Source organism: Azolla caroliniana, unplaced genomic scaffold (genome assembly GCF_043228905.1).
Source record: "Azolla caroliniana isolate FFs.n. ecotype wild unplaced genomic scaffold, voAzoCaro1.0.p SCAF_139, whole genome shotgun sequence".
Lineage (NCBI taxonomy): Eukaryota > Viridiplantae > Streptophyta > Polypodiopsida > Salviniales > Salviniaceae > Azolla > Azolla caroliniana.
In genome coordinates, this window is record NW_028230574.1 from 1 (window position 1) to 68,428 (window position 68,428).

At 42.6% G+C, this 68,428-nt stretch overlaps 4 protein-coding genes across 6 annotated transcripts; 3 read left to right on the plus strand and 1 right to left on the minus strand.

Moving 5' to 3' along the window:
- The first annotated feature begins 4,351 nt into the window (after nucleotides 1-4,351).
- On the plus strand, nucleotides 4,352-10,451 carry LOC147849051 (NADH dehydrogenase ubiquinone 1 beta subcomplex subunit). The gene is made up of 4 exons (XM_087337836.1): nucleotides 4,352-4,513; nucleotides 5,100-5,186; nucleotides 9,863-9,958; nucleotides 10,049-10,451. Exons 1-4 carry the CDS (start codon nucleotides 4,397-4,399, stop codon nucleotides 10,103-10,105), a joined length of 357 nt encoding a protein of 118 aa, XP_087193962.1. The 5' UTR covers nucleotides 4,352-4,396; the 3' UTR covers nucleotides 10,106-10,451.
- A 1,841-nt stretch (nucleotides 10,452-12,292) lies between these two features.
- On the plus strand, nucleotides 12,293-18,214 carry LOC147849052 (uncharacterized). Its single transcript, XM_087337842.1, has 9 exons — nucleotides 12,293-12,433; nucleotides 12,574-12,638; nucleotides 14,956-15,100; nucleotides 15,199-15,439; nucleotides 16,025-16,153; nucleotides 16,237-16,286; nucleotides 16,379-16,476; nucleotides 16,589-16,873; nucleotides 17,460-18,214. The coding sequence occupies exons 1-9, from the start codon at nucleotides 12,418-12,420 to the stop codon at nucleotides 17,946-17,948; spliced, it is 1,518 nt and encodes a 505-aa protein (XP_087193968.1). The 5' UTR covers nucleotides 12,293-12,417; the 3' UTR covers nucleotides 17,949-18,214.
- A 3,481-nt stretch (nucleotides 18,215-21,695) lies between these two features.
- On the plus strand, nucleotides 21,696-27,063 carry LOC147849053 (uncharacterized). Of its 3 annotated transcripts, none has more exons than XM_087337837.1 (13): nucleotides 21,696-21,872; nucleotides 22,809-22,945; nucleotides 24,213-24,320; nucleotides 24,401-24,452; nucleotides 24,551-24,613; nucleotides 24,687-24,740; nucleotides 25,583-25,681; nucleotides 25,759-25,827; nucleotides 25,982-26,097; nucleotides 26,188-26,248; nucleotides 26,320-26,474; nucleotides 26,690-26,771; nucleotides 26,863-27,063. In XM_087337837.1, the coding sequence occupies exons 1-13, from the start codon at nucleotides 21,711-21,713 to the stop codon at nucleotides 26,956-26,958; spliced, it is 1,254 nt and encodes a 417-aa protein (XP_087193963.1). In that variant the 5' UTR covers nucleotides 21,696-21,710; the 3' UTR covers nucleotides 26,959-27,063. The 3 variants fall into 3 exon arrangements, with proteins under 3 accessions (XP_087193963.1, XP_087193966.1, XP_087193965.1); XM_087337840.1 differs by lacking the exons at nucleotides 21,696-21,872; nucleotides 22,809-22,945 and adding exons at nucleotides 23,157-23,647; nucleotides 23,698-23,773; XM_087337839.1 differs by lacking the exons at nucleotides 21,696-21,872; nucleotides 22,809-22,945 and adding an exon at nucleotides 23,714-23,837.
- Nucleotides 27,064-30,258: 3,195 nt separating this feature from the next.
- Nucleotides 30,259-31,798, minus strand: LOC147849054 (histone H2AX-like). The gene is made up of 2 exons (XM_087337841.1): nucleotides 31,580-31,798; nucleotides 30,259-30,821 (listed from the first exon to the last, which is right to left on the minus strand). Exons 1-2 carry the CDS (start codon nucleotides 31,760-31,762, stop codon nucleotides 30,594-30,596), a joined length of 411 nt encoding a protein of 136 aa, XP_087193967.1. The 5' UTR covers nucleotides 31,763-31,798; the 3' UTR covers nucleotides 30,259-30,593.
- Between the last annotated feature and the right edge of the window lie 36,630 nt (nucleotides 31,799-68,428).

Here is a 68,428-nt window from a genome sequence, read left to right on the forward strand (position 1 = left end):
AACGCAGGATCTCTAAATTAGTAGTCCTTTTTGCAGCTTCTCTTTCTCTCTCTCTCTCTCTCTCTCTTTTGGAGTGCCTCGAATTAGTCATAGTACCGAAAAAAGTACCCCCAAATTTGACATTACATGCCCCTAATTAGTTAATAAACTCTCATTGTATTTTTTTTTCTTTTTTTGCGTGTTAATATTAATATTTATGTCGTGGAATAATTGTCTTTGTTTTAGCTGAAATAATCCAATTTTAAATATCGATGAATATGTGTCGGTGTGGAACTATGTACATAATTGTTTTTTTTGACCCGTCGTCAATTAATTCTTTCCGGTTTCTTTCTTTCTTTCCCTCCTTTAAAACTTCGACGATTTATGATTAATTTCTATTTATTCATTTAACATTTCTTTTTCATTAATCTGCTTGTTTTTTCGTTCATTCGTTCGTTTAAATATCGATGAATATGTGTCGTGTGGAACTATGTACATACATAATTGTTTTTTTTGACCCGTCATCAATTAATTCTTTCCGGTTTCTTTCTTTATGTCCCTCCTTTAAAAATTCGACGATTTATGATTAATTTCTATTTATTCATTTAACATTTCTTTTTCATTAATCTGCTTGTTTTTTCGTTCATTCGTTCGTTTAAATATCGATGAATATGTGTCGTGTGGAACTAACTATGTACATAATTGTTTTTTTGTCCCGTCATCAATTAATTCTTTCCGGTTTCTTTCTTTATTTCCCTCCTTTAAAAATTCGACGATTTATGATTAATTTCTATTTATTCATTTAACATTTCTTTTTCATTAATCTGCTTGTTTTTTCGTTCATTCGTTCGTTTAAATATCGATGAATATGTGTCGTGTGGAACTATGTACATACATAATTGTTTTTTTTGACCCGTCATCAATTAATTCTTTCCGGTTTCTTTCTTTATTTCCCTCCTTTAAAAATTCGACGATTTATGATTAATTTCTATTTATTCATTTAACATTTCTTTTTCATTAATCTGCTTGTTTTTTCGTTCATTCGTTCGTTTATTTACTAATTTAATTACTTTATATATATTCATCTATTTATTTATCTATTTAATTATTGATATATTCACCTATTTATTTATCAATTTAACTATTTAGATATTCATCTCTTTATTTATCAGTTTAATTACTTATATATTCATTTGTTTATTTATCAATCTAGTTATTTATATATGTATTCATTTCTAATTACTTATATATTCAATTCTAGTTCTAATTCTTTATATATTCATTTGATTATTTAGAATTCTATTTATCTATTCATTTGTTTATTTATTTTACTTATGTTTTTCTCTGTTTATCAATTTAATTACTCAAATATTCATTGGTTTAATTATCTGACTTATTTATTTATTTATTTTTCATTCATTTGGTTGTTTATCTATTTTACTCACGTATTTATCTATTTAATTTTAATTATAGTTATGATTACTACTAATTATACACCCCTTTTGCTTCTCAAAAAGAGAGAGGAGTAGGGGGCTATATTGTGGTGGTGTCCAGCTGGACACCCATTTTTGTCCGCCCAAGAGAGAACTCCAATGGCCACCCATTTACTAACTACATCTTAACACCTTCACTATGTACATATTTCTCTTCTTCAGTCTTGTCATTATGCCCCACATCCAATATATAATATCCACATGTTGAAGATCATGAAATAGTAAATGTACGTGTCCTTATCTATATGTATGTGAATGACTCTCTCGAATATCAATCCCTTGGATGATTACTATCATTGCCTTTTGTCCTGTTTCATATCATAATGAGCCGAAAAATCTTCTCAACAAATGTTGATACGTTTGTTAACCTCGATATAGAAGCATGCATTCAAAGTACATTGAAATGCATGAAATCTCAAGCGATGCCCGACACTTTTACTTCGGCATTTGTTGTCAGCCAGTACGGAAGAGCACGTGAACCAATGGTTTACTGATGCTTTATACATGCACACACAATTAGACACCAATGGTTTGGACGCCATCAATCCCGTCATGAATTCATACGTTGTCTATGATTGGCATTAGATACAATTGGCATTGCCCAAAATCAAATTTCGACACCATTGCAGTAAGACAAGAACCAAACATTACCACACACATCTTAACCATCTTGTATCAAGTCAACTTCACATGTGCTTTTGGCTTCACACGTGGGGGCTATATATGGATGTCTATCGTACCATGTCTGAATATCACGTTGGGACCACTATATTCCTTACATCCCTTCGAAGATTTTTTTTTGTGCCCCAAAACATTAAATCCAAACCAATAGCTTTTATTACATGTGTTCAATTGTATTAATCATGACACTTGAGTAAGAATCGTATAAGATTGCGGTATGAATCGTTTTGTGTTGGTTGTTCTACTAAAATGTCAACACTTATTTCAACATTTTGAGTACCCCACCTAACAATGGCTTATAAATGTATGCTTGCAATCTAGTATGCTTTCTCATCTTAGTAGTTTATGCACTACTACCCAATATAGAGTCCCAACTTTCGAGGATTGTGCTTACATGTAAGGGAGAACATGTACAATTTGTGCAAAGCTTTAAGTATCTCAACATCAATGTACTCACTATAAAAAAATGGAGTGTATGCGTTGAGTCTAGACTTAGTTAGAAAAGTTATTATATGTTGGAACATTAGTGCAACTAGAATGATAATCATGGATGGGGAAGTGAAATTAATGTTATTTAATGCCATGACAACACAAGTTTTGCTTTATGGAGTAGAAGTGTGGAGACTCGGGAGGCACTATCCCTCTTAATGCATGGAATGAGATTGAGAAGATTCAAATTATGTTTTAAGGAGACACTGGGAGTTAAATTCACTACGTCCCTTCGAGATATGCTCTTGGAAACACGTGTTCAACCTATGTATAAAGATATCGGCTCGAAAGAGAGTATATAAATACATTACAAAAGTCAAGAATATGCCAAATCATAAATTACCGCATTTGGCTTGGAATGTTGGATGTAAACTACAAATGAATCACATGAGCAAAATTCTCTCATTTGATTGGTTAGTTGATATCAAAAAATGGTTCAAAGATGGGGTGTAGAAGATCTCTCAGAGCTTTCAAGTGATGCTATGAAATGTGGTTTATGATGAAAGGTTAATGGAATCACTAAGGAAGAAGTGGGAAGATGGCAAAAGGAAAACATTAAAATATTACATTTCAAACATTAATCCTGAATGTTGGGTTCAATATAAGGCAAGAAGGCCTATTGATTGTAGTCAACCTTATCTCATTACTAACATGAGTATTAACTTTGGTATAGTCCTAACTCTCTCTCTCTCTCTCTCAAAGAACCCAAGTTTGATCCTGACAATGGGCTCAATCCTATCTAGTAGATCACAACTGGTTTCCTATGGATGTCACATATCTCTCTCTTTGCATGTAGAACCCATCCTTTTTTCCTATTATTTGTACCATCCTTCCATCCAACTTAGCTTACATTCTCTTTGTATGTGGTGTAGAGTGTTGGGTCATAAGAAAGGAGAATTCTTGACTATGTATATTTTGCCTTCAACAAGTGTTGGAGTTTGAGTATTAGGCTCAATTACAATGCCCCACCTTCTATCACAATCAAGTTTGCTTTCCACACACTTCTAGTTCCTACACATGTTCCTTCAAAAGTCTCAACAAGCTTACATTCTCTTTGTATGTGGTGTAGAGTGTTGGGCCATAGGAAAGGAGAATTCTTGACTATGCATATTTTGCCTTCAACAAGTGTTGGAGTTTGAGTATTAGGCTCGATTACAATGCTCCACCTTCTATCACAGTCAAGTTTGCTTTCCACACACTTCTAGTTCCTACACATGTTCCTTCAGAAGTCTCGACAAGCTCTCCCAATTGCAACATCTGGTAGCAAAATTCTCAAGCATCAAGAGTCATTGCGCAATTCCGCACGTGCCACATAGAAAACATTTCCATACAACATGTTTGGCATCCAATCGAGAGACAAACAAACTCTTATCGATCGATTTGCTCGTCTTTATCGGATGAAGTCCAGTATTGTCGTTCCATCCATCTCCCGGCATAGGAAATCCCCGTATCCTCGCTCTTGATGGCCCTCTATATATGAACGAAGCTATCCATCCAATCTCTTTTGTTTCATTCTCTTCTCGTTTCCTCTCTTCTCATCTAGCCCAAGACCAGAGGGTAGCCTTCGAAATTCTAGAAAGTAAAGGCTAAATTTGGTATTTTCAGAAACTAAGGTAATTAATTAAATAATACATATTATTGATTTAAGTAATTAATTAAGTAAATAAATATGAAAAGGCTCTGGTTTTTTCTTCACTGATGAAACCGGAGAGTCTGTTCTGTCGAGACAGAGAATCTGCTCTGCGTTTGTCGCGATGGCGATGAGGAATTTAGCTTCTGCATTCCGAAGGAACGTTGCCCGTAGAGCGTTTCTTCCCCTCAGGTCTGGAATGGGACAGCCTGTTGGGTCTATGCACGTCCCTGATCAGCCCGTAAGTCGATTCTTCTCTCTCTCGATTTCCTTGTTTGCCGTTTCTTCTCTTTCTTTCGGTTGATTCCTTGAAATTCAGGTAAATAAATGAAATTGTTTTCTTCTGTGTCTGCGTCCTCTGATTCGTTGGAAATTAGGTCAAGGATCTCTCGTTGGTTCCACAGTATGTCGAATGACGCCCTCTTTTCTGTGTCCATGCATTCCTCAAAATCATGTCAATGAACGGGTTTTACCTTTTTCGTGCTCTCTAATTTATTCAAAAGTAGGGGTAAGGAGTACCTAATTTTTGGAACTTCAGTGAAAGAATGATAGTATTTTTGTTTTGTTCCTGTCTATTGATGAATATGTAATTTTTTCCCTTGTCTATATATGTCGAGTTCTTGAAATTTAAGTCAAAGGAAAATCTGAGATTTTCTCTATTTCTGGCTATTGATTTCATTAAAATTAGGTCAAATATGCCCTATGTTTTCTTGGATCATGTGACATACATGTCATGTAAAATGCTACATATGTCTGTTGTAGGAATTGTTTCTTAATTGTTTGATGCAGTGGAAATTTAAATCTTGATTCATGGATTGAATATGTAGCTTCCTGAAGAAGATGAGCTGGTTTGGGATGATGGAAGTGCATATCCCGAAACTTGTTTGGATCAAGTTGCTCCCATGGTTGGAAAGGTATTCTCCTTTCTTATCATTTGATTGCTTAAGATGATGTCATTTGAACATCTAGGTAGAGCAACTCATTACATTATATGGAACTTTATCTTCATCTTTGGTTGCCATGTTAACTATATAGAGTTTAAACGGATGCTATACCTAGATATTGTGTTTCTCTTTCGTTATGGAATTTTACATGCTAGACTTGAATCTCTTGAGCAGGATACTTTGTGTGTTGCTAATACATGGTTTTGAAGCATGTCAAAGTGAAAACGTAATATTTTAAAAGTGGGAATCCCAAGTTTTATTTTTATTTTGTACACCCTTGAGGTGCACAAGCTACAGCATCTGTGTATTAATATGACTTATGTATCATTTGTTCCTACAGTGTTATTAGAAGTCTTTTCAGTCCATGCCAAGGCCTTCCATTATGGGAGACATAGCAATATAATATCCATCCTTGTTTATCAAATTTAACAGAAAGATACACCCATAATGTGTAATGTTGCACAATGCATGCCTGAAACCATTGTGTTTCTAGAATTCTATGAAAAAATAATTAGGACATCCACTAGGCCAAAATTAGAGTTTCTACCACTCAGACTTTTTGGAAATGCATCAATAATTTCGACAGCAATCTATATTCTTTTGTTTTTGGTTTTAAGGTTGAGGCTAAGTATGCATTACAATACCTTCAAAAAATTGAAGAATACTTGCCATGTGAGGTAAGATTGTACTTAGTTGTAAGAGAATGATAGAGAAAAAGTCAGAATTCAATATTCTGAATGTATTTCTTGTCATCTCTACTTCCATATGTTCCAGTACATCATGGATTTCTTGCAATTTCTTGCTCATTCAGTCCGGTGATTAGCAAATCATCAACATAAAGCACAAAAATTAGTAAATTTTCTCCACCCTTTTGGACATAGAGAGTACTTTCTGTTGGGCTGTTCACAAAACCAAGTTGAAGAAGATGAGCATGGATCTTTGCATTCCACGCTCAGGTACTCGAATCAAGCCATACAAAGCTTTAAATATCTTGCAAACTTTAGTTTCTGCACCTTTAATGACAAAACCGGGAGGTTGAGCTAGATAAACCTCTTCTTCTAAATCTCCATTTAAGAAGGCAGTTTCAATGTCCAATTGGTGAACCTTCCATCCTTTATTTGCAGCTGTAGCAACTGTAGCTCTGATTGTAGTCATCCTTGAAGTGGGGGTGAAGGTTTCTTTATAGTCTATCCCCTCTTTTTAGGAACAACCTTTTGCTACAAGTCTTGCTTTAAAACGATGAAGGCTACCATTCACATTGTGCTTGACTTTGTAAATCCACTTGGTAGCATTAGCTTTTCTACCTTTAGCTAGATCACATAACTCCCCAGTGTTGTTCTTATATATGGACACAAGTTCTGATTTAATGGTGTCAACCCAATGGTCATGTTCTAATGCATCCTCTAGAGAGAGTGATTCCTCATCACAAATTTCAGTGATAAGAGCATTATGCACATAATGCAGTTCAGCTCGCTGATTGGTTGACCGGGTTTTACCTTGAAGAGGAAATGTGAGCTTACTGTCCATAAGGGTGTTAATCAGCCATTTAGGGACTGTTCTGGCTTGCTTAGAAGAGGCTTATTCTTCCTCTAATTCCGTGTCAACATCATGTTGATTAATGGCTTGTAAATCAGCATTATTATCAACAATGTTTGGTTGCTCATTTATAACCACATTGGACCGTTGCTGGAGATCAATTTGAGCATTGTTTGGCTGCTTTACATCTCTGTTTGGAGCATGCTGTTGCTGTTGTAAAACCTGCGCATTACCTCCATGAGATTGGACTAGTTTATCACCTTCAAACACAATTTTGGAGCAATGGTAACAAAGTATCAAATGCATTTGGTTGATCAAGATTTGGCTCTTTGGAGCAATCCTGAAGTGGTTGAGCTTCATTTTCAGCAAATATCACATCCTGGCTGATGATGATCTTATTGGTAGTGGGCTGAAACAACCGATAACCCTTGCTTTCCTTGCTGTAGCCAACAAAAAGGCATTTTGTTGCCTTGTCTTTGTTATCTGTGGGACAAAAGGCACGAGGTGTGAAACGAATCTTAACAAGGAGACGAGTAGGTCAGTATGAAAAGGAGAATCGACCCGAGCACTGGCAACCGATGAAGGAGAAACGGAATACAAACAGCCGGGAATAAAGGCCAAGAATCAAGAGGGAGTAGTTGAAGTGCGCCAGGGAGAGAATAGGATATATATAAATTGATTGAGCAATAGAAGAAGGACAAGGGGAGAATATAGATATATGTATGCTATATAGGGAGAAAGTAACCGATATATAGTTGGCCTGTATTGTCTTTGTAACCGATATATGCAATAATCAATACAAATACTTTTGGGGTCACCTCTGTGTCTGTTTCATCTTAATCTTTACTTTTGATTCTATTATTTAGAAGTTGTAAGTGCAAATCAATCTTAATCGTCTATCGTGTAACTGTTCGGCCCTACTGAGTCCTATATTAAGTCCCCTACGCAACCACGATTCCTTGACCCGATTACTCAAGGGAGTAATAAAATGTTTATTCCCAAGAAGGAGATAACAATCTTGTAAGGCGCTGCTGTGGTGGCACAAAGGCATTAGCCAAGCTTCCAAATATTCTCATGTGGCCAATATTTGTCTTGTGACCATTCCTAGTGTCATATGGAGTGATAGTTAAGTGATTAAGTGGGGCATCTAATTAAAACATGGTTTGCACACATTACAGCTTCCAACCAAAACTTGTGAGGTAGGTTCTTACCTTTGAGCATCCATTTTGCCATCTCCATGGGAGATCTATTATTTCTCTCAGCCAAACCATTTTGTTGTGGTGTGTATGGAGTGGTGCATTGATGGATAATACCGCTGTCCTTCAAGAGTGTTGACCTCTTGAGCCATGTACTCATCCCCTCTACCGATGCGAAGAGTAAGCTTTTATGACCGCTGAGATTTTCAGCAAGGTGTAAGAATTCTCTGAAGTATGAAAAAACATTGAATTTCTCCTTCAAAGGATATACCCAAGTGTGTTGGGTAACATCATCAATGAATGTAAAAAAATAAAGATAACCTCCAATTGATGGTGTCCGCATTGGGCTGCATACATAACTATGTACAAGTTGAAGCCTGTGTGTTGCCAAAACATTTGCAGATTTTGGTAATGAAAATCTTTACATCTTTCCTGGAATACAGCCCTTACAAACATGATTAGATGCAGAAGGAAGATTGCATACCATATCATGATTACTAAGCCTTGCAAGGCTGCTGAAATTTAAATGGCCGAACCGAGCATGCCATAGTTTGGAATTGGTTTGTGTTTGGGCATCCACCGTGAATGCATTTTGGTCATCAAATTTCGGATATATGTCAAGCTTGTAAAGGTTGTTGAACAAACTACCTGTTATGACAGTGATATTGCCCTTTGTACAATCATGTACTGTGCAAATGGACATGATATCCATGCAGCGCAATGATAGAAACTAAAAGGTTTTTCTTAATGCTAGGGACATAGAAAACATTGTTCAAGGTAACTACATCCCCATTGACAGCTGTAATATGAACTTGACCAATGTCTTTGATGATGTAAGAAGTGTTATTGGCACAAGAAACTATGACTACTTTATCACAAGCATCTTCAAGTGTGACAAATTTTTTTGCAAGAGGTTATGTGCTTAGAAGCACCACTATCAAAATACCAATCATCCTTAGACTCACCGATAAACATGTGTCATCCTTTGGGGGATCATACATCATGTATATGGAGAACACTTGCTCATGTTGAGCAATGTGTGCTTCGTCCTTCTTACCAGTAGAGGTGGTAACACTAAGAGCAACTTGTTTTTTCTTCTCTTAACTAGCTTTCCTCTTTTGACATTCACTAATGTCGTGGCCTGGTTTACAGCAGTAATTGCACCTTATTTTGTTTTTGTCCTTATTGGCCTTTGAACTTGGAAGAGGTAACAAAAGCTTGATCACCAGTATGACGAACATCTTGATTTGGTCGAGATTGAGATTCCTGTAAGAGAAGGGAGATTAGCTCATCAAAGCTGAACCTCCCTTTACCTCTTGTAAGAAGCCTTATTGTAGTGGCAAAGCCTTGATATGAATATGGAAGAGCTGCAAGAACTTTAGAAACTAATTGCTTGTCTGAAATCACTTCATCAATGTTGAGTAATTGTTCCTTGAGGTCTGTAATCTTTGTCCAAAAGTATCCATCGAATCACCTTACATCTTTGACTCTTCAAGTTGCTGCTTGAGCATAGCAAATCTTACTTCATTCCTTTGAGCCTATAAGGGTCTTTAACACATTCCAAGCACTTATTGGAGGTGGTACAAGATCTTTTGGAGGTTTGAAGTATTTCAATGCACTGTACAAAAAGTTCCTAAAATCTTATAAATTATTAATCCTTGTCATCAAAACACCAACATTCTCACCTTATGTCAACTGGTTCTCAAGGTTTCGAACTTGGATTTGATTCCACATCTCATATTTTAATATCAGAGTTCACCACTGACAAATATTCAAGAATTAAACACTGTTAGTCTTTATGACAGCTCAGTCTAGAAAGTGGAATTTTTATTACTCTTCTTGATTGTTTTTGGTATTAATCTGAATACTCATTATCCTCCCATATTGAAATATCTTAGCACTTTTCACATGCAGTATGAAGCATTAGCATGGCTATGTGGTGGATTGAGTATTTATGGACTCGTCGGACTTTTGGCAGTCTGGAATGACAAGCCTTCAAAGATGCCTTACGTATGTATACTATTCTATGATCATGCGTTTATCATCAATATTCAAGGTAAGCGTATTAATTCAGTGGTTCTTGTTTGATTGGTTTTGCAGGCTCCAAAGGAGTTTCCCTACGATAACCTTCGAGTTGAGCTTGGTGGAGAACCCTGAATCATTATAAGAAATTGTGCTGTAGTGTTCAAGGAGCTTCAGGATGCTATCAATAAAAGCATTTGGTGTTTGATAATGTCATTGTTGACAGTAAATTTTTGTAATTTCAGAACTTTAATGCCGTAGTTGATAATAATTCTTTTTAGTAATTTCAGAACTTTTTTTGGGCCCAATGTGGCTTTTGCTACTTTGTTGCATGAATCCTGGGCTTAATGTATACTCACTTTAAGTGTATTAGTACAGTTTGAATGCAGTATGCACATATACATGATGAGATGTTCATGAACGAAACAGTTCGAAGTAGAATAAATTGAAAGCAATATGGCAATTACTAAAAGCTTTTTTACTGTATTTGTCATGACCCATTACTTTTACAAAGTTGAACATGTTTGTAGCTTAATAACCCCCTAGTTCAACTTTGATGGATTCAATTTTTGTGATGGAATTAAAGTGATATTTCTATTTTATCCATTGCCAGACCGTCAGATTTATTCTGTTATCTCTATTTTTGGGGTCTCTTTTGTAGCTCATGAGTACAAATAAGATAAGAATGTTATAGGTTGTAAGAAAGGTAATATAGAAAAATGTAAGAAAACAATGTATTAGAGATGCATATAAGCAATTGTATTCAGTGTGGGACAAATGAAATAATTGGTCATGTCAAGAAGAGATAAAGTGTTGTATTGATATGACAAATCTTGTAGAAAATAATGATTATCATGGTCACTGTCAAATTAATGGATGGGAGAGGCCTTTGCATTGAATGAAGTGCACACCTAAGATATTCCACTCACCCTTTCATTGTGCTCAAGCGCACCAAGCACCCTCAAGTGAAGGACATGAGACAAACCAAAACTCCCATTGGTGTTCCATACCATTAATTATTGCCTTATGTTATGCTTAGGTAATACTTAGGTAGTTGAATAACAAGTTTGAAGAAGAGAGCTTAGCCTCACCAATAAAGTCTTGTCAATGTCCTAATTATGTCGTGATGAAGAGGGTAGCTAGTCCTCTTCATATAGTTGGGAAACCAACTATCCTAGGAACTAGAACAAGCCCACAGGGACCTATAACACTAGCTACCCCCTTCATTAAGGCATCGTGAAACGTTGTCAAGACTATTGGTGAGGTCAAGCTCTCTTCTTTGGATTTATTAGTCAACAACAACGGTGGGGCATAAGGTAATAATTAATGGTATGGGACACTAATATTACTTTATGTTTGTCTCATGTCCTTCACTCGAGGATGCTCGGTGTAGTTAGGCACCCTTATTCCTTTCTTCTTAATCTCTTATTCTTTTGCTCATCATTAGTTCGATACAATCACAAGGGGCTCAATGTTTAGCAAGACAAAGATGTTGTGTTTAATGCTAACTTAATGTCATGTTTCCACAACACTATGCCTTGGTTCTTTAGTAGTGATTTAGAGTAGGGTTTGGATATTTTCAAGTAAAAAGCTAATGAAAGCCTAGACAAATCCCACCCTCCCTCTTTTTAAATACCTTCTCAATATGTGGATGGCACAAGTTGTTACATTCATGACCATGAACTATAGGATCAACCTCATCATTTGGCCATTGTTTATGCTTCAAAACCTGTTTTGAAGAATGTTGCTAATACATGGGATAAACAATTGTGTGTGTGTTTTATAAGTATGAAATAGACTCATGCAATAGAGTAGATGTGGAAGTGGGTGGTGAGTGAATGAGGTTAGCTTTGCCAATATGTGAACAAGGCAGGTTGCATGTATGGTAACACTCAAGTAGTTATGCTATCAACACAAGGTCATTCGTGGCTTCAAATCCTTAGTTTCATAGCATCCTTATTACATTGTACAACACTTCTCCTAAACTACGCAACACAACAATGTATCAGATTAAGGCTTCACGATCTCAAATAGTGGACATAACCATCTTGACTACAACTATACATAATGACTTTATGATCTCGACAATGGCTTTGCAAAATGACCTCACGATCTCAGAACTTTATTGACGTAAACATCTCGACTATAGCTCTACATTACTTCTGCTAAAACTACACGCCACATCAATGCATCGAAGTACTGACGACAAGGTACACGATCCAAAAACCGGTTAGTTTTGATGGTAAGGGTATGATGTATCTATCTTGCTTTTCTTGAATTTCTGGTCTCAAAGAAGGTAGTGTAAAGAAATAGCCTTATTTTGGAGCTCAGAACATACCCTTTATAGAAAATAGCACACACAGATGACTAGAACACATCAATATATATACATATGAATATCTATATAAATATGTTGTTCTGACACGATTCTTCCCCTGTGTCAGAGAATGGCCAGAAGCACAGGTACCTTGGTATTGCATACATGTCTATCCATTTCTTTATTTCTTCATTGGATCTTTCTCTGCTTTTTCCTCTCTTTTTTTAATCCTTGCTCTGTTTCTCCCCTCAACCCGAAATTTGGACGTCAATGAATTTTTCCGCAGATATTGGAGTCCAAGAAATCGAACTTGAAACTCTGGCAGAATATGGAGATCAATCATCTACACAGGTTCGATTTTTATGTGTTAATATTTTTATTTTAGTATTTTATTTACTTCAAAGCACTGCTATTTAAGGATGTGTGAACATGGTTTAACATAACAAAGGAGGAAAATGAATACTCACATCCAAATCTGGTTAGCTTTCCTTTCTATTTGAGCCTACGCCGAGGATTCACTTATTTGATTTGGTTCTGATGAATTTTATGAAGATGAAACGATTGAATATATGCTAATGCAATGGCATGGATAGAAGATATCATTTTTATTAGCCTGTACCCAGTGACTTCACATAAAAATGTTTATAATTGTGATTTGATGATGGGGTTTTTGCTCTCTCAAAGCATTTTTTCTAATAGATCAAGGGCTTTTATAATGGTTGTGTATGTCTATATGCATGTGGATTTCTATATTTCTACCCATTCATCCATATGCGTTTACATGGAGATAAGTGCCTGCAGGCATATAAACAGCAATCTGAAATTAAGAAACCCAAGTAATCCTACTATTGATAAGATTATACACTCATATTTATGTGTATATATACATATTTATACTGATATCGATGGGTAAACATACCTGTATAGCTGTGTGTATAACATATTTACATCCAGACACATTTACACAATGAAAGACCCTGAAAAGTCATGCCTTTCTCATCATCAGAATGGAATATTTGTCCCATGTTCACATTTCAACAATCATACAGGAAATCCTTCTTTAGCGAATAAGGTTATTTTATAAACATTTGAAACTATATTGAGTTCTTTGGTGTCAAAACTGGTTGAAAATACTGACACCTCACAGAATGTTTCTTTAAATATTGCACCCACAACCATGAACACACGCACGCACACACAACTGACCATTGGCTTTTCTAATGCTAGTGGCAAAACCTCAATGCAAGGTTCTGGGGTGTGAACCCAGATATACCCTTTTCGCTGAAATTGTCTGAAGAGGCAGCCAGGATTAGAGAAGAGTTGTCAACAAAACTTATCTAAATAAAGGATGTAAATCAATATAAAGTGTTTAAGAGCCTCTGGATGGCTTGCCACATAGGCCTATGATGCATGCCAACAGCGTTGCTTCTTTCAAATTCTGGGAATGTTAAAAGTGTCATTTCCCGTGATAACTATTTCTCCTTATCCATTTCATGTATTTGAATACTTACTTCCATCAGGACTAGCAAGATTGTACCATCTTGAAATAATACCATGATGAATCCTGAAGGGTACCGCTGAGAGCAAAATTGTCTTTTCCACAGTTCTGAATACTTTCTCCCTTATAAGATTGATGCACAAAGCTCCAAACATTTGTCCATTTAGAATGGAATTTTAGTAAAAAAAAATACAGATGTTTAAGAAATCAATCCCCCATGCATACACAAGGTCTGTAATCGAAGCGAACAAAGAACTTTCAAATTGCATTTAGTTTGCCGAAATTTCTCTAGTATTTTTCATGTAAATATCAATATGCTTATGTAACCATGAAATAAGTGTTTAATATCTCGCACACATGGATGATATTGTAATTTCAGTTATAATACATTGAATAAGAATGAAATATAAAAGTTGAAATGTCTCTTAGAGACCCTTTAGTGTGGAGACATTATGAATCTTTTATGATGTTTTAGGGAAATCATTCACTTATATGACCCAATCGCTCTCATTAAGATTCTTCTTGCTATTATAGAATATATTTAAAAGATGGGAATATTCAAAAATAATTTGTAGGGAATGATCTCTCCAACCCACACCTGGATCCCATATAAGCTTTACAAGGGTCTTCTGTCATATGTCCTATTAATTAATGTCTTTTTACTGTTTTGAGTTCACTCTGCATGTTTTTCAAGATGTACATTTGAGATGTTCTGATCAGTTTATCCTCAGAGGAAATGAAGAGGGTTGGGGAAAACTGCAATGAAGAGCGTGATGATGTCATTATCTCTTGAGATATACCCTTCCCTCCTTCTCGCTCCCAGTCATTGTAGTTCGATAACACGGCTATTATCCTCTTATTTCTTCCTTTGAATCATTTCGAGAATAGGTGTAATGTAAAATTGTGTCCAACAAAGATATAGTGTTTATGGAGATTATTCTGTCTTGCAATGCCACAATTTAACCTGAATGTAAAGATAAATACTTATTGAAAATGAGCGAATTGTTTCTGTTAAGCCAATTGATAACTCACAAATACTAACTTCAAAGTTGACCGGCTGGATATTGGCATCTGGATATTAGAAAATATGCATCGTCAAAGGTAGCATACACACACATTTACTCACTCTATACATCCAATCTCCTGAATAGACCTAGTTTACTACTGCAGGAAGTATCAATACCAGGCACAAATTTTGAAGAAAATACTGGGGGAATGTTGCAGATAATAAGTCGACTTCCAGTTATCAGTCAAGCCTCATCACGATTTTCTGAAACAGCATCATCTTTTGGACAGGGACTTGCAAGTCTTCTTGGTAAGGAAATTGTGCTTTTTCCTGCAGTCTATCAAAATCACTCAGCACTGAAGTTTTCTACTCTATGGAGTAATGATGAGAGTATTGTATTGTTACAGATGAAAATTTAAGTTATAATGATCACTCTAGAAATCCAACACAAGACGGAAGGAATACATCAATCTCCTCATCTTCTCAGGTTAGAGACTCATTTGCTCCAAGTGTCAGCAATTCAGGCCTCTCCACAGTACAAGATCTCAGGATAGAAAAAGCTGCTGAAATTTTGAATTCAACGGGTATGATGCTGGCAGAATATAAAGAACGTTTTTTTGGCATTAATCCACCTCTTCTATGGCAAGGGTTAGTTAAATTTCCTTGCAGCACATACACAATGTAGTCATAACCTCAAAATTTGCCATATCTTTTCAAAGCATACAAATAGAGATATCAGAAGACTTAGCAAGTTCCAGTGTCTGCATCTCCTTGATCCTTAAGATGTCAACATCCCTCAGGATGCTTGCTTGATGGTTTTATCATTTGGAGAGGGGTATGTCTAGACAACTTGTTCTTCAATCTCATGTTGAGCAGGATGTTTCCAGCCACTCAATCTCACAGGAGCATATGGTCGTAGCTTGATTAATCTCCGTCATTACCAGATGTTGGGTTCATAAAGAATATGCCTGACACACAAGCGTGGTCACAAATCTCTAAATGTTCAATGTGATAAGTACAAAAGGGCCCCTAAGGCGCCTAATCAATTACAATGTTCTAACGCATGTTGCCTGTAAAAGGATCCTCATGCCCTCTTCATATGCATTTAAGCAGAATTTCCAACTAAGACCTAGGCAATAGTGGGTGCAAGCTTCACTTTCGATGCTAAAATTTATCTTTTCATCTTATATACTTTTATTTCCCTCATTTCGTAAGTAATTATTGTTAAACCAGGATGCTTAATCGCATACAAACTACTTGGAGGGGTTCTATGGATGATGTTGGTTGGCTTCAGAAAATATCTGGATCTGGACATTTAAATGATCAGACTGAGAGATTTGAGCAGCTTCTTGACCTAGTATGGTATGTATGGACTCATCTTTTTTGCATTATGAATCTGTTTAGGGATTCTATATGCACATCAACCCTTAGCATTTTTCGTGCAGCCATGGAGCTCATCTTCTACCAGATAATTTGCTGTATCTTCTAGTACCAGGTTCAGTAGAATTTGGTTTATGCGTAAACTTGAGGGATTTAGGAACAAATCTTGGTGCTTAAAGAAGATTGTTTTTTTCTGCTTTATTGCAGGCCTTTTTAGCAATTATGGCCCACTTTATTTTACTGAAACCAGAGAATATTTCTCAAAACTTGGATTAACATGTCATATAGCAAAAATACATAGTGAGGTAATCATTTTTATTATTCATAAATGTTTATGATTGATTTCTTTTTGTTTTCCTTGTTTCTACCTTGTTTACACAGTGTAGTTTCCATTATAAACCTCAAATAACTTTGCAGGCTGCTGTTGAAACAAATGCTACAGTATTGAAAAACTATATTGAAGAATTGTACTGGGGTTCGGGAAAACAGGTGGCAATTCTCGGACACAGTAAAGGAGGAGTTGATGCAGCTGCAGCAATTGCTATGCACTGGCCAGATATGAAAGGAAAAGTTGTTGGACTTGTATTGGTTCAGAGCCCTTACGGTGGAAGTCCAATTGCAGCTGATATTCTTAGAGAAGGGCAGATAGCAGACGTTCAAACACGGTACCTTATTGAACTACTTATGCAAAAATTAGTCAAGGTAATAATGTCAAATATGTTTACATTTGGTGCCGTTTCTTCACTTTCAGAACTGTGTAATGGCTGAAATGAATATTAACATCACAAAGAGAGAGAATTAATAGACCTGAGTGCAGAAGCAATAGAAACCCTAAAAAACCAAGGTTACAAACAAGCATGCACTAGTTCAATCTTGTTATATTATTTCTGTATGTAATTGTTCATAAGCTTGGATTGTCAAAAAGAAGTGAATTTGTGATTATAAGTTTTAGGACAAAAGCGTGTGTTGATACGCCAGTGTACATATTCTTAATTAAAACCATGAATGCTTTCTAGTAAGTTTCTACAATGGACTGATCTAATCATGAATGCTTTCTACAATGGACTGAACATTAGATCCGTCAATTTAGTCTTGATCCTACAACCGCATGGTTAACCATTTCCGTGATGCCATCATGTTTACATATTTGATTTGTAATTGTAGCATTTGATGGACTTAAAAGAAATGCGCTTCACACTGCATAATGTGAAGCTAAATTTTGTATGAAGTTTCTTGTCTTGTTTCTAGTTGATGTTTTATTAACCTCAGACGAATGGTTTTATGACAGGGTGACATTCAGGCACTTGAAGACTTGACCTATATAAAGAGGCAGCATTTCCTTGCAAAACATTCTTTACCCCATGATTTCCCTGTTATTTCTTTTCATACAGAAGTGAGCATTGGTCCTAGTGTTATGTCAATGATGTCTCATATTGCACATGCAGAACTTCCTTGGCAAGTGTTAAATAGGGGTGCATCATCTGATGATGCAGTTATTCCCACAAAGCTACCAGTGGTAGTACCCCTTCCTGCTGTTATGGCTCTATGTGCAAAACATATAGAGTTGAGATACAACCACAAAAGTGATGGACTAGTTGTAAGAGAAGATGCAGAGGCCCCAGGTTCTGTTGTGGTTAGACCCAAGCGGAACCTCGATCATGGTTGGATGGTATACTCTCCTTCTCGAAAAGAAACCAATGAGCCTAATGCCCCACAAATGTGTGAAGCACTTCTGGTACTCCTTTTTGAGATCTGTAAGAAAACAAAAGCTGATTAGCTTCTAAGTCCATCTATGGTGGTGGTATACATTTGTATCATTCACACACACACACACACACATATATATATAGTACTTTTTGTGAGGAAATGTGCATCTATGACTCCATGAGAGAGGAGAAAATGGAAAAGGAAAATCAAATGATGCCACAAAATATGGTGATAAATCGTTGGATTTAATCCACATGCATGGAAACATTTGGATCATCACTTTTCTTGAAAGTAGTGCATTCCATCACAATCCCGATGATTTTCTATTTCTTACCATTATTGTCTAGGACAACAAATGCTTCAGATATGCCAGTGTGCATACCCACTGAATGCATTCTTTGGGAAAAAGACGTCGGGTTGCATATTGTTTAATGAGTGGGTGGGCCAGCATTGTACATCTCATTCTCTTTGCTTCAAGTTGCATGAGGGTAAGCAAAGCATAAATCAAAACAAATTTCATTTAGAAATTGTCAACAAAGGTTTGCAGCCTCTTCATACAATGACTCCATAACATTTTGTGCGTTGATAATTGTAGTAGGCCACATTACAAAGCACAATTGAAGGGTTTATAAACCTATGCATTTGTTTAGCTATTTGCATTTAATTAACAATGTGTGGAGGCGCCCCTTTGTATGCAAGTATTTGATCAGTGTATAATTGATTTTGGTGTGAACCCTAGGCGTGGCATTGAGCCTAGCATAAGGAGAAAGGAGGCTCATGACAATATCTATTGTGTATTGGTTGAACAAAGAGGAGCATGCCATAAATTATATCGATCAACGGAATGCTCAATGTTGCTTGGAGTAGCACTAATCATCATTCATTGTGTAGGTGACCTACACGAAGGCATTCCCATCCATAGAACTCTACATGATTGAACTTGTGAGTTCTAATGTGATCAGCATTACACAACATAAATAAATCGTGGTGACCCCACACGATTGAACTCAATGAGTTGTACCATAGGGGTTTCCAATGAAAGAACTCTTTAGGTAAACCTGTGTCTGGACAAGTCCACGATAGTTCACACCCGAATGTGTGTACAAGTACACATGATGGAGTAAGTTGGGCTCATGTTAGTTGGGCATTTGTCGAGATCAAGTATCGCCCAACCAAAGGACATTGGATTCTCAAAATCCAGATATGTTGGTCTAAATCCCACTGCTTGACAAATGTAAGGGTTAACCCAAATTCTCGTTTTGCAGAAGCTTGAATACTTTTGCCAGTTGTGGCAAGTCTACAATCGATAGGACGTCTTTGTTGTCATAGACCTACATGCCCTTCAAACCCCATAGTTCAATTTCTTGTCAGAGCCAAGCATTCAAACCCCCAAAACAATGATTATCGCCAAAACTTGGGCATTTGATTCCCAAAACATGTGAACCCAACAATGAGATCACTTGCCCATTGTATAGCTTTTTGGATCTCTCTAGCGAAATAAAAGTAGTGTTCTCTCTTTTAAAATGCAACATCACTCTCCTATTGAACACACACTTCATCTTATCCTTACATGGGTGCTTGATTTTGTCATGTACATTGACATCTTTGTATTTACTACATCCTTCATTGTCTTCATTTATGCATTGTAATCCTACTCCATTATCTTTAATAGGTATTAAAACCTTGACCCAATTGTTCAAATGCTTAAATCTTGCCATTTAAACTATGTTTTAATGTTTTCATGACCGTCAAGTTTCATATTTTCATTCTATTATCACTTAAACCTGAATCTTGACGTAATATAAAACTCAACTTTCTAGCTCTTTTCCCCCATTCACTCATGCCACATCACGATAATGTGTGGTGAAATTGTACAGTAACACCTATTGGAAAAAGTAGTTTTTGAGCTTCTAAAAATGAATGCCCACATCATGGATATATGCTTAAAATTGATGTAGACACACATCCATTGATAAAACTATGTGCACTATGTTCCAACGCTACAATAAATAAATAAATAAAAACATCCCACTAACACTATTTCTCTTTCTTAATATGAGGACAGTGGCTAGTCCCCCCAACAAAATGAAATCTATTTAATACACCTCCCACTCAACACATCCACCACGTCAGGGTATCCAAAGTTGCAACAAATAATCCCACGTGGAATAGATTTGATAGTTATCGCAATTGAGTTTTGATGGCCACGTTATCCTTTGGAGGGGTTCTCTTTATGTCAACTAGTCTTACATCAAAGAGGGTTTGTCTTTGAACAAAGTCGTACTCTAGTAGGGTGAAGAAAGGACGTTTGTATTCTGTTTTTTAATACATAAATGTAGTTTGTGTGTGTGTGTGAGAGATAGATAGATAGATAGATTATATTATCGTCTTCGGAGGTCAAATATGACCTATGAGACCAAAAATATTACATTTCACGTGATACGCGTGAAAGTGAGTAGTGAGAGAGAGAGAGAGAGAGAGAGAGAGAGAGAGAGAGAGAGAATGAAAATGGGACCATTTCTCTATTGTGTAGGGGTTATGCTATCTTCTTTGTATCGTTCCAAATTTATAAGTGTCTGTCTAGTAGCTAGTCAATTTGTGGTGCACCCCAAAGGTGTCCAACATATTCTTCATTGAGTTCACCCGGCCTAGTTCAAAAAGTCATTGCCGAGAGTATAAACGTCGGTAGCAAACCGAACCAACATTCGTTTGGGGGTGGTGACCAATATCGGGGGAGGATAGAAAGGTGGGTCATGGAAGTTGAAGAGAGAATCCCACGGGACAGGTATGGCGATCTGGGTAACGGGCCTGGGCATGATTTGGGGGGGGGGGGGGGGGTAATGGGCAAATGCTGGGACACAAATCTTGGGCTTGGATGGACGAAGACGAAGACGAAGACGATCATGATTCATCATGATGGGTTTTGAAGGGGGGGTCCTTTCTATAGGCATGGGGGGGTCGGGGGGCGTTAAAGAACGGTAGGCTGGACGAATTGCCGGCCGCTTTGGAAGAGTCGAGACAACAGGCGGGCGGGCAGACCGGAGCGGACGGAAGCTTGGCCTTGTGTGGAGTGTAAAGTTCGGGGCCGGCCGGTTAACTGAAGGCTGAGATGCCCGGCCGGACATACGGACGGGGGCCTCTCCTCTCGGGAATTTGAGTTTGTTCTTATTGTCACAATGGCCGCCCGGCCATTTCAGCCGCCATATAGCCTTCAGTTCTTATTGTCATAATGGCCGCCCGGCCATTTCAGCCGCCATAGCCAGCCGCCATAGCCAGCCCATGGGAGTACCAGACAGTATATCGCTGCTGCTCCATTCCTTCCATTCCTGTGAACGATCGATCGATCCGTGGAATCAGAGAACAGAAAGAGACAGAGAGAGACCACAGATATGGCGCTTCCAGGACGCATGGCCATGGTGTACAGTACAGTACAGTATATCGCTGCTGCTCCATTTCTTCCATTCCTGTGAACGATCGATCGATCCGTGGAATCAGAGAAAAGAAAGAGACAGAGACAGAGATTCACAAACACACAGGTATGGCGCTTCCAGGATGCATGGCCATGGTGTAGAGTAGAGTAGAGTATATCGCTGCTGCTCCATTCCTTCCATTCCTGTGAACGATCGATCGATCTGTGGAATCAGAGAAAAGAAAGAGACAGAGACAGACAGACAGACAGACACACACACACACACACACACACACACACACACACAGATATGGCGCTTCCAGGACGCATGGCCATGGTGTAGAGTAGAGTAGAGTATATTGCTGCTGCTCCATTCCTTCCATTCCTGTGAACGATCGGTGGAATCAGAGAAAAGAGAGAGAGATGGCGCTTCGAGGACGCATCGCCAGGCTTCTTTCCTCTTCTTGGATTTCTAAGAATAGAAGTCTGTGCTTCTCTTCTTCTTCTTCTTCTTCTGCTCCGACTTATGAGTGGGATGCTCATCGTCTCTCCCCCGACCAACTCCACTTCCGCAACCTCGCATCTGTAAGAATTTCCATCATCGCTCCATCTCTGCTTTCCTTCCCCCATCTCCGTCTTCTCTTTGTAATACGTAAATTGCTCTTCGGATCATCCATTCTGTACTGATCTCTGTATAAAGATTATGAACTCCATCACTTCGCTGCTTTGTTTTTGTATCAATCTCTGATAGTACATTAGTCCCTAATTTATATGTTCCTTTTGATCCACACATGAATACGTCATTTTACAATGCTTAAAAATGATTTCCATGAATTCTTACTTGTTCTTTTAGGCATCGTTTCCTTCCCGTCCGGATCTTTCCCTTTCAGCCCGCTTTTTTCTGGTTTTATCCCCTCGGACTTCATCCAATCCTCTTTTTGATTAAACCTCATGAAATATTTGATGAGTATAACGTCTTTACAGAAGCTATACGAAGTCACTAGCTTCGTTTCCTATTTATTTTTGTTTCAGTTCTTCGCTTTCTGTGTTTTTAAATAGTCTTCCATTCAATGATGTTCCTTTTCCATATGTAGTGCCTCAGTTACTCTTGACAATCCTCATGAAAAGATATCTTCCATCAGTTCTATGTTTTTTTTTTGTATGTATCTCTTAGGTCCTCTTGATCAATTCTTATGAAAAAAATTCTATGCTGCTGTTTAGAGATGTTTTCCTTGTTTTCTGTATCAATCCTCCATAGCTCATTAGTTTAAACCTCGCGGTTCTTCTTGGTCAATCATTGTGGAAGGGTTTGTATCATGCTTCATTACTTCTCATGTCATTCAATCCCATAATGTTTAAGCACAAATCATGCGTGAACCATTCAAGATTTCCCATCATGAATTATGTATAAATCCTCGTTAGGGTCATTCTTTCTGTGATGCTTAAGGTTGTTTCTTTCCGTATTTATTAGTTCCGTATACTCGTGATCAATAATCAATTAAAATCATTTTTACAACTCAGGATTTTGCTCGACAAGAGCTTCAACCATTTGCAGCTGAATGGGATAGGAAAGAGCATTTCCCTGTCCAGACTATTCGAAAGGCCGCAGATCTAGGGTTTGGTGGCATTTTCTGCTCTCCAGAATTCGGTGGCTCTAAGTAAGTACGATTCTTTCTATACAATAATTGCTATAGATAGATCTATGGTCTCAATGAGAAAGCCATCTCAGTCTAGCAGCCAAGATTCTGAGGACTCAGAGAATACATTTGGTCAACCACACATATTACTAAAATGAGTTTATTTACAGGGTAAATAATTCAGGAATTTCTTTTGAAGAAAATATGGAAATTTTTATATATTTATGACACCCAGAGTGGACATATTGCATTTAAAATATGTAAACTTCCCTTCCTTTATTCTTTTTACTCAACGGTTCAATGAATTGCAGGCAATGTTCTTATTGTGTCTGGTAGTGCTGGGAGAATTTTGGAATCAAAGTGACAATGTTTTTCTTGTAGAGTCTCGCCTAAAAATAGCTTCTCAAAATTTGGAAATTGAACAGAAGCAAGAAGCTTACCTGATTGAGCCTAGTAGGTTTAGGCATTCGATGAGAAGAAATGTCCGCACCTACCAGAGGCAGCAGCATCGGTCAACTTAGATGAGTATTCCTTATCTGTTGATGATTTCTCATAGAGATCCTTTGCCTCTTCTACAACAAAAGCATATGGCAGTTTATATGAAGACTTTTATCGGCTGCTCATAAGAATGCTTGATATGTGTTGCATAATGTACAGGTGAAAACGAGGAGAGCTTACTATCTGTAATGCCAAATATCTTAGTTGCATCATGTATAGCCTGTAATGCCAAATACCATATTTCTCAAGTAGAGGTCATTACTTCTAAATTGAAGATGCCAAATACCATATTTCTCATGGAGGTCCTTCACCTCTTCTACAACAAAAGGGCATGGCACTCTAGATGACAGTGTGTGTGTTTATCAGCTGTTCATAAGATTTCTTGACATATATACAGATATATGCGTCGCAATATGTATGGTACAAAATGAGAACTTACCGTCTATAATACCAAGTATCTTAGCTACGTCATGTATAACCTGTAATGCCAAATACCTTAATTGTTTCTCATGTAGAAGTCGTTTCTGGTAAATTAAAGATGTGGAAAATCATTAGCTTCCCTGTAGTAATTTATAGCATGTGTTTGTAGCATTCGTAGTTTTAGTGTCTTGAGGGGGTAATTATTTTCTGTGTAAGTGGACTTCTGGCATGATATATATGCGTAAGAGGTGTTATGGCTATACGATGGTGAATTTCTATAAATATGCTATAACTGAGCCATGGCTCTTGTTATTTAGTCATAGAGGAGTACATTTATAAATCCTGATGGGTATACCTGCTGGTAATACAGATTGAGTAGAGCTGATGGAGCTGTAATATTCGAATCTCTGGCATATGGTGATGTTAGTACAACTGCATATCTGACGATACACAACATGTGCTGTTCCCTGATTGATAGGTAAGGAAATGGACACTTCACAGTATCAAGTAGATCTTTAATGTGGTGGATACATTTTTATGCATAAACACTATTTGTAGATTTGGGACAGATGAACAGCGATCCCAGTGGTTGCCAAGGCTCACATCTATGGTAATATTCTTTTAGTGGTCTTGTTTTTTAATCAATTTCATATTTGAGGTTATTGGTACTCATATTCACATATCCTTATCATTGAGTATTGATTGTAGGAATTATTTTCTTCTTTCTGCCTGACTGAACCTGGAAGTGGAAGTGATGCAGCTTCTTTGCAGGTAAAAAAACAAAACCGTATTTCAATTTTTTGGTATGATCCTTCTTTGAAAGCGTAAACTGGTCTTATTTCAGACAACAGCACAAAAGAAACAGGGAGGCACAGATTACTTACTCAATGGGAGTAAGGTAAGTCCATAAAGCTTTTATTCTCGAATTTAAACATTTGTCGTGTGTATAGATGAGCAAAGATTAAACAGCTTAAGTGAGTGCTTGACTTGAAGGCTCCAAAGCTTTTTCTGATGCTTATGCATTTTTTATTCTTCATCTCTGTATGGTTTTGTGACTGTTGAATTGAAAAAACATTATTCATGAAAAGTTAATTCATTGTTTACAGTTGTGACTCTTTCTATTCTGACATATTCAAATTATCAGGAAGAAAATGCTGTTGTCTTTTCTAATGGAAACCTTAGTTAACTGAAGTAACTCATTTAAAGTTGCTTTATACACAAGATTCTAATAATATTTACATAAATAATGCTAATTTAATTATCTAAAGTATAAGGGCCAAGCATATCCCTTAATCTTATGGTAAAAATTCTCGTAAAATAAAAATTAAAAGAAACAACTCTGATATGTGTGGAATGGCTCATTATTTCTTGTGAGAGTTCGAAGTTTTGAGGGGTAACACTTTAGGAACATGTATAAGTTATCTTGTTGAGAAGACTGGTGGATGTGAGTGATCAATATGAGCATTTTCATTGTTAGATACAAATTGGAGATCGTTTTCTGTCTTGTGTTTTTCTTTTTGATAAACATCGTTGTATATATATTCTGCTTATCTGTTGGTTCAACATAGCTCAAAAGTGAGGACTTCTAGAATGTATATATTCAGTTGTGCTTTCTTTTTAGCATTTGTTCAGTGTTTTTGTCTTTGACCTATAATGGATGCAGTGCCAATAGGTCATTGTTTTCCTGTGACATGAAGCTATCACACCGATTATACATTTTTTTAATTTTTAAATCTCCAGGCATTTATCAGCGGAGGTGGCGTTAGTGATGTATACTTGGTTATGGCACGAACTAGTGATGGTGGACCTAAGGGCATAACATGCTTTCTACTTGAAAAAGTAAAATTCACCTGCAAAGAAACCTAACTGCATTTATGACCCATTATATAAAAGAAATGTCTCATTATTGAGCTCAGGGTATGGAGGGCTTATCCTTTGGTCGTCCAGAACATAAGCTTGGTTGGCGCTCACAACCAACAACCTCGGTGAGTTTGTCAACTCAAGTCTTAAACACAATGCATGCAGACACACACATATTTGTCTCTATATGTAGAAACATTGTTCCCGAACTATTTATCTGCAGGTCTCAATTATTGTGCCATATATAGAAATCATTTTTCCTGAAGAGTTTATGTGCAGGTTACATTGGATGATGTGAAAGTCCCTGGTACCCACATTATTGGGGAAGAGAACCAAGGATTCAAGATTGCCCTTTCTGGATTAGATGGTGGCCGAATAAATATTGGGGCATGCAGGTTATACTCTTTTCTCTGGTGTAATGAGAAATAAGAGTTAAATAATGTTGTCTATTATCATGCTGAAACTTCTCTCAATCAAATCTTCAGTATTGGAGGTGCCCAATTTTGCCTTGATGCTGCGGTAGGATATGTGAAAGGGCGGAAGCAAGTAAGGAGAATGTGGATACAATATAGTGAAAACATGATGCATCCCTAAAGAATTTCTGACGGTTTTCACAGTTTGGCAAAGCAATTGCAGAATTTCAAAATACTCAATTTAAGCTCTCTGATATGGCGATGAGGGTTCAAGCATCCAGGTTGATGGTAGCACATGCTGCATCTGCATTTGATGCTAATGCATCTGGATTCACAGCTTCTGCTGCGATGGCAAAGTGGTAACGAAATAGGATATATAAAGGCTCACTTGTTTTGAGAAAGTTTCAATGGTTAAATGTATCTTTCGAGGAATGTTACCTATGTCTAGTGTGTTCTTCACTTACGTCTTTTGTGGAAGTATTACACAGGTTGGCTGGTAACATTTCTAGTTTACTTTCATCTTTTGAGGTAGTAACACAGGTCTAATTTTTGTACTTAAATGACATTAATGAAGGTATGCCACGCAGACATGTTACAATGTGTGCAATGATGCACTCCAATTGTATGGGGGATATGGTTACCTCAACGATTATCCAGTATGTGGTGATGACATCATTTTTACAGTTAGTGATGACAAATCATTATTTGTTTAGCTTGTCTCATTATATCAGCGTTTCATGTCTGCAGATCGAAAGGTATGTGCGAGATTTGCGTGTGCATACGATTCTTGAAGGTACCAATGAAATCATGCAGCTGATAGTTGCGAAGGAAATGTTGAAATAGGGCAAACTAATACCAGTAAATGTGGATACACTGAACTAGTTAGTGTAGCTGATGTTGTATCTTTTGTTGCTACCCAATAAATATTACATATAATTATGTGTAATATCCAAATTATATATATAAATGTATGTATATATATATATATATATATATATATATATATATATATATATGATGTATATTTGCACATATCGATTAGTTAAGCGTTGATCCAGAAGAAGAATGTCTTTCCAGTGTATATCGTTTGTATTGATCACTGATTAGCTATTAAACTGTTGATCCATAAGAGGAATGCTCATGGTAACAATTGCATAAGAAGAGCATTTGGCAAATATCAGAATGTCTTCTAAATAATAGAAGTGCATTGGATGGAAACTAGAGGAACATGTATTGTGTTTTCCTAAAACCTGTGTGGATCCACCAATGCTCCAGTAATATAAATGAATGGTATCATCTGCATTCCATTGTGCAAGTGGGTCTGAGCAACATTAAGACAGAACTGTGGACTGCTTTGATTGAAGGGAAGAAACCAAAGAATCCAGGAGAGGCTACTGTCTTTTGAGCTTTCTAACCATTAATAAAACTAAACCATGTTAGCTTCTGTATCATACTTTGATTATATTTTGCATTTATCTTTTCATCCATGCGATCATGCAGTTTTGGCTATGTGAGATGCAGCTCTTACTAATTAAACAATTTGCAGAGCCATGGAGATTAGGCAAGACAAGGTTCAATACGTGATTCTCACTCTCCAATGTAGAGGCATTCCAATACTCTTTCAAAAGAGAAGATCAACTCTAAAATAAGGTAACCAAAGGTATTATTATACCTTGGCTATCACTAGATGGATCCATGGAAATCATAACCTTTGTGTGTAATATATGTGACTTGGAGATGGATATCACGCTGTCTGCCTAATTATGGTTTTAGACCTATTTCGCAACAGCATATGAGTTTTCTTGATGTATGTCTCCTATCAAAGAAGGAATATTCATACTTTGAAGTTTCAAAGCACAATGTCTCTTTGTGGATATGGCCAACACAACCTTCTAGGTGGTGCCTTACGTATGTAACACTCTTTAAGCTATCATCCCTGCTTAATGTCATCAGAGCATTGCACTATATGTTGAGATGTAAAAAGTGATGTTCATCCTGTATTAAGCCTTCATCCCATAGATTTACATTTGACACATCTTGATGCCATGATGAAACTTGAATACCGAACTTGTGTGACGGAGGTCAAAGGAGAGACATCTCAGTGAGAGTTAGTACATGCCCTCTATATTTGTCACATTTTGACGTCGTAATATATCGTCTTCAGAGATTCAATACCAATCTAACCGAGAAAGGAGTATTTTCATCCACATATGGCAAGGATCAAAGGTCACCAAAGGAGAAGATATACCAGGAAGGGTCTGGACAAAGGGTGAGGGGAGTACAAGGTAACGGGGTTTTGGACAAATACAAAATCAAGAGTGGCAGTGGAAAGGTAAGAAAAGCAAATGTTTATAGGAATTGCTTGCTCCCTAATACACATTATATTAAATGCAACTCATTAATGATCTTGGGATTACCATTGTTTAGGTCAAATTCTCCATGCAAAAACAATGCACAAATATGTACGCCCCCTTCTTGGACATTTGAGAATATCATTTAGATTATCACACAAACAAGTCATCATGCTTCTAGCATATTACCTCGTATTTCAAGTATGTGAGAAATTATATTCATCCTCCACTAAGTTTTCATTACATACCTTACATATCATCATACTTTAGTGATGATGCCATGATGTATCTCAACACTTCCTGTAATGAGTTTGATACAGTTGGATAAATTCTTGCCAATTTTGACACTTTAGCATCTTGCCAATTCATCCTTAGTGCCTCAAGTGACCTATCCACAATGATCACATAAACAATAGCATCGCCAAAGAGCTCCAATAGATCTTCGTCTTCTATAAACCATTTCATAATGTCAAGCACCTTGCCATGTCAAGATTTTGCACTTACTAGTTTTTTGTTGCATCCTATGCTCCAATCTTTAATTGGGCACAAGCACTCATCAGTAGGGAAAATGGCACAATGGATGTAGGTACAAAGAGTCCAAATTCTCCATCCATAGCATAACAAAACAAGAATACAGTTGAAGATGTCATGTGTAGATTAAAACCCAGGGGACTTATACCCTATAATTAGAATGGTGGATAGACCTGATTCAGCCAATAAACCATACCGAGCTAGAATATAGTCTGCTTGCAACAATACTGTAAGCAAAATGCCCAAAACTATGCAATCCAAGTGCTCATACAAGAAGATGATGACCTGCTATGGATGTCTGTTAGATCAAATCGAACAAGAGAAAAAAAATCATCAATAAATGGTAAAATAGCACCACATGAACATCACTTACATCTATGTGATTACAAAAGAGAGCATTACCTACATTCAACCACTGCAAATAATGATGGCTTATGATTCAGAGCACATGTTCATAGGTGAATTAGAGATGTTTTTGAATTGACAACCACGATTCCTAGCAGCTCAAATTTCCCTTTATAGATTCGATGACTAGCTCTACTGCCTCATCATTTTCATCTATAAAATATGGACTTAAAATAAACTAAGCATTTCTGACACGCTCCAGTTCAACTCTCAGAATTCATAAGCTTACCAAACCAAGAAACAGATGATCCATCCTGAACGTTAAGAACAGCACAGGTTACACAGAGCCAACAAATCAAGACCCATTCAGTAACTGTAGCTCTCCACGCAATCATGTTATCGTAGAAGATCATTGACCTGAATGGTTCCGAAATAACACTTCAATTGATCAGGCATATGTTCTAAACAATCAACTTATCGAGATTACATCAGAACAAATGGGAGAGATACAACCAATGAATGAATGAATGCTTAAATACCACAGTACTACATGACATTTGACGTAAACATGAAAATAACACAATACTACATGACATCTGACATGACCACATTTTTTAATGCTCATATAAACACTTCAATAATCAACAACCTCAAAACCTTTAAGTATATATTCAAATCTAATCAACAGCAAGAAGAAGAGATAGACGGAAAAATGTTATTGGCATCTTTACACCACACTATACAATCCAACATTACTCAAAAAAACGATCAATAAGCTTATATTGTTGTCTGTAGACACGGGAAATAAAGAACCAACATCTCCATAATCCCGAAAAATGTGGCTTACGCTTCACATAATCAATGCACACAACTTCCAACAAAAATTATTCAAAAAGAAGCCCATATACCATCAATATCCAACAAAAGATACTATATTTGTTCAATCTCTAAATAAACGAGTTGAACAAAGTCTCTGTACATATATCCAAAAAGTGACAACATGCCTCTAGGAAACAGTTTTTAACCTGTAGCCGCTCATAACGTCTCCCAAAAATAACGTTCGTCTATTAAATTCAAACTACTACACAATCGCTTATATCATTTCAAAAGGAAACTGTAGGAAGACAAACCTTGTTCTCATTCATTGAAACCTTACAGACCTTGGCATGATAGTGTAAAACAGAACTGTCATTCCCATAACAACCAAGCAAGGCAGCGACCTTTCCGATGCCAAGAGAAGCAAAACCAAAACTAAAACTCTTGAGATGCACTACCAATCTCATCCCCCTTGGATTTTCCAATAGATTTCTTTGGCAGAAGCATTGCATTAATGTTAGGAAGAACACCACCATCGGCAATCGTAACAGAACCTAGGAGCTTGCTTAATTCTTCATCGTTTCTCACGGCCAGTTGAATATGCCTGGGCACAATCCTATTCTTTTTATTGTCACGTGCGGCATTTCCAGCAAGCTCCAGCACCTTTAAGTTCCAACAATGAAAATTTATGAGACAAGAAACAAAACATAAATATCCACTAGTTTCCTCTGTAGGACAGACTTTAAAAAACAGCATAGGAAAAGGCGACGACGGAATAAAACTAGTCTTTATGCTTGGAAGAGTCGACAAGTCAACAGAATATATAAAGTTAAGGACGCCAAAACCGGACAATGAAAGAATAAAACAATAATCACATCGATGGATGTGGATATCTTCCGCGGATCAAATAAACTTCCATTGTAACTATGCTAAGCGATGGTTTGGAGGATACGAGGAAAGAACCAACTCGACACAAAATCAATGTATGCATCTACCAGAGAAAAGCTAAGATCCTAATGATACAAAAAACAGAATATAAATATCTTCTAGCAATAGGACAAAAGCCGGCAACGCATTGGCGAACTACCATCAAGACCACAAAAGCAATCGGAACAAGAAAAATTATTGTACAATCATTGTACAAGGAACCCCGATTACGATCACTCGTAACACCGATTAAGAAAAAATGCATAATGAATGTTAATATATCAAAAAAGAAGACGTAAACATATAAAACAAAACATCAAGAAACGGAAAGATTGAAGCAACCACATGATTAAAAGCAGTCTTGGATTGAAGAAAGAAAGAAGAGAGAGAGAGAGAGTGAGTGAGACAAATACTGCGAAGGGAATAGAAATATGACCAAAAGAAAGAAGGGAAAGGATCTGAGAGAGAGAGAGAGAGAGAGAGAGAGATCATACCTCTGCAGCGAGGTATTCCAAGACAGCAGCGAGGTAGACAGGAGCGCCAGCGCCGACGCGCTCGGCGTATTTGCCTGCTTTGAGGAAGCGAGCGATCCTGCCAACGGGGAACTGAAGGCCGGCCTTGTGCGATCGAGAGACGGATTTGGAGGATGCAGTCTTGCCGCGGCCACCGGAGCTCATCGTGGAATGGGAAAAATGGAGGTGCAGGCGAAGCGAAGAGAAACTGCAGAAGGAGAAGGAGAAGAAGCTTCTAGAAGATGAAGCTTCTAGAAGGAGAAGCTTCTAGAAGGAGAAGTTTCTGCAGAAGCCGGCGGCGGAGAGAAGGAGAAGAAGAAATGGAAATCGCGCGTCTTTCTGTTTCTCTCAGAAGAAGAAGAGAAAATGGGACCCTGGAGGCGGAGCTTTTTTATAGTGACGGAAGGCCTCTGGCAGCCGTCCGATCGCTTTTTCCCGCGCGCCACGTGGCAGGCTCCACGGCCGTCCGATCTTCCCCACCGGATAGCCCACGTGGCACCCCCCCCCCCCCCCCTCTCTCTCTCTCTCTCTTCTCAATCTCCCGGGAAACTGACCCCCAACCGTATCTCATAACCAAAGGGCTTCCGAGAGCCTTCCAGAATCTTCCAAATGCCTTCCGAGAAATCTAAGCACAGCCTCAATTTGCCATGCTAATATTAATCTCTCTCTCTCTCTCTCTCTCTTCCGAGGATATTAAGGACGAGATTAAAAAGGTTAATGAAGAGGTACGATGCGACATGGAATTAGCGAAAACCGGTTGGGTCGACGTAGTCAAACGTAACATTAAAAAGGAACTTAAAGATGAAAAAAATTTGTAAACACTACCCTTGCTTGAGGAAGAGAAAATGTGTCAAGCTCGGCGCCTAAATGCACGTGTCACTGGGCTCAAAGGGCATCTCCAGACGAAGATGCACAAACACTCGAGAAAATGTTAGGGTACACAAAGGCCCTACCAATCACCAAAACTTGGAGGGTCGGACATGACACTACTAGGAAGAGAGCTTTAGTCCTCCAGTTTAAGGACTTGGAATCTAGAATCACCTTTTTTAAGAAGAGACCAATTCTTCGAGGATTAGGAGGGGACCCTATCTACCTAGATGAGGACCTCACCTAGAACGGAGCTTCACTATACAGTGGATATACAATGACGAGATCATAGTACAACACTCTCTACATAGAGTGTAAAACAGTCTCGCAGGACTCTTGGCGTATGCTGTTTTTGAACACAGCTATGGCGTTGCTCACTCTCTCTCCTCACGTTCACACTCTTCACTATTTCTTACATGCATCAAAACTGTTTGCCCTAAGTGTATTTTATACTTATACCCTATATGGGCTATTTACAAATGTAGTCACTTCTATTGTCATTCCTATTATTATCTAATAATAATAATAATAATAGTCTTACGAATCAACCGACTCATTCGTCGACTGTTGGGTCGGTCCGACTAGTCCACCTAGTCATCGACCATCCAGTCGGCCCGACTAGCCAGTCGTGTCTTCGACCTCGATCAACTCTCTCGAAGTCGACTCCTCAACCATCGGCTCTCATCCGACCAGTCGACTGCTTGCTCCCTGTATTCGATTGTCGACTCTCTCCGAGCAGTCGGCTACCCCATGTATTCGACTGTCGGCTCTCTCCAAGCAGTCGGCTCCTCCCACTAGAGGGACATATTCCTAACACTCTCTGACATATACTCCGGACATGTTCAAGCCCAGTTCTCCTCTATTGATTCTTCCCTGCCTTTAGAGAACCTAACTACATAACTCATGCACATCCTTCACTCAATATCGATTAGTAGCTTCCCATACACGAAACACTCCAATCAAAATAGAATAGGGTCTATGCCACATAATAGGTGGAATGGTGAAGATCATAGAGCTCTATATAGACAACTAAAAGTGTCACGACTTAGTGGTACTATTTCCTTAGTACAGGCTCGCAAAGAGATGCACAAGATGACACGTTGTAAAAGACGAGCTTGGGAAGCATCTCAATATTAGGAACTCTACCACATGCTCATGAGTAGGGACTGCGCACTTGTATGGAAGAGACTACGGGAACTGAGACCACAAACACCCATCGAGGATCCCCACACTTGGCACACATATACTGATAGAATCTACCATGTCTCGAACCAACCACCCATTCCAATGCCTTCCACACCTCGATCTACCACGAGGACACTTTTCACAACTTCTAGGGTCACGAAGGTCATAAAAAAATTACAACATTGGAAGTCCATGGACCACACAGGATTGCGAGCCGAACACATCATATATGCTCTAGAGTGCCTACCTCCTTTTCTCACTCTAATCTTCAACCGTGCCCTCGCCGAGGGTTTTCCACCACAATGGAACTTCTAGGGTCACGAAGGTCATAAACAAATTACAACATAGGAAGTCCATGGACCACACAGGATTGCGAGCCGAACACATCATATATGCTCTAGAGGGCCTAGCTCCTTTTCTCACTCTAATCTTCAACTATGCCCTCCTCGCCAAGGGTTTTCCACCACCATGGACCATGAACACAATAGCCCCTATACATAAAGGAGGGAACCCAATGGACTCAAATACATATCAGACCATTATGATAGGTCATACACTCGCTAAACTATATGGTGCAATACTGGAAGTAAAGCTCAGCGATTATATGGAGACCTTAAGCCTTCGAGCACCTGAGCAGGCTGGCTTTAGACTAGCCTTCTCCACTATTGAGCATATCTTCACACTTAGATGCTTAATTGACTAGACGAAGACTCGCAAGAAGAAACTATATTGTTGCTTTGTGGACTTCCGCAAAGCCTTTGACATAGTTATTTGATACGCTTAGAAGCTTGGAGATACCAAATGACATGATTTAGGCCATCTATGCTCTATATGAGAAAGTCTATGGGTGTGTCAGATGCCTAGGTGGCCTCTTTGATTGCTTCACCGACACCATTGACGTAAAACAGGGTTGCCCCCTATCATCAACTCTTTTGGGATCTACATTGATGAGATCACTAATTTTATTGCTTGTAAGAGAGGCAACATAGTAGCCATTGGGGGCACACAAGTTAGTCTCTTACTCTATGTTGACGACATAGTTATGCTCTCAGAGTCTGAACACAACCTACAAAAAGCACCTTCATGCCCTAGATGACTTTTGCACACAACAAGGATTGGTAGTGAATCTAACGAAAACTAAAGCCCTTATCTTTCACACATCGTCTCGAGTTAGGAGTAAGTGTCACCTACTCCTCTCTCATAAACTAGTTGAGGTAGTTGGATCTTATGTATATCTGGGAGTCACTTTTAGTGCTCGTTCAGGTAAATCCTCAATGACCAGGCATCCAAAGATAGGTAATTTTGTTGTAATTTCTGTAATTTCTGTTATTAAGAAGGTAATGTTTTTTTTGCAATTTTAAAAAAAAAAATTACCTTGAAAAAATATTTACCTTATAGTAAATAATTTATCCAAAAGTATGGTATTTATCATTCTTCCACGGTGTTTACCCTTCTCGAATGATTGAATCATTCTCGAACATGAATGCACGAATGGTACACATGGTTCATACTATGCAAGTTTCAAGAGCCACGGACTAAGGGATGGCTCTTCAACTCATGAGTGACCCCGTCACTCATGTATGCATCAGTGGTATGGGCTCTAGGTCTACCATCCTTCATGTGGACGCAATTAGAGAGACCTTTGGTGATGATGTTATCATGTCAACTCCGAAGCAAATCGACAGTACCACATGACATTATTAGAGCAGAGTTCAGTCTACCCCCAATGTTAGTAGAAGCACTCTTCCAATTGGTAGTTTTTATTCATAGGATACATAACCAACCACAGGATAGGATATCCCGTCAAGCTTTTGAGGCATCCCGATCCCTATATGAGTCCGGAGATAGTAGCTCTTGGTATAACATTGTAGTGCGTTGGTTACTTGCAAATGGCATAGACATTAATAACCTACTTCCCATTAAGTACAACCATGGGATTGATCAAACTTTAATCTCTCATGAGAACCGTAATAAAGTAATATGCCAAGAAATATGGAAAATTTATACCCGATATAAATGGATCACCCCACGAGAGCCATTCCCATCTAAAATGTTTTACTATAAGCAACACTTCATGCACTTCTCTAAGCTAGGTTTTATTACACGACCAAAATATTTAGATACATTATTGATAGATGCACTAAGGGTGGCCATTGGACAATTTAGGATATCATCTCACCAACTTGAGATTGAGAATGGTGATACTAATGGAGTTCTTATAGAGGAAAGGCTATGTGGGTTATGTCACATAGAGATAGAGGATGAGTATCACTTTACATGCAAGTGTCCAACCTATGCCGAGATAAGGGTGAAATACCAAGACATACTAGGACCCTCTCCCACCCTCTCCAAACTATTAGATACCCCGGATATAAAGAGAGTAGGTATGTATATCTTAGAGCTAAAACAAGATAGGGAGGAAAAACCACAAAATGTTAACCATAATCATTTTAATATTCACCAACATGTAACTAATATAATTTTTCAGGAACAAGGGGAGACGATGAATGTGGACACACCTACACCACTCGGCCTCTCTCTTGATGAAGTAGAAATGCAAAGAACAACCAAACGTCCTCGGATGTTGGGCTTCAAAGCAACTCGACGTGGTGTAGAAACAATTAAGAAGATAAGGGAACGTGAGCTACGTCGCCTAGCAGCTATGGTTACGGTATCTTTTACATTGAGACCAAGGGCCACCTCCACATCGAAATCCTTTGACCTGCCTCTTCTTTTCGAGAGACTTGGATGGAAATGAAACTAGGCCTAGTATAAAGTCTTTTCCTTATAGAACATGTTTTTTTTGCTAGAACTCTTTAGCTTAAGGTCTATATTATATTTATATTTACTTTTGATGAATGGGCAAATACCCCCTTTTTATTGTAAACCAATTGTCTCATGGGCCAATTTTGGTCTTAGAAGATGTTAATACATCTTTCTTTCTTTCTTTCTCTCTCTCTCTCTCTCTCTCTCTCTCATTTGGTCTTATGTTGACCATTTTGGCCTCATAGAAGACGTTAATATCTCTCCCTCTCTCCCTCTTTGTAAATAATGGCTTCCATTACGAATGAAAAAAACACACACCATCATAACTAACTTACTAGAAAGTATGGAACCTTTCTAGGGAGCTAAACACTACTACGGTTACAAACTCAATGCCACCTTACACACCAATTCAAATAGTGAATATTATGTGATATGGCAGAGTTTTCTCTCTTCATGGTTGAGAGTTCGTGACTTCATTAGCATTGGCAATCGCCACAAAAGAAGACCTTTTAATTTCACAACATACTTTCTCACCTTAACTTACGAAACAAAAGTGAAGGCATTCCGCATATTCCAATTGAACCATAGCTGCCCCCAATACCTTAATAACTCAAAATATAATTCGGAAATGAGGCATCGGTTCATTTTTCTTCGTATGTGCAAAAACCCAACTTAAGGAAGATAGACTTACTCTAGTTAGAGATGTCCACACTAAAGTGTTACACTCCAAACCATCCTAGTCATCGGGCATGAAAGAAATCGATGTTTACTATGTTCCAATTCCACATAACAAACTCTCTCTCTCTCTCTCTCTCTCTCTCTCTCTCATTTTTTCTTATGTTTGCCATTTTGGCCTCTTAGAAGACGTTAATATCGACCTCTCGTCTTGTCTCTTTTTAGTTTTACTGTAATTGCTTCACTCTAATGGTAAGTTATTAAGATTGTTAAGACTAGGTCTTGGGTCTAAAACCCAATTATCTCACTTGTTTATTACTCTATACATATCTCTTAATTTACTAGATGCCATTATGGAATGTAATTCCTCTCTATTACTCCATACATCTCTCTCTCTCTCTCTCTCATTATCATGCATGCCTCCCTCCTATGATGACCACTACCCCCACCCCTCTGATTGCCATTGTGATTGTTACTCCTCTTAATTTACTAGATGCCATTATGGAATGTAATTCCTCCCTATTACTCCATACATCTCTCTCTCTCTCTCTCTCTCTCTCTCTCTCATTATCATGCATGCCTCCCTCCTATGATGACCACTACCCCCACCCCTCTTATTGCCATTGTGATTGTTACTCCTGGACCGGACTAGCCACTAACACAGCAGGGTATCCTTCCGGATCACTTCACCAAATGGGTGGTTGTGGTAAGGATTTCCGACTCCGATAGGCTTCAACCGGTTAACGTCCGGTTGAGATCCGATTCACAACACACAGTGTTACACGCGTAAGATCAATACATTAAACACATGATGGAATAAAGATCAGATAGACAATAATAACACGCTCTTATATTAATTTTCCATCGTTCATATAATGATATCCGGATCCTTTTATAAGCATCCAATCTGTGCTACAAAACGGTGCCTAACCGGCAACCGTCTATGAATCGGTCCGGATTCGAATCGACATACCTCTTCTAGATCCGTCCGTTCCTAACATAATTCATAGTTATATAATTATATCTCTAGGAACCAGCTCGCCTCTTCCTCCTTCCATACTTGGCAGCCACTGACCAACAATGACACGTCATGGCGCGCGTTGGCATTGGAAGTTGCCAGTTTATGTATTATATTTATTATAACTCCTCATAGCTAATCTAGGCTATGAACATCATATCACGATGTCGTGAGGGATTCCCGCCATGGTGAGAAAGGGGAGTCGGACGCACTGTCGTGTTATTCTGCATGCACGGGAGAAGCCAAGGCAGGACCGCAGGGGTCTTGAACCAAGGAATAGCCGCACAAAGGGAGGAGCACTACGAAACCATGGCCGAGCCGAGCACACAGAAACACAGGGAACTCACAAACAAGGTCGAACAATGAATAAGGAAAATGCATATATATCTATATATATATATATATATCTATGTGACCAAAATTACAATCAGCTAGCCAGTAAGTGCCAAATCGCTAACACTAACTCACACAACGCACGCGACAACAAGAGATGGAGCCTCTGTTGGAAGCGCTCGGGCTTTCCACAAAAACAGAGGCAACCTCCCAACCTGCAGAGAACGATCCCAAAAAACGATAGAGGAGAAGAGCTCGGTTTCAGTCCGACAGCACTTAGTCCTAAAAAACGCGATCCCTCTCTCAGTCTTCTCCTCTCCCTTTTATAGGCCCCCGGGGTCAGACCGTTATACCATGGTTACATCATCTTTATTTCTGTCACTTCAGACAAAGATACACTACGATTTCCCAAACAATAAATGCGTACTACCTAGTATCCTCACGTCAAATGAATTGCTCCTAAATATGTACAAGTTATTAAATAACGTGCCCGCACGTAAGGGCCAATTCATGCACATATTTCCCTGATTCCTCCTAGGGGTGGTTTTCTCCACGACATCCACCCCCACCTAACCGCGCAACCACCAGTATGCGCCAAAATAGACTTCTGCCGGAGAAGACCGGCCCGCACTCATCTTTCATTCTCCGGATCGCCATCCGCTCCGAACCGATTGTCGTCGCTATCCATGTCCTCTGGGTTCGGTTCATCCTCGTGCCGCTTCTTGAACTCTTTGATCCTCTTCCCGGCCATCGGCACAACTATTCTCGTTCCGTCGAGCTCCACGAGATGGTAGGTGTCGTTGTCATTGGCGCTTGTCACCGCGTAAGGCCCGAACCACCTCCTCGCAAATTTTCGCACCGCTTTGTGCTGATTGTCGAGGTTGTTGTCGTATACCAGCATGCAATCGCCTTCCTCAATGTTCTTCGGTCGGAGCCGGTGTGTCCGGTCGAACCGGCCCTTCTTCCTTTCCCGTGTCGTTCGCAGCTTCTCCCTTGCTCGCTCCACGTCCTCCGTCTCCGTTCAAGTTGTCGGATCCCCGCCGCCAACAGCTCCTCCCGGCTCATTTTGTTCCTCCAATCCACCGCAGCCCACGAAGTGATTGCCCGCTCCGCCGGCATAATCGGTTTTTGCATGTACATCAACTCCGCCGGCATGAACCCGATCACTGAATTCCGGTCCGCCCACAACACATAAGGTAGAAGCCGCGGCCAATTCCCGACCTGTCCTTCACACGCTCACACCAACGCCTTCACGATTGGGTCGTGCCCTCGTTCTACCTTCCCGTTTGCTTCCAGGTTGTATGCCGTAGTGAGAGAGAGCTTGACCCCTACCTAGTCGAACAACTCTTCAGCTTCCTGCACGTCCAACTCCCCCAGATCTGCCACGATCTTTCCTACACACCCATACCGGCACACCACTTCCTCAATCCGGAATTGGCACACCGCCGCAGTCGTCTTATTCTGCAGTGTGTGGCCCTCCACTTGGTTCTTTAAGTCTTCTCACGCCAGTACCAGGTACCACATCTGTCCTACCCCCATCGGCATCGTCACCAAATCTACCATCCACTTGAAATGGCCAGTTGGGGGGTAGGTCAGGTGCAGCTCATCTCGATGCCGGATCGTGGAGTGCATTTGGCAACTCTCGCACGTCGTCACGAACCGGTGCACGTCTCGGTATAGCCCCGGCCACCAATACTTCTCCTTTAGCTTCTCGGATGTGGCCCGAGTCCCGTGGTGACCAGCCCAAGGACTCTCGTGGTATGCCGCGAGTAGCATCTCTTGTTCCTCCTTTCTTGTCACTACTCGTAGTGGGACGCCGCCTCTCTTCTTCAGATTCTTCCACAGGTTCCTGTCCCGCAGGAAGAACCGGTACGCTTTCTTCCGGACCCAGTTGGCTTCGCCTTTCGTTCAGGCGGCGTCCGACGTCATTATCTTTAGGAATCTACCGATCCTAAGCCACTCTCCTTCGTATTCACCCTCGTGAAACTCGTTAAGCGCCGGGGTGCTCCCTACCCTCGTCAGGCAAGCCGACTCGAAGAAGTCCTCGCCGACTTCTTCGTCCTCCGAAACCATGCCGTCCTCGTTGTCGAACCGCGTTCTCGAAAGCATGTCAGCGATGGCGTTGTCCTTTCAGGAGATGTGCCATATCTCCAGATTCAGGGACTTGATGTATGCGATCCACCTGAGCATCGCCAGGTCAGGCGTCGCGCATCCGGAAACCATTCCGAGGATCGGTAGGCAGTCCATCCCGATACGATAATCTTTGTCGGCCTTGACTACCGAAACAATACCCCAGAGCTCACGCTTAACTTGGGTGTATGCTCGTTGTTGCTCACTGAATACCTTCGCTCCGAACCAGATAGGGACCCGTGTGTTGCCCTCGTCTTCTTGATTGATCACCCATCCTATCCCAGTCAGGCTCGTATCTACGGTTACATAGATCCAAACATCCTTGCTGTAAACCGCTTTACAGAGTGTCGGTGCTCTGGTGAGCGCTTCTTTCAATCTCCGGACCGACTCCGTATGTTCCTTGCCCCAATCAAATTCGCGCCCTTTCTTTAGCAGCTCGTAGAGCGGTTCCGCGATGTGCGCGTAATGCGGAACCTGTTGGGAATATGTCCCTCCTATGGGAGGAAGAACCGACTGATCAGAAAGCCGACAATTGATGATAGGGAAGATCCGACTGTTCGGAAAGCCGACAATTGAAGAGTCGAAAACAGTGAGTCGACTGTTTGTGAATTCGACTATTATTATTATGGTAATAATAATGATGATGTTTGGAAACAAGTCCCTCTAGATGGGAAAGAGAGAGGAGCCAAGTTGATGAGTGACTATAAACTGAAATCGTGTAAATAGCCAACTCGGGAGACTATAATTGTAAATAGTCTAAGTGTGCGCCCCATGAGGGTTACATATGTAAATAGCCAGAAAGTTGTGTAAGTATATATACAACTAGGGCAAACTTATGTGTGGGACGAATAGAGTTAGAACTGTAAAAACAAAATAGAGTGTGTAGAGAGAGAGTGTGTGTGAGAGTGTGAGAGAAGAAGGAAGAGTCGCGCCATAATTGTGTGTGTAACAGTAGACGCGAAGAGCCCTATGTGGCTGATACACTTGACAGAGTGTTGTAATCTTCTCTGTATTGTATATACACTACATTATAGTGATGAATCTGTTCACCTATGGTTTTTCCCCATTTTAGGGTTTCCACGTAAATCTCTGTGTATATTTGTTCATCTTGTTTTTTTTGGTGTATTTCTGTAATTCGTATTTCAGCATGTAGTTCGTTTATTGTGATCTATTCCGCATCGATTTCTCAACAAACTGGTATTAGAGCTTGAGGTGCAAGCATGGAAGGAGGTGTTAGCGAATTCCCAGGTATGATAGTTCTAAACTCTCAAAACTATGTAGATTGGAAGATCAAGATGGAAGACCTTCTCATAGTTAAAGATCTGTACGAGCTAGTCGACAGAGCAGAAATACCCAGGGGGGTATTGGAGTTGGAGTGGAAGCTTCTAAATAGGAAGGCGGTGGCCACAATCCAACAATGTGTCGATATAAGTGTCCTTCAGCATGTGGCGAACGACACGAATGCTCACGAGATGTGGCAGAAGCTGTTGGGTTTGTACGAGAGGAAGAACGCGCTCAATAGAACCTCGCTAATGAGAAAAATCGTAGGGCTGATACCGAGACAGTGAGAGCATCGTCGAACACATCAACACGTTCATGGGGTATGTAAATCAACTTGTTGCGACCAAGTTTCCCCTGGATGACGCAATGCAGGCCATCCTGCTGATGTGCACACTGCTAGAAAGTTGGGAGAACCTGGTGGTTACTCTCAACACCTCCTGTCAAGAAGAGAAATTCTCTTTTCAAACGATGAAGACAAGCATCCTGAATGAAGAGGCAAGGAGGAAACACAAAGGAGTCTTGTCCCAAACGGAGTCGAATCTGACTCAACATATGGACAGAGGAAGGGACCGGCTAAGAAGAATTCCGCAGCGAACAGACCAATCCCACGCCAGATCGAAGTCCAGAGGTAAGCCTGTGTGCTTCTATTGCGGAAAAACCTGGACACTTCCAGAAGGACTGCCGACACATGAAGAAAGATAAGTCTGTCAGAAATAATGTCGAACCCCGGAAGATTCCGGATGAAAAGAACTCTTCGGCCATTGCTATGAGCAATGAGGAACTTTTGTTCATCTATGAACAGACAAGTGCAAATCTTGCAAGCGAAGAGTGCACTTGGGTGATCGACTCCGGCGCATCCTTTCACATTACTCCGTCGAGAGAGTACTTCTCGACTTACATAGCCGGGGATCATGGCTATGTAAAGATGGGTGATAGTGGAGAGTGCAAGATAACTGGAGTCAGAAGTGTGTGCTTAACGACGTCGACAGGGTGTCGACTAACGTTGAAGGATGTTCGACACGTCCCCGATATCAGATTGAATCTAATATCGACTGGAAGGCTTGACGACGAAGGCTAAATGGTAGTTTTCATAATGGCAAGTGGAAGTTCTGCCGAGGAAATCTCATAGTGGCCCGAGCACAGAAAGAAGGCACATTGTACATGATGCATGCCCGACTGTGCAAATCGGAAGTAAACGTGGCAGTCAACTCGGCAGGGGAGATATGGCATAAGAGGCTAGGCCACATGAGTGAGAAGGGAATGCACATGTTAGCCGACCAGGAACTTCTACCAGTAGTCAAGGGAGTGCACCTGGAGAAGCGTGTCAACTGCTTAGCTAGAAAGCAAAACAGGACGACATTCCACACAAGACCACCGAGGAGAAGAGATGTTGCACTCAAACTAGTGCACACGGATGTGTGCTATGCGGATGCTCCATTGCATCAAGGAGGATAGTACTTTGTAACGTTTATTGACGATTATAGTCAGAAGACATGGGCCTTCATACTAAAGTCGAAGGATCAAGTATTGTCGGTTTTCAAGGAGTTCCAGGCAAGAACCGAAAGAGAGTCGGTTCGGAAACTGAAGGTTGTCTGAACCGACAACGGTGGCGAGTAAAGAGGGCAGTTCGAGGAATACTGCAAGTGCCAAGGTATTCGGATCAAATACACACTGCCAAAGACCCCAGACTTGAATGGGCTTGCAAGGAGGATGAATCGAACAATCATGGAGAGAGTAAGGAGCATGCTCTCTCATGCGAAACTGCCGAAATCCTGTTGGGCTGAGGTGATGTACACATTGTCTATCTGATCAACAAGTCTCCCTCAGTGCCATTAAAGGGTGATGTCCCATAGAGGGTGTGGACAGGGAAGGATGTCTCCTACCAACACCTGAGGGTGTTTGGATGTTTGGCGTATATGCATGTAGCAAAGGATCAGAGGTCAAAGCTCGATAGCAAGTCGAAAGCATGCATATTCATGGGATACTCAAAAGATGAGTTCGGCTATAGGTTGTGGGACTTAGTCGACAAGAAGGTAGTGAGAAGTCGGGATGTTGTCTTTCTAGAAGACAAGACAATTGAAGACTGGAAGCAACACAAGTCGGAACCGACTCCCCAGTCAACCTCGACTACCATCGACTTAAGGCCAAGTGTGTCGTCACCGGCAGCTGTAAGGAGACAGCTGGCCGATAGAGCCAAATCCGAGTCGGTTGACTCGGAAAGACCGACAGTCTATGAGTCGGAGTCGACAGATCTGCTAAAATCAATTGAGGAATATGAGTTGGAGTTGTCCAACCTGGAGATGCCGATTGATGAGCAGAATCCCATGCAAAGAGAAGAGTTGGCAAAGGCATCCGGAAAAGAGTCAACAACGAGTGGACGAAGGTACCCACTCAAAGAAAGAAAGGCACCAACCACATATGCCAGTCAATACGTCCTCTTGACTGATGACGGTGAGCCGGTGTGCTATGAAGAAGCCACTGCCGACGAGAGTAGAGAAAAATGGTTGAACGTGATGCAAGAGGAGATGGAATCCTTGCACACGAATTACACCCACGACCTAGTAGAGCTGCCGAAAGGTAAGAGAGCACTCAAGAATAAATGGGTCTACAAGGTGAAGACTGGAGAAGTCGACAGCGAGCCCAGGTATAAAGCCCGCATAGTGGTGAAGGGTTTCCAACATAAGAAGGGCGTCAACTTTGACGAAATATTCGCACCAGTCGTGAAGATGACATCCATACGAATTGTTCTGATCATAGCGGCCAACATGGATCTGGAGGTCGAACAGTTGGATGTCAAAACCGCATTTCTGCACGGGGAACTAAAGGAAGAAATCTACATGCAACAACCCAAAGCCTTTGAGGAAAAAGGGAAAGAGAATATGGTGTGTCGACTGAGGAAAAGCTTGTACGGACTGAAACAAGCTCCACGCCAATGGTACAAGAAATTTGAGTCCTTCATGATGGAACATCAGTTCTAGAAAACACAGGTTGATCACTGTGTGTTCGTCAAAAGGTACGAGGAAGGAGATTTCTTGATTCTCTTGTTATACGTTGATGACATGTTGCAAGGAAGATTGGAAGCTTGAAGAAAGCTCTCGGCAAATCATTTGCCATGAAAGACCTCGGACCAACAAAGCAGATCCTAGGAATGCACATAACCCGAGACAGAGCTCGGAAGATGCTATGGTTGTCACAACAGAAGTATGTGATGAAGATCCTAGAGAGGTTCAACATGCCGAATGCAAAGCCGGTCGGCTCTGTGTTGTCGACAAACTACAGATTAAATGCGAAGCAGTGTCCGAAAGGGCAGAAGGAAAAGGCTGAGATGAAGAAGGTACCATATGCCTTAGCCGTCGGCAGTCTAATGTATGCTATGGTCTGTACGAGACCGGACATAGCATTTGTTGTAGGAGCAGTAAGCCGATATATGAGTAATCCAGGGAGAGAACACAGGGATACTCAGGTACTTAAAGGGCACCTCAGGGGTGTGCCTAAGGTATGGTGTCGGAAAACCTGTGCTGGGAGGTTTTACCGATTCAGACATGCCAGGAGATGTCGACTCATGTTGATCCACGTAAGGGTACATGATGAACTATGCAGGGGGAGCAATGTTGTGGCAGTCACGACTGCAGAAGTATATGGCAGCAGTAGAAGCCGGAAAAGAGCTGATCTGGATAAGAAATTTTCTCACAGAATTAGGCATGAAGCAAAAGGAGTTCTTGCTTCATTGTGACAACCAAAGCGCCATACACCTAGCCAAGAACACGACATATCACTCCCAAACCAAGCACATACAGAGAAGGTATCACTGGTTGCGGGAGAGAGTTGAAGAAGGAGAATTTGCTCTTTAGAAGATCCATACTGACGACAATGAATCCGACATGTTGACGAAGAACCTACCTTTGGACAAACTCAGAGTCTGTCGACAAAATACAGGACTGACAGATTTCCTTGCACAGGAGTGAAGGGGGAGTTTGTTAGGAATATGTCCCTCTAGTGGGAGGAAGAACCGATTGATCGGAAAACCGACCGTCGATGACAGGGAAGATCCGACTGTTCGGAAAGCCAACAGTTGAAGAGTTGAAAACAGTGAGTCGACTGTTTGTGAATTCGACTATTATTATTATGGTAATAATAATGATGATGTTTGGAAACAAGTCCCTCTAGATGGGAAAGAGAGAGGAGCCGAGTTGATGAGTGACTATAAACCGGAATTGTGTAAATAGCCAACTCGGGAGACTATAATTGTAAATAGTCTAAGTGTGCACCCCATGAGGCTTATGTATGTAAATAGCCAGAAAGTTGTGTAAGTATATATACAACTAGGGCAAACTTATGTGTGTGACGAATAGAGTTAGAACTGTAGAAACAGAATAGAGTGTGTAGAGAGAGAGTGTGTGAGAGAGAAGAAGGAAGAGTCGCGCCATAGCTGTGTGTGTAACAGCAGACGCGAAGATCCTTGTGCGGCTGATACACTCGACAAAGTGTTGTAATCTTCTTTGTATTGTATATCCACTATATTATAGTGAAGAATTTGTTCACCCGTGGTTTTTCCCCGTTTTAGGGTTTCCACGTAAATCTCTGTGTATATTTGTTCATTTTGTCTTTTCTGGTGTATTTCTATAATTCGTATTTCAGCGCATAGTTCGTTTATTGTGATCTATTCCGCATCGATTTCTCAACAGAACCCAGATGTGGTAGAACGCACACGCCCCCAAGAACCTCTGCACCTCTGTTACCGACTTGCACTCCTCCTTCATCGCGGAAATGGCTTTGACCTTTGCCGGAGAGGGTTTCCGGCCATAAGGCCCGCACAAGTGTCTGACGACCATGATTTCCGACTTCTCCCTGGAAAAGGTGAGTCGCGTGCCTTCCAACCTTTGTAGCACCTTGTCATAGTCTGCGATGTGGTCCGAGACGAATTTTTGATACCCGTCCGGTCTAACCGTTTCGTCCTTATCCTCCACCGGACATCCCTTGATCGGGATGTCATCCAAGAACGACATGGTGATGTTTGGGATGCAGTCCCTCAGCACTTTGTTCATTGCATTCACCATGTGCACCACTGAGTTTGTCCCTCCTTGCGGCAGGGTACACATCTGCACTAAGCCGAAAGGAGTCCGCATTGTCGTAATATCCCTACTCTCTACAACTAGTTAGAATAGGTCGTACCCCGAGTACAAATCCCCGATTGAGCAAATTGACCTTCCGGCAAAGGCCTCTGCGAACTCGTCAATGGTCGGTCCAATTCTTGTGTTCCAAATGGTCACCCTGTTGACCAGCTGCAGGTCCTGAATAAAGCGCAACGTGCCGTTCTTCTTTGGCACGATAAACCACCGATTCGAGTATGGGTCACTCAACGGTTCGAGGACGCCCATCTACACCTTCTGCTTCAGTAGCTCCATCAACTTCGGGATGTGGGCTCTAGGCACCGGAATCGGCTTGAGATTCCACGGTACATGTGGTACTGTGAAGATCACCATTGGTTCCATGATTATCGGGTCTATGCATCTGATCTCCCCCGGTGTGAATGCGAAGGCCCTCCCGTGCCTTTCAAGCATTCCCCGAAACCGGTCCTCCTCCACCGGCAGTAGAAAGCCACCCCCACCGACCTTGAGCTCTCGTAGCATTACGTCAGTGAACCGGTGTCCTATGTCGGTCGGATCTCGTAAACTTGGGTCCGACGCAACCCCTTTCATTCGCAACTCACTGCCCTTCGGCAAGGGTGCCGCAACTGGCCTCACCTTCCGTTCCACGGTCTCATACTTCGTATGCACATGGGCCATCCGATCCAACTCGACCCTCTCCCCGAAGTCGGCGATAACTTCATACATCATTCCTAAACTAACCGGAATCGTCTGGTCTGTGTTGAGGCCTTCTTCGAACACCTTCTTTAACTCCCCCAAGGTGTCATTGAAAGAGACCGCCTCCACGACTCCACCAATCTCATCATCGGGGCCCAGGACTCTGCACGCCTTGAGTCGTCCCTCCGCCCGTTTCTTCTCCCGGCCGCTAATGCCGGTCATCGTACAATCTCCGCTGTCAGAGAACCAAAATTTCTTGTCTATAGTATAGGGCTTCCTGTCGAATACATGTGTATAATGGACGTATTCACACTATCTCGTCTTGGCCATTTATGTAATTAGCATAAAGGGTAGTTGCCCTAAGTCGGTCACTATATATATTGACCTTGTAACCTTTTTGTAAGGTTGGCTGTTGTATTATTGCTTTGGGAAATAGAAAGTTCTTTTCTCTCTCTCTCTCTCTCTCTCTCTCTCTCTCTGTGCAACGACCTACATTCTGTCATACGCAGGAGAAGAACAGAACTGAATGCTTCAAGATCTTCCGCATTGACGACCTCGCTTCCAACATCTGGTATCAGAGCCTGCACAGTAGTCGGTCCCTCAATCCGCTGTCGGCCGTCGTCTCAGCATTCGGTTTCCTGCGTCATTCGAAGAAGAGAGAGGAAGAAGAAAAAAAAAAAAACCAGGTTTGCATCTCATCGCGTTAGATCATCTTTGTTTGGAGTAAGCCAGCAGGCTGTACTCCGTTCCTTGTGATTGTAACCGCTCGAGGTGAAATCCCCTCGTGCAACATTGACACGATTCGTGCTCCATTCGGTTAAACGGCATCCGAAGAGGTCATCAAACGCCGCTCGCTGTAACCACTCGGTGCAGATCGGTCTCAAGACAACAACCCCAAATTCGTGCTTCATCAGGCTGATCGACATTCGAGAGGATCAGTTAGATCCATCTCTCTCGTTGCTGCAGTCACCCGAAGCAGAATCGGTCCAGATAATCGGTTTTAATAATCGGTATTCGGCATATATATCCGAAGCGAACCGGGCTCACTCCGACTCGGCAACATTCGGGAAGACCAGTCGGCTCTGTCCCTCAAGCTACCGAAGTCAATTCGAGCAAGTTCCGAAGCCGAACCGACTCGGGTTCAAACCCGACTAGAACAATATCGGGTGAGCCAACCGGCTGCACTCCAACAAGGTCCGTAGTCAACTCCGAACCGAGCTTCGTTAACCAAAACCGAATTTGATGGCATCAACATCCGGCTCGTCAGAAATGAGTCTACGAAAGTTCGATGGATCGAACTTCAACTTCTGGAAGGAACAAATGCAAGACTATCTCATAGTCAAGGGGCAAATCGATCCCATCGAAAATGAAGAACCTCCAGAAGGATACAAACCAATTGAGTGGCAGAAGCTGGACAGAATCGTCCGCGCCACGATTCGGATGCACCTATCGGAATCGGTATACTTTACGGTGCAATCGTGTACGACAGCATTTGAACTGTGGAAAACACTGTCGGACACTTACGAAAAGAAGGTCGCCGCAACAAAGATGTTTCTGATCCGGCGCCTCTACAACTTGCGGATGAAAGAATCCGACTCGGTTCAAGCACACCTCAATGAGTACGAAAGCATAAGCTCCCAAATCTCGTCACAGGGGACGGCAATCGAGGATGAACTCAGAGCAATGATACTCATGAGCAGCCTTCCCTCATCATGGGAAACTTTCGTCACAACCGTGTGCAACGCGTCAACCACGGCTGTTAAATACTCCGAAGTCACGAGGGCAATCCTGACCGAAGCAGCTCGGAGAAAGTCTTTCGCCAAAGACTCAACAGACGACGCTTACGTAGTACAAGGTTCGACAGACCGATCGAACATACGAGGAAGAGATTCCTCACGGCCGCCGAACAATCAGCGAAGACGGAGCCAGTCACGGGATAACCGAATCTGCAACTACTGCAAGAAACCCGGACACATCAAAGCCGACTGCCGCGCACTCAAGAACAAGAACAACAAGAAGAGTGGCCGGCATGAGGAGATCAATTACGTCGGCTTCTCAGCTGATGTGCTACCAGACGACCCGAACATACTATCAATCGAAAATCCAGTTGGCTCAGAAGTTCTGCTCACGACTGAAGAATCGAGCACATGGCTCTTGGATTCGGGCGCGTCGTTTCACGTGACTCCTCATCGATCCCAATTTCGGCAATACACGATCCGTCACTCCGACTCAGTTCGGGTCGGTAACTCGCAACACTGTGACATCATCGGAATCGGCACAGTAGAGCTCAACCTTGCAGGTGGCTCTACACTTGTACTCCACAATGTCCGACATGTACCCGAGTTCTCACGGCCATTGATCTCAGTCGGACAACTAGATGAAGACGGCATTCGTGCCGGTTTTTCTTCGGGAGGGTGGACACTCCACAGGGGGAACCTCCTGCTTGCTAGAGGACCCAAGATACACTCCCTGTATCCGTTACATGTTACGCTCAGAGAGGGTAACCTGTTTTTGGTGGATATTCCTGTGTCATCACTATGGCACCGAAGATTAGGACACCTCAGCAAGGCCGGCATCACGCACCTATCTAGAGCCGGATACATCCCCAAACTCTCCTTCTCCGACCATCAATTCTGCGAGCATTGCCAGTATGGCAAACAAGCAGCCACATCACACCCGACATCAGCACCAAGAGAATCGAGACCTCTCGATTTGGTCCACTCGGACGTCTGTGGCCCAATGCCGCATCAGTCTCTCGGTGGTGCCTCTTACTTCGTCACTTTTATTGACGATTCGACTCGAAAGGTGTGGGCTTATCCAATTCGCACCAAAGATCGGGTCTTCTCGATCTTCACCGATTGGCTCGCTATGGTAGAAAATCAAACCGACCGAAAGCTGAAATGCCTTCGGACAGACAATGGGGGAGAGTTTAAATCTGAAGAATTCGTCAAATTCTGCCGACAACGCGGCATCCGACGAGAATTTACGGCACCACACAGTCCGGAGCAAAACGGGATTGCCGAACGCATGAATCGGACAATCCAAGAACGGACAGTTTCCATGCTCCAACACTCCGGACTGTCGGATGGCTTCTGGGCAGAGGCTCTACTCACGGCAGTACACATAATCAATATGTCGCCAAGTAGACCTCTAGGACTTCAAATTCCTCAGGAACTATGGATCGGCAGTAAGCCGAATTACGACAAGCTGAGGATCTTCGGATGCGAGGCGTACACCCTTATTCCGAAAGATGATCGCCGAAAACTTGCACCTCGGTCCAGGAAATGCATTTTCCTTGGATATGGATCCAACGGCGAAATGGGATACCGACTCTGGGACCCCGAACGCAGACAAATCGTTCGAAGTTCGGACGTTGTGTTCAACGAGTCGGCCATGAATCCATCAGTCGAAAAACCGATCGAAGTCCGAAGGGTAACCTTTTCCGATGTGCCGACCCTTCAAGAAGGCCCCGCTCTCAACACACGGTCAGCTTCACGGGTAGCTGAACCTTACACTACCGACTCGGACAACTCCGACTCGGCACAGCAGAACAATCCGCTTTCGGACCATCCGACCACGATACCCGATGCGACCAGTCCAATCATGCCTCGACGATCCGAGAGACTGTCGCAACCTCCGGAGAGGTATTCTCCTGGAATTTTCTTCACCGACGCCGGCGAACCGACGTCTTACGAAGAAGCATCGACATCCGTCGATTCAGCCACCTGGCATCTGGCGATGGAGTCGGAAATGCACTCCATTCGGGCAAACAAGACTTGGGATCTGGTCGAATTACCTAGGAACCGACGTGCTCTTCCTTGCAAGTGGGTTTATCGACTAAAAGAGACGTCTGATTCGACCACCCCAAAGTACAAGGCCAGACTAGTTGCGAAGGGCTTCCGACAAGAATACGGCGTCGACTTCGACGAGATTTTTTCACCAGTGGTGAAAATGACAACCCTTCGTTTCCTACTCGGCGTAGTGGCAGCCGACAACTTGGAGCTGATTCAGCTAGATGTCAAAACAGCATTCCTCCATGGTGATCTAGACGAGGAAATTTATATGGAGCAGCCAAAAGGCTTCGTGGCGACTGGCCAAGAACATCTAGTCTGCCGACTCAGGAAGAGTCTATACGGCCTCAAACAGGCACCGCGACAATGGTACAAGAAGTTCGACGACTTCATCACATCGATCGGCTTCTCAAAAAGCGATGAGGACCATTGTCTCTTCACCAACACAGCTCAAGATGGATCACCCATCTTCCTCATCATTTACGTGGACGACATGCTAATTTCTGGACGCCACGCGGGCGAACTTGCCGATCTCATTCGGCAACTGCGGTTGAAGTTTGCCATGAAGGATCTCGGTCCGGCACGACACATACTCGGCATGAAGATCAGTCGGCATCGCGACAAACGACACCTTTTTTTGTCTCAGACCGACTATATCGGACGTGTCTTGGAACGCTTCAACATGCAATCAGCCAAATCTGCTTCAACCCAGACCAAGGGCCACCTCCACATCGAAATCCTTTGACCTGCCTCTTCTTTTCGAGAGACTTGGATGGAAATGAAACTAGGCCTAGTATAAAGTCTTTTCCTTATAGAACATGTTTTTTTTGCTAGAACTCTTTAGCTTAAGGTCTATATTATATTTATATTTACTTTTGATGAATGGGCAAATACCCCCTTTTTATTGTAAACCAATTGTCTCATGGGCCAATTTTGGTCTTAGAAGATGTTAATACATCTTTCTTTCTTTCTTTCTCTCTCTCTCTCTCTCTCTCTCTCATTTGGTCTTATGTTGACCATTTTGGCCTCATAGAAGACGTTAATATCTCTCCCTCTCTCCCTCTTTGTAAATAATGGCTTCCATTACGAATGAAAAAAACACACACCATCATAACTAACTTACTAGAAAGTATGGAACCTTTCTAGGGAGCTAAACACTACTACGGTTACAAACTCAATGCCACCTTACACACCAATTCAAATAGTGAATATTATGTGATATGGCAGAGTTTTCTCTCTTCATGGTTGAGAGTTCGTGACTTCATTAGCATTGGCAATCGCCACAAAAGAAGACCTTTTAATTTCACAACATACTTTCTCACCTTAACTTACGAAACAAAAGTGAAGGCATTCCGCATATTCCAATTGAACCATAGCTGCCCCCAATACCTTAATAACTCAAAATATAATTCGGAAATGAGGCATCGGTTCATTTTTCTTCGTATGTGCAAAAACCCAACTTAAGGAAGATAGACTTACTCTAGTTAGAGATGTCCACACTAAAGTGTTACACTCCAAACCATCCTAGTCATCGGGCATGAAAGAAATCGATGTTTACTATGTTCCAATTCCACATAACAAACTCTCTCTCTCTCTCTCTCTCTCTCTCTCTCTCATTTTTTCTTATGTTTGCCATTTTGGCCTCTTAGAAGACGTTAATATCGACCTCTCGTCTTGTCTCTTTTTAGTTTTACTGTAATTGCTTCACTCTAATGGTAAGTTATTAAGATTGTTAAGACTAGGTCTTGGGTCTAAAACCCAATTATCTCACTTGTTTATTACTCTATACATATCTCTTAATTTACTAGATGCCATTATGGAATGTAATTCCTCTCTATTACTCCATACATCTCTCTCTCTCTCTCTCTCATTATCATGCATGCCTCCCTCCTATGATGACCACTACCCCCACCCCTCTGATTGCCATTGTGATTGTTACTCCTCTTAATTTACTAGATGCCATTATGGAATGTAATTCCTCCCTATTACTCCATACATCTCTCTCTCTCTCTCTCTCTCTCTCTCTCTCATTATCATGCATGCCTCCCTCCTATGATGACCACTACCCCCACCCCTCTTATTGCCATTGTGATTGTTACTCCTGGACCGGACTAGCCACTAACACAGCAGGGTATCCTTCCGGATCACTTCACCAAATGGGTGGTTGTGGTAAGGATTTCCGACTCCGATAGGCTTCAACCGGTTAACGTCCGGTTGAGATCCGATTCACAACACACAGTGTTACACGCGTAAGATCAATACATTAAACACATGATGGAATAAAGATCAGATAGACAATAATAACACGCTCTTATATTAATTTTCCATCGTTCATATAATGATATCCGGATCCTTTTATAAGCATCCAATCTGTGCTACAAAACGGTGCCTAACCGGCAACCGTCTATGAATCGGTCCGGATTCGAATCGACATACCTCTTCTAGATCCGTCCGTTCCTAACATAATTCATAGTTATATAATTATATCTCTAGGAACCAGCTCGCCTCTTCCTCCTTCCATACTTGGCAGCCACTGACCAACAATGACACGTCATGGCGCGCGTTGGCATTGGAAGTTGCCAGTTTATGTATTATATTTATTATAACTCCTCATAGCTAATCTAGGCTATGAACATCATATCACGATGTCGTGAGGGATTCCCGCCATGGTGAGAAAGGGGAGTCGGACGCACTGTCGTGTTATTCTGCATGCACGGGAGAAGCCAAGGCAGGACCGCAGGGGTCTTGAACCAAGGAATAGCCGCACAAAGGGAGGAGCACTACGAAACCATGGCCGAGCCGAGCACACAGAAACACAGGGAACTCACAAACAAGGTCGAACAATGAATAAGGAAAATGCATATATATCTATATATATATATATATATCTATGTGACCAAAATTACAATCAGCTAGCCAGTAAGTGCCAAATCGCTAACACTAACTCACACAACGCACGCGACAACAAGAGATGGAGCCTCTGTTGGAAGCGCTCGGGCTTTCCACAAAAACAGAGGCAACCTCCCAACCTGCAGAGAACGATCCCAAAAAACGATAGAGGAGAAGAGCTCGGTTTCAGTCCGACAGCACTTAGTCCTAAAAAACGCGATCCCTCTCTCAGTCTTCTCCTCTCCCTTTTATAGGCCCCCGGGGTCAGACCGTTATACCATGGTTACATCATCTTTATTTCTGTCACTTCAGACAAAGATACACTACGATTTCCCAAACAATAAATGCGTACTACCTAGTATCCTCACGTCAAATGAATTGCTCCTAAATATGTACAAGTTATTAAATAACGTGCCCGCACGTAAGGGCCAATTCATGCACATATTTCCCTGATTCCTCCTAGGGGTGGTTTTCTCCACGACATCCACCCCCACCTAACCGCGCAACCACCAGTATGCGCCAAAATAGACTTCTGCCGGAGAAGACCGGCCCGCACTCATCTTTCATTCTCCGGATCGCCATCCGCTCCGAACCGATTGTCGTCGCTATCCATGTCCTCTGGGTTCGGTTCATCCTCGTGCCGCTTCTTGAACTCTTTGATCCTCTTCCCGGCCATCGGCACAACTATTCTCGTTCCGTCGAGCTCCACGAGATGGTAGGTGTCGTTGTCATTGGCGCTTGTCACCGCGTAAGGCCCGAACCACCTCCTCGCAAATTTTCGCACCGCTTTGTGCTGATTGTCGAGGTTGTTGTCGTATACCAGCATGCAATCGCCTTCCTCAATGTTCTTCGGTCGGAGCCGGTGTGTCCGGTCGAACCGGCCCTTCTTCCTTTCCCGTGTCGTTCGCAGCTTCTCCCTTGCTCGCTCCACGTCCTCCGTCTCCGTTCAAGTTGTCGGATCCCCGCCGCCAACAGCTCCTCCCGGCTCATTTTGTTCCTCCAATCCACCGCAGCCCACGAAGTGATTGCCCGCTCCGCCGGCATAATCGGTTTTTGCATGTACATCAACTCCGCCGGCATGAACCCGATCACTGAATTCCGGTCCGCCCACAACACATAAGGTAGAAGCCGCGGCCAATTCCCGACCTGTCCTTCACACGCTCACACCAACGCCTTCACGATTGGGTCGTGCCCTCGTTCTACCTTCCCGTTTGCTTCCAGGTTGTATGCCGTAGTGAGAGAGAGCTTGACCCCTACCTAGTCGAACAACTCTTCAGCTTCCTGCACGTCCAACTCCCCCAGATCTGCCACGATCTTTCCTACACACCCATACCGGCACACCACTTCCTCAATCCGGAATTGGCACACCGCCGCAGTCGTCTTATTCTGCAGTGTGTGGCCCTCCACTTGGTTCTTTAAGTCTTCTCACGCCAGTACCAGGTACCACATCTGTCCTACCCCCATCGGCATCGTCACCAAATCTACCATCCACTTGAAATGGCCAGTTGGGGGGTAGGTCAGGTGCAGCTCATCTCGATGCCGGATCGTGGAGTGCATTTGGCAACTCTCGCACGTCGTCACGAACCGGTGCACGTCTCGGTATAGCCCCGGCCACCAATACTTCTCCTTTAGCTTCTCGGATGTGGCCCGAGTCCCGTGGTGACCAGCCCAAGGACTCTCGTGGTATGCCGCGAGTAGCATCTCTTGTTCCTCCTTTCTTGTCACTACTCGTAGTGGGACGCCGCCTCTCTTCTTCAGATTCTTCCACAGGTTCCTGTCCCGCAGGAAGAACCGGTACGCTTTCTTCCGGACCCAGTTGGCTTCGCCTTTCGTTCAGGCGGCGTCCGACGTCATTATCTTTAGGAATCTACCGATCCTAAGCCACTCTCCTTCGTATTCACCCTCGTGAAACTCGTTAAGCGCCGGGGTGCTCCCTACCCTCGTCAGGCAAGCCGACTCGAAGAAGTCCTCGCCGACTTCTTCGTCCTCCGAAACCATGCCGTCCTCGTTGTCGAACCGCGTTCTCGAAAGCATGTCAGCGATGGCGTTGTCCTTTCAGGAGATGTGCCATATCTCCAGATTCAGGGACTTGATGTATGCGATCCACCTGAGCATCGCCAGGTCAGGCGTCGCGCATCCGGAAACCATTCCGAGGATCGGTAGGCAGTCCATCCCGATACGATAATCTTTGTCGGCCTTGACTACCGAAACAATACCCCAGAGCTCACGCTTAACTTGGGTGTATGCTCGTTGTTGCTCACTGAATACCTTCGCTCCGAACCAGATAGGGACCCGTGTGTTGCCCTCGTCTTCTTGATTGATCACCCATCCTATCCCAGTCAGGCTCGTATCTACGGTTACATAGATCCAAACATCCTTGCTGTAAACCGCTTTACAGAGTGTCGGTGCTCTGGTGAGCGCTTCTTTCAATCTCCGGACCGACTCCGTATGTTCCTTGCCCCAATCAAATTCGCGCCCTTTCTTTAGCAGCTCGTAGAGCGGTTCCGCGATGTGCGCGTAATGCGGAACCTGTTGGGAATATGTCCCTCCTATGGGAGGAAGAACCGACTGATCAGAAAGCCGACAATTGATGATAGGGAAGATCCGACTGTTCGGAAAGCCGACAATTGAAGAGTCGAAAACAGTGAGTCGACTGTTTGTGAATTCGACTATTATTATTATGGTAATAATAATGATGATGTTTGGAAACAAGTCCCTCTAGATGGGAAAGAGAGAGGAGCCAAGTTGATGAGTGACTATAAACTGAAATCGTGTAAATAGCCAACTCGGGAGACTATAATTGTAAATAGTCTAAGTGTGCGCCCCATGAGGGTTACATATGTAAATAGCCAGAAAGTTGTGTAAGTATATATACAACTAGGGCAAACTTATGTGTGGGACGAATAGAGTTAGAACTGTAAAAACAAAATAGAGTGTGTAGAGAGAGAGTGTGTGTGAGAGTGTGAGAGAAGAAGGAAGAGTCGCGCCATAATTGTGTGTGTAACAGTAGACGCGAAGAGCCCTATGTGGCTGATACACTTGACAGAGTGTTGTAATCTTCTCTGTATTGTATATACACTACATTATAGTGATGAATCTGTTCACCTATGGTTTTTCCCCATTTTAGGGTTTCCACGTAAATCTCTGTGTATATTTGTTCATCTTGTTTTTTTTGGTGTATTTCTGTAATTCGTATTTCAGCATGTAGTTCGTTTATTGTGATCTATTCCGCATCGATTTCTCAACAAACTGGTATTAGAGCTTGAGGTGCAAGCATGGAAGGAGGTGTTAGCGAATTCCCAGGTATGATAGTTCTAAACTCTCAAAACTATGTAGACTGGAAGATCAAGATGGAAGACCTTCTCATAGTTAAAGATCTGTACGAGCTAGTCGACAGAGCAGAAATACCCAGGGGGGTATTGGAGTTGGAGTGGAAGCTTCTAAATAGGAAGGCGGTGGCCACAATCCAACAATGTGTCGATATAAGTGTCCTTCAGCATGTGGCGAACGACACGAATGCTCACGAGATGTGGCAGAAGCTGTTGGGTTTGTACGAGAGGAAGAACGCGCTCAATAGAACCTCGCTAATGAGAAAAATCGTAGGGCTGATACCGAGACAGTGAGAGCATCGTCGAACACATCAACACGTTCATGGGGTATGTAAATCAACTTGTTGCGACCAAGTTTCCCCTGGATGACGCAATGCAGGCCATCCTGCTGATGTGCACACTGCTAGAAAGTTGGGAGAACCTGGTGGTTACTCTCAACACCTCCTGTCAAGAAGAGAAATTCTCTTTTCAAACGATGAAGACAAGCATCCTGAATGAAGAGGCAAGGAGGAAACACAAAGGAGTCTTGTCCCAAACGGAGTCGAATCTGACTCAACATATGGACAGAGGAAGGGACCGGCTAAGAAGAATTCCGCAGCGAACAGACCAATCCCACGCCAGATCGAAGTCCAGAGGTAAGCCTGTGTGCTTCTATTGCGGAAAAACCTGGACACTTCCAGAAGGACTGCCGACACATGAAGAAAGATAAGTCTGTCAGAAATAATGTCGAACCCCGGAAGATTCCGGATGAAAAGAACTCTTCGGCCATTGCTATGAGCAATGAGGAACTTTTGTTCATCTATGAACAGACAAGTGCAAATCTTGCAAGCGAAGAGTGCACTTGGGTGATCGACTCCGGCGCATCCTTTCACATTACTCCGTCGAGAGAGTACTTCTCGACTTACATAGCCGGGGATCATGGCTATGTAAAGATGGGTGATAGTGGAGAGTGCAAGATAACTGGAGTCAGAAGTGTGTGCTTAACGACGTCGACAGGGTGTCGACTAACGTTGAAGGATGTTCGACACGTCCCCGATATCAGATTGAATCTAATATCGACTGGAAGGCTTGACGACGAAGGCTAAATGGTAGTTTTCATAATGGCAAGTGGAAGTTCTGCCGAGGAAATCTCATAGTGGCCCGAGCACAGAAAGAAGGCACATTGTACATGATGCATGCCCGACTGTGCAAATCGGAAGTAAACGTGGCAGTCAACTCGGCAGGGGAGATATGGCATAAGAGGCTAGGCCACATGAGTGAGAAGGGAATGCACATGTTAGCCGACCAGGAACTTCTACCAGTAGTCAAGGGAGTGCACCTGGAGAAGCGTGTCAACTGCTTAGCTAGAAAGCAAAACAGGACGACATTCCACACAAGACCACCGAGGAGAAGAGATGTTGCACTCAAACTAGTGCACACGGATGTGTGCTATGCGGATGCTCCATTGCATCAAGGAGGATAGTACTTTGTAACGTTTATTGACGATTATAGTCAGAAGACATGGGCCTTCATACTAAAGTCGAAGGATCAAGTATTGTCGGTTTTCAAGGAGTTCCAGGCAAGAACCGAAAGAGAGTCGGTTCGGAAACTGAAGGTTGTCTGAACCGACAACGGTGGCGAGTAAAGAGGGCAGTTCGAGGAATACTGCAAGTGCCAAGGTATTCGGATCAAATACACACTGCCAAAGACCCCAGACTTGAATGGGCTTGCAAGGAGGATGAATCGAACAATCATGGAGAGAGTAAGGAGCATGCTCTCTCATGCGAAACTGCCGAAATCCTGTTGGGCTGAGGTGATGTACACATTGTCTATCTGATCAACAAGTCTCCCTCAGTGCCATTAAAGGGTGATGTCCCATAGAGGGTGTGGACAGGGAAGGATGTCTCCTACCAACACCTGAGGGTGTTTGGATGTTTGGCGTATATGCATGTAGCAAAGGATCAGAGGTCAAAGCTCGATAGCAAGTCGAAAGCATGCATATTCATGGGATACTCAAAAGATGAGTTCGGCTATAGGTTGTGGGACTTAGTCGACAAGAAGGTAGTGAGAAGTCGGGATGTTGTCTTTCTAGAAGACAAGACAATTGAAGACTGGAAGCAACACAAGTCGGAACCGACTCCCCAGTCAACCTCGACTACCATCGACTTAAGGCCAAGTGTGTCGTCACCGGCAGCTGTAAGGAGACAGCTGGCCGATAGAGCCAAATCCGAGTCGGTTGACTCGGAAAGACCGACAGTCTATGAGTCGGAGTCGACAGATCTGCTAAAATCAATTGAGGAATATGAGTTGGAGTTGTCCAACCTGGAGATGCCGATTGATGAGCAGAATCCCATGCAAAGAGAAGAGTTGGCAAAGGCATCCGGAAAAGAGTCAACAACGAGTGGACGAAGGTACCCACTCAAAGAAAGAAAGGCACCAACCACATATGCCAGTCAATACGTCCTCTTGACTGATGACGGTGAGCCGGTGTGCTATGAAGAAGCCACTGCCGACGAGAGTAGAGAAAAATGGTTGAACGTGATGCAAGAGGAGATGGAATCCTTGCACACGAATTACACCCACGACCTAGTAGAGCTGCCGAAAGGTAAGAGAGCACTCAAGAATAAATGGGTCTACAAGGTGAAGACTGGAGAAGTCGACAGCGAGCCCAGGTATAAAGCCCGCATAGTGGTGAAGGGTTTCCAACATAAGAAGGGCGTCAACTTTGACGAAATATTCGCACCAGTCGTGAAGATGACATCCATACGAATTGTTCTGATCATAGCGGCCAACATGGATCTGGAGGTCGAACAGTTGGATGTCAAAACCGCATTTCTGCACGGGGAACTAAAGGAAGAAATCTACATGCAACAACCCAAAGCCTTTGAGGAAAAAGGGAAAGAGAATATGGTGTGTCGACTGAGGAAAAGCTTGTACGGACTGAAACAAGCTCCACGCCAATGGTACAAGAAATTTGAGTCCTTCATGATGGAACATCAGTTCTAGAAAACACAGGTTGATCACTGTGTGTTCGTCAAAAGGTACGAGGAAGGAGATTTCTTGATTCTCTTGTTATACGTTGATGACATGTTGCAAGGAAGATTGGAAGCTTGAAGAAAGCTCTCGGCAAATCATTTGCCATGAAAGACCTCGGACCAACAAAGCAGATCCTAGGAATGCACATAACCCGAGACAGAGCTCGGAAGATGCTATGGTTGTCACAACAGAAGTATGTGATGAAGATCCTAGAGAGGTTCAACATGCCGAATGCAAAGCCGGTCGGCTCTGTGTTGTCGACAAACTACAGATTAAATGCGAAGCAGTGTCCGAAAGGGCAGAAGGAAAAGGCTGAGATGAAGAAGGTACCATATGCCTTAGCCGTCGGCAGTCTAATGTATGCTATGGTCTGTACGAGACCGGACATAGCATTTGTTGTAGGAGCAGTAAGCCGATATATGAGTAATCCAGGGAGAGAACACAGGGATACTCAGGTACTTAAAGGGCACCTCAGGGGTGTGCCTAAGGTATGGTGTCGGAAAACCTGTGCTGGGAGGTTTTACCGATTCAGACATGCCAGGAGATGTCGACTCATGTTGATCCACGTAAGGGTACATGATGAACTATGCAGGGGGAGCAATGTTGTGGCAGTCACGACTGCAGAAGTATATGGCAGCAGTAGAAGCCGGAAAAGAGCTGATCTGGATAAGAAATTTTCTCACAGAATTAGGCATGAAGCAAAAGGAGTTCTTGCTTCATTGTGACAACCAAAGCGCCATACACCTAGCCAAGAACACGACATATCACTCCCAAACCAAGCACATACAGAGAAGGTATCACTGGTTGCGGGAGAGAGTTGAAGAAGGAGAATTTGCTCTTTAGAAGATCCATACTGACGACAATGAATCCGACATGTTGACGAAGAACCTACCTTTGGACAAACTCAGAGTCTGTCGACAAAATACAGGACTGACAGATTTCCTTGCACAGGAGTGAAGGGGGAGTTTGTTAGGAATATGTCCCTCTAGTGGGAGGAAGAACCGATTGATCGGAAAACCGACCGTCGATGACAGGGAAGATCCGACTGTTCGGAAAGCCAACAGTTGAAGAGTTGAAAACAGTGAGTCGACTGTTTGTGAATTCGACTATTATTATTATGGTAATAATAATGATGATGTTTGGAAACAAGTCCCTCTAGATGGGAAAGAGAGAGGAGCCGAGTTGATGAGTGACTATAAACCGGAATTGTGTAAATAGCCAACTCGGGAGACTATAATTGTAAATAGTCTAAGTGTGCACCCCATGAGGCTTATGTATGTAAATAGCCAGAAAGTTGTGTAAGTATATATACAACTAGGGCAAACTTATGTGTGTGACGAATAGAGTTAGAACTGTAGAAACAGAATAGAGTGTGTAGAGAGAGAGTGTGTGAGAGAGAAGAAGGAAGAGTCGCGCCATAGCTGTGTGTGTAACAGCAGACGCGAAGATCCTTGTGCGGCTGATACACTCGACAAAGTGTTGTAATCTTCTTTGTATTGTATATCCACTATATTATAGTGAAGAATTTGTTCACCCGTGGTTTTTCCCCGTTTTAGGGTTTCCACGTAAATCTCTGTGTATATTTGTTCATTTTGTCTTTTCTGGTGTATTTCTATAATTCGTATTTCAGCGCATAGTTCGTTTATTGTGATCTATTCCGCATCGATTTCTCAACAGAACCCAGATGTGGTAGAACGCACACGCCCCCAAGAACCTCTGCACCTCTGTTACCGACTTGCACTCCTCCTTCATCGCGGAAATGGCTTTGACCTTTGCCGGAGAGGGTTTCCGGCCATAAGGCCCGCACAAGTGTCTGACGACCATGATTTCCGACTTCTCCCTGGAAAAGGTGAGTCGCGCGCCTTCCAACCTTTGTAGCACCTTGTCATAGTCTGCGATGTGGTCCGAGACGAATTTTTGATACCCGTCCGGTCTAACCGTTTCGTCCTTATCCTCCACCGGACATCCCTTGATCGGGATGTCATCCAAGAACGACATGGTGATGTTTGGGATGCAGTCCCTCAGCACTTTGTTCATTGCATTCACCATGTGCACCACTGAGTTTGTCCCTCCTTGCGGCAGGGTACACATCTGCACTAAGCCGAAAGGAGTCCGCATTGTCGTAATATCCCTACTCTCTACAACTAGTTAGAATAGGTCGTACCCCGAGTACAAATCCCCGATTGAGCAAATTGACCTTCCGGCAAAGGCCTCTGCGAACTCGTCAATGGTCGGTCCAATTCTTGTGTTCCAAATGGTCACCCTGTTGACCAGCTGCAGGTCCTGAATAAAGCGCAACGTGCCGTTCTTCTTTGGCACGATAAACCACCGATTCGAGTATGGGTCACTCAACGGTTCGAGGACGCCCATCTACACCTTCTGCTTCAGTAGCTCCATCAACTTCGGGATGTGGGCTCTAGGCACCGGAATCGGCTTGAGATTCCACGGTACATGTGGTACTGTGAAGATCACCATTGGTTCCATGATTATCGGGTCTATGCATCTGATCTCCCCCGGTGTGAATGCGAAGGCCCTCCCGTGCCTTTCAAGCATTCCCCGAAACCGGTCCTCCTCCACCGGCAGTAGAAAGCCACCCCCACCGACCTTGAGCTCTCGTAGCATTACGTCAGTGAACCGGTGTCCTATGTCGGTCGGATCTCGTAAACTTGGGTCCGACGCAACCCCTTTCATTCGCAACTCACTGCCCTTCGGCAAGGGTGCCGCAACTGGCCTCACCTTCCGTTCCACGGTCTCATACTTCGTATGCACATGGGCCATCCGATCCAACTCGACCCTCTCCCCGAAGTCGGCGATAACTTCATACATCATTCCTAAACTAACCGGAATCATCTGGTCTGTGTTGAGGCCTTCTTCGAACACCTTCTTTAACTCCCCCAAGGTGTCATTGAAAGAGACCGCCTCCACGACTCCACCAATCTCATCATCGGGGCCCAGGACTCTGCACGCCTTGAGTCGTCCCTCCGCCCGTTTCTTCTCCCGGCCGCTAATGCCGGTCATCGTACAATCTCCGCTGTCAGAGAACCAAAATTTCTTGTCTATAGTATAGGGCTTCCTGTCGAATACATGTGTATAATGGACGTATTCACACTATCTCGTCTTGGCCATTTATGTAATTAGCATAAAGGGTAGTTGCCCTAAGTCGGTCACTATATATATTGACCTTGTAACCTTTTTGTAAGGTTGGCTGTTGTATTATTGCTTTGGGAAATAGAAAGTTCTTTTCTCTCTCTCTCTCTCTCTCTCTCTCTCTCTCTGTGCAACGACCTACATTCTGTCATACGCAGGAGAAGAACAGAACTGAATGCTTCAAGATCTTCCGCATTGACGACCTCGCTTCCAACATCTGGTATCAGAGCCTGCACAGTAGTCGGTCCCTCAATCCGCTGTCGGCCGTCGTCTCAGCATTCGGTTTCCTGCGTCATTCGAAGAAGAGAGAGGAAGAAGAAAAAAAAAAAAACCAGGTTTGCATCTCATCGCGTTAGATCATCTTTGTTTGGAGTAAGCCAGCAGGCTGTACTCCGTTCCTTGTGATTGTAACCGCTCGAGGTGAAATCCCCTCGTGCAACATTGACACGATTCGTGCTCCATTCGGTTAAACGGCATCCGAAGAGGTCATCAAACGCCGCTCGCTGTAACCACTCGGTGCAGATCGGTCTCAAGACAACAACCCCAAATTCGTGCTTCATCAGGCTGATCGACATTCGAGAGGATCAGTTAGATCCATCTCTCTCGTTGCTGCAGTCACCCGAAGCAGAATCGGTCCAGATAATCGGTTTTAATAATCGGTATTCGGCATATATATCCGAAGCGAACCGGGCTCACTCCGACTCGGCAACATTCGGGAAGACCAGTCGGCTCTGTCCCTCAAGCTACCGAAGTCAATTCGAGCAAGTTCCGAAGCCGAACCGACTCGGGTTCAAACCCGACTAGAACAATATCGGGTGAGCCAACCGGCTGCACTCCAACAAGGTCCGTAGTCAACTCCGAACCGAGCTTCGTTAACCAAAACCGAATTTGATGGCATCAACATCCGGCTCGTCAGAAATGAGTCTACGAAAGTTCGATGGATCGAACTTCAACTTCTGGAAGGAACAAATGCAAGACTATCTCATAGTCAAGGGGCAAATCGATCCCATCGAAAATGAAGAACCTCCAGAAGGATACAAACCAATTGAGTGGCAGAAGCTGGACAGAATCGTCCGCGCCACGATTCGGATGCACCTATCGGAATCGGTATACTTTACGGTGCAATCGTGTACGACAGCATTTGAACTGTGGAAAACACTGTCGGACACTTACGAAAAGAAGGTCGCCGCAACAAAGATGTTTCTGATCCGGCGCCTCTACAACTTGCGGATGAAAGAATCCGACTCGGTTCAAGCACACCTCAATGAGTACGAAAGCATAAGCTCCCAAATCTCGTCACAGGGGACGGCAATCGAGGATGAACTCAGAGCAATGATACTCATGAGCAGCCTTCCCTCATCATGGGAAACTTTCGTCACAACCGTGTGCAACGCGTCAACCACGGCTGTTAAATACTCCGAAGTCACGAGGGCAATCCTGACCGAAGCAGCTCGGAGAAAGTCTTTCGCCAAAGACTCAACAGACGACGCTTACGTAGTACAAGGTTCGACAGACCGATCGAACATACGAGGAAGAGATTCCTCACGGCCGCCGAACAATCAGCGAAGACGGAGCCAGTCACGGGATAACCGAATCTGCAACTACTGCAAGAAACCCGGACACATCAAAGCCGACTGCCGCGCACTCAAGAACAAGAACAACAAGAAGAGTGGCCGGCATGAGGAGATCAATTACGTCGGCTTCTCAGCTGATGTGCTACCAGACGACCCGAACATACTATCAATCGAAAATCCAGTTGGCTCAGAAGTTCTGCTCACGACTGAAGAATCGAGCACATGGCTCTTGGATTCGGGCGCGTCGTTTCACGTGACTCCTCATCGATCCCAATTTCGGCAATACACGATCCGTCACTCCGACTCAGTTCGGGTCGGTAACTCGCAACACTGTGACATCATCGGAATCGGCACAGTAGAGCTCAACCTTGCAGGTGGCTCTACACTTGTACTCCACAATGTCCGACATGTACCCGAGCTCTCACGGCCATTGATCTCAGTCGGACAACTAGATGAAGACGGCATTCGTGCCGGTTTTTCTTCGGGAGGGTGGACACTCCACAGGGGGAACCTCCTGCTTGCTAGAGGACCCAAGATACACTCCCTGTATCCGTTACATGTTACGCTCAGAGAGGGTAACCTGTTTTTGGTGGATATTCCTGTGTCATCACTATGGCACCGAAGATTAGGACACCTCAGCAAGGCCGGCATCACGCACCTATCTAGAGCCGGATACATCCCCAAACTCTCCTTCTCCGACCATCAATTCTGCGAGCATTGCCAGTATGGCAAACAAGCAGCCACATCACACCCGACATCAGCACCAAGAGAATCGAGACCTCTCGATTTGGTCCACTCGGACGTCTGTGGCCCAATGCCGCATCAGTCTCTCGGTGGTGCCTCTTACTTCGTCACTTTTATTGACGATTCGACTCGAAAGGTGTGGGCTTATCCAATTCGCACCAAAGATCGGGTCTTCTCGATCTTCACCGATTGGCTCGCTATGGTAGAAAATCAAACCGACCGAAAGCTGAAATGCCTTCGGACAGACAATGGGGGAGAGTTTAAATCTGAAGAATTCGTCAAATTCTGCCGACAACGCGGCATCCGACGAGAATTTACGGCACCACACAGTCCGGAGCAAAACGGGATTGCCGAACGCATGAATCGGACAATCCAAGAACGGACAGTTTCCATGCTCCAACACTCCGGACTGTCGGATGGCTTCTGGGCAGAGGCTCTACTCACGGCAGTACACATAATCAATATGTCGCCAAGTAGACCTCTAGGACTTCAAATTCCTCAGGAACTATGGATCGGCAGTAAGCCGAATTACGACAAGCTGAGGATCTTCGGATGCGAGGCGTACACCCTTATTCCGAAAGATGATCGCCGAAAACTTGCACCTCGGTCCAGGAAATGCATTTTCCTTGGATATGGATCCAACGGCGAAATGGGATACCGACTCTGGGACCCCGAACGCAGACAAATCGTTCGAAGTTCGGACGTTGTGTTCAACGAGTCGGCCATGAATCCATCAGTCGAAAAACCGATCGAAGTCCGAAGGGTAACCTTTTCCGATGTGCCGACCCTTCAAGAAGGCCCCGCTCTCAACACACGGTCAGCTTCACGGGTAGCTGAACCTTACACTACCGACTCGGACAACTCCGACTCGGCACAGCAGAACAATCCGCTTTCGGACCATCCGACCACGATACCCGATGCGACCAGTCCAATCATGCCTCGACGATCCGAGAGACTGTCGCAACCTCCGGAGAGGTATTCTCCTGGAATTTTCTTCACCGACGCCGGCGAACCGACGTCTTACGAAGAAGCATCGACATCCGTCGATTCAGCCACCTGGCATCTGGCGATGGAGTCGGAAATGCACTCCATTCGGGCAAACAAGACTTGGGATCTGGTCGAATTACCTAGGAACCGACGTGCTCTTCCTTGCAAGTGGGTTTATCGACTAAAAGAGACGTCTGATTCGACCACCCCAAAGTACAAGGCCAGACTAGTTGCGAAGGGCTTCCGACAAGAATACGGCGTCGACTTCGACGAGATTTTTTCACCAGTGGTGAAAATGACAACCCTTCGTTTCCTACTCGGCGTAGTGGCAGCCGACAACTTGGAGCTGATTCAGCTAGATGTCAAAACAGCATTCCTCCATGGTGATCTAGACGAGGAAATTTATATGGAGCAGCCAAAAGGCTTCGTGGCGACTGGCCAAGAACATCTAGTCTGCCGACTCAGGAAGAGTCTATACGGCCTCAAACAGGCTGCCGACTCAGGAAGAGTCTATACGGCCTCAAACAGGCACCGCGACAATGGTACAAGAAGTTCGACGACTTCATCACATCGATCGGCTTCTCAAAAAGCGATGAGGACCATTGTCTCTTCACCAACACAGCTCAAGATGGATCACCCATCTTCCTCATCATTTACGTGGACGACATGCTAATTTCTGGACGCCACGCGGGCGAACTTGCCGATCTCATTCGGCAACTGCGGTTGAAGTTTGCCATGAAGGATCTCGGTCCGGCACGACACATACTCGGCATGAAGATCAGTCGGCATCGCGACAAACGACACCTTTTTTTGTCTCAGACCGACTATATCGGACGTGTCTTGGAACGCTTCAACATGCAATCAGTCAAATCTGCTTCAACCCCGCTCCCTATGAATCTTCGGCTCTCTCAGCGAGACTGCCCGACATCCGGTCCGGAGGGGGAAGATATGAAGTCGGTACGTATGCACCGGCAGTCGGCTCCCTTATGTACCTGATGGTCGCGACACGGCCTGATATCTCTCATGCCGTAGGAGTCGTTAGCAGATTTATGCACAATCCTGGCCGATCGCATTGGAACGCAGTCAAGCATGTGTTCAGATATCTGGCTGGCACAAAAGACCATGGCATTCTTTTCGGACCGAACCGAACCTCAGGCGTAGTCGGTTACACCGACTCGGACTTCGCCGGCTGTATAGACAGTCGGAAATCAACAACCGGATACTGCTTCAAATTCGGCAATGGAGCAATCTCGTGGAAGTCGAAACTTCAGGAGTGCACAGCGACCTCAACGACCG

What these genes read in the sequence shown, in the direction of transcription:
- LOC147849051 (XM_087337836.1), top strand. Translation starts at nt 4,397, where the DNA reads ATGGCGATGAGGAATTTAGCTTCTGCATTCCGAAGGAACGTTGCCCGT. An exon ending in TGCACGTCCCTGATCAGCCC is followed by an intron (nt 4,514 to 5,099) that starts GTAAGTCGATTC and finishes TTGAATATGTAG; the next exon opens with CTTCCTGAAGAAGATGAGCT. An exon ending in AGCCTTCAAAGATGCCTTAC is followed by an intron (nt 9,959 to 10,048) that starts GTATGTATACTA and finishes TTGGTTTTGCAG; the next exon opens with GCTCCAAAGGAGTTTCCCTA.
- LOC147849052 (XM_087337842.1), top strand. An exon ending in GGGACTTGCAAGTCTTCTTG is followed by an intron (nt 15,101 to 15,198) that starts GTAAGGAAATTG and finishes GTATTGTTACAG; the next exon opens with ATGAAAATTTAAGTTATAAT. An exon ending in GCTGTATCTTCTAGTACCAG is followed by an intron (nt 16,287 to 16,378) that starts GTTCAGTAGAAT and finishes GCTTTATTGCAG; the next exon opens with GCCTTTTTAGCAATTATGGC.
- LOC147849053 (XM_087337837.1), top strand. Translation starts at nt 21,711, where the DNA reads ATGGCGCTTCGAGGACGCATCGCCAGGCTTCTTTCCTCTTCTTGGATT. An exon ending in CATGCTTTCTACTTGAAAAA is followed by an intron (nt 25,682 to 25,758) that starts GTAAAATTCACC and finishes TATTGAGCTCAG; the next exon opens with GGTATGGAGGGCTTATCCTT. An exon ending in ATAAATATTGGGGCATGCAG is followed by an intron (nt 26,098 to 26,187) that starts GTTATACTCTTT and finishes TCAAATCTTCAG; the next exon opens with TATTGGAGGTGCCCAATTTT.
- LOC147849054 (XM_087337841.1), bottom strand. Translation starts at nt 31,762, where the DNA reads ATGAGCTCCGGTGGCCGCGGCAAGACTGCATCCTCCAAATCCGTCTCT. An exon ending in TGGAATACCTCGCTGCAGAG is followed by an intron (nt 30,822 to 31,579) that starts GTATGATCTCTC and finishes TGGAACTTAAAG; the next exon opens with GTGCTGGAGCTTGCTGGAAA.